The sequence below is a fragment of the Bos grunniens genome, chromosome 25 (assembly GCF_055505025.1).
Source record: "Bos grunniens cultivar Pamir isolate PY7600 chromosome 25, Bosgru_T2T1.0, whole genome shotgun sequence".
NCBI lineage: Eukaryota > Metazoa > Chordata > Mammalia > Artiodactyla > Bovidae > Bos > Bos grunniens.
Genome location: NC_141189.1, coordinates 9,473,430 through 9,534,377, shown reverse-complemented (window position 1 = coordinate 9,534,377; position 60,948 = coordinate 9,473,430). Strand labels below are relative to the sequence as shown.

The 60,948-nt window shown below is 56.3% G+C and overlaps 1 protein-coding gene across 14 annotated transcripts; it reads right to left on the bottom strand.

Annotated features, from left to right (window-relative positions):
* Positions 1 to 374: 374 nt before the first annotated feature.
* ELN (elastin) lies at positions 375 to 33,201 on the bottom strand. 14 transcript variants are annotated; one of them, XM_086374558.1, is made up of 36 exons: positions 33,103 to 33,201; positions 26,598 to 26,648; positions 25,491 to 25,520; positions 24,962 to 24,994; positions 21,480 to 21,515; positions 20,746 to 20,841; positions 20,435 to 20,494; positions 20,290 to 20,352; positions 19,541 to 19,588; positions 18,498 to 18,569; positions 18,236 to 18,265; positions 17,659 to 17,730; positions 16,775 to 16,816; positions 16,303 to 16,362; positions 15,992 to 16,042; positions 14,486 to 14,581; positions 14,341 to 14,400; positions 13,599 to 13,784; positions 12,556 to 12,609; positions 11,902 to 11,982; positions 11,592 to 11,633; positions 11,097 to 11,183; positions 10,323 to 10,379; positions 8,582 to 8,713; positions 8,435 to 8,494; positions 7,787 to 7,912; positions 7,124 to 7,162; positions 5,635 to 5,706; positions 5,397 to 5,456; positions 5,045 to 5,128; positions 4,121 to 4,159; positions 3,856 to 3,909; positions 3,472 to 3,516; positions 3,104 to 3,130; positions 2,416 to 2,466; positions 375 to 1,399 (listed from the first exon to the last, which is right to left on the bottom strand). In XM_086374558.1, exons 1-36 carry the CDS (start codon positions 33,182 to 33,184, stop codon positions 1,356 to 1,358), a joined length of 2,322 nt encoding a protein of 773 aa, XP_086230684.1. In that variant the 5' UTR covers positions 33,185 to 33,201; the 3' UTR covers positions 375 to 1,355. The 14 variants fall into 14 exon arrangements, with proteins under 14 accessions (XP_086230684.1, XP_086230685.1, XP_086230687.1 ...); XM_086374559.1 differs by having other exon boundaries at positions 11,592 to 11,630; XM_086374561.1 differs by lacking the exon at positions 3,472 to 3,516.
* Positions 33,202 to 60,948: the final 27,747 nt, after the last annotated feature.

Below are 60,948 nucleotides of genomic sequence, written 5' to 3'. Positions count from 1 at the left end.
TCCTGCATTGGCAGGTAGATTCTTTACCTAAGCGCCATTTGGGAAGACCCAAGTTTCCCCGAGTTTCCCCGAGCCCTGTTCCCTACCTGGACCGGGAACTGAAGGCAGATGAGAGCTTACAAAGGAGGCCAAGACACGGTTTCCTTTAAAATGTTTTCATTTATTAGTCTTTTCTGAAGCAGTTAATTCTTTTTTTTTTTAAATGTGTGTTTCATCCAGAGCTATACCAAAGTGATTAAAATGAATTTTCTAATGGGGATATAGCTCCCCAGATCAGAAAAAAGAAAGGTTTTTTGTTTGTTTGTTTGTTTTTTTCCAATAAACCACACAAGTAAAATGAAAGAACATCAACAATCAAAAATAATCCCCAAATGTCCAGGACAAAAAATAAAATATTTATTGATCTATCACAGCGAGACACATAGAGATGGGCGGGGCGGGGGAGAAATGCTCTGAAGTACAGTGGCTCGAGGAGGGGACGGGGATACAGTACTGCGTGGGGGGAGATCCAGGTTTGGGCGGAGATTCCTGCGGCCCCAGCTGGTACAGCTCTTCACACCCAGAGGCTCGGGGCCCCTTCGTAGGGGTGTGTGCGATGGGGTGGAGGCTGGGCCCAGGCTGCCATGACAGGTTAACCAAGTCGATGGTGGGGGTGCCCAGCCAGCTAGGGGTGCCGGGCGGCCAAACCAGGACAAGGATGGACGGACGGATGGACAGATGGGCGGATGAATTCCACAAGAGCAAGAGGGCTGTTCCCAATATGGGGGCGGGGGGAGTCTTCGGACATAGGGAACAGCAATGGGTCGGGGAAAGGGGGGCCAAGGAGGCCAAGAGATGGTGTGACCCAATCCAGCATGAGGGTTTCGATGCTTGGGTACCAACTGGACCGCAGCCAGAGGTGGGTCCTGGTGGGCAGTGGGAGGCGAGACTGCCCAGGAAGTGTCTGCACCATCTTCAGAGGAGCCCCAGGGAGGGGGGGTCCCTAAGGGGCTGCCCTTCCCTCCTCCCTCCCCGCAGGAAGAGTCAGAGCACCAGCATGTAGCACCAAGTTCCCCTAGAGATGGAGAGTGTGTGAAGGGGGAGTTCCTGGGCGGGAAGGGCGTCGGGGCAGGGGGCCAAGCCCACCCACCCCTTGCCTCTGAAGGAGGGGGGCCTCCCGGGGCCCACTTGGCCACCACTCTCTTGCCTCCTTGCCCTGTGGATTTCCAAGGCCGCCCGGCCTGCCCTGTTCCCACCCGGGGTGGGAACTTAGGAGGGGGCATGGGAAAGGGGGGTGGGGTCACAAAGGGTTTACATTCTCCACCAAGCAGTAGCACCAACGTTGATGAGGTCGTGAGTCAGGGGTCCCGGGAAGCTCACTTTCTCTTCCGGCCACAGGATTTCCCCAGGCAGGCCCCACCTGGGTGCAGGGGAGGCACGCCCCCCAGTCAGTCCTGGCCGCTGGTGCTCAAGCCCTTGCCCACTCTGCCCAACTCCAAGCTCTTCTCACATCCACATTATCACCATGGGAAACAGAGGCTCCAGGAAGCCAGGCGGAAGCCTGGCCACCACCCCAGGCCAAACTCCGCGCCCTTTCACTGTGCAAACTCCCACTGGGCAAGTGGATGGTAGCAGGGCTCTTGCCCTCTCCTGGGGAGGATCTGACTGGTTAACCTTGTTTCAAATCATCAAGCCACCAGGGTCGGTCGTGGGGCCTGGACTAGCGCCTACCCCTGCAGGAGCAAGGTGTGGCTCGTTACCGCCACCTGGTGGCAGCGAGCTGCCTAGTGGTAGAGACACCATATCTCTGCAGAGCTCATCCAGGGTGTTTGTTGGGAAAGAAAGCAAGTAGGGTCATGGGCCGCAAGCACCAGCTGGTGCCTGACTGAGAGCTGGGCGCCTTGAATGAGGTCAGACTGCTCTGGCCTCTGTTCCTCCCTGGGCTGCCTCGTCTCAGGGTGAGGGGGGGGGGGCGGTGGGAAGCAGGTGCGGGTGGAAGGGGATCCAAAGCCTGAGCGACTGCCAGGGTGGAGCTGGGGCTTTTCTGAGTCCCTTTCAGGCATCTTGGGAGAGGCCTTGAGGGTGGTGATCAGACACTGCCAGACACATGTCTGCCCCTTGGAGCAAGGGCGTGGCTCCAGGACCCCTGCAGGGTCTACCCTCCAGTTCCCTGACACCAGGGCTCCCTGTCACCTCCATCCTCTCTCTCCTCCTCTGTCCCTCCCAGTCCCTCCTCCTCCCCCCACCTTTTCTTTCTCTCGGCTTCTCCCTGCAGGAGTCGGGGTGTGGGTACCAGGCAGGGAGGGCTTGCCAGGCCTGGCCTGGGAGAGCCAGGAGGGTCCCTGGCCCACTCTCAGCTCTGAGGATCTGTTTTGGAGACAGCAGCTCCAGCCTGTCCCCCCACCCTGCCCTCTTCCAGGGGCAGAGTCTACTCACCTGGGAATCCCAGGGCTCCCAGGGCCCCTCCGAAGGGCTTGGGAGGTTTGCCTGTGGAGGGAAGGCAGGGGGTTGGGGAGGTGGCCAGGCTTCCCCACCTCTACCAGCCCGCCCCACTAGCCCGCACCCATGCGCCTGTAGCAGCAGGTTCTGAAGGCCTCTCTGCCCCCAGCCTGACCCTCCCGCCCAGCCTCGTTCCTTGCAGCCTCTGGAGGTCTGACCAGCTCTGTGGCAGCCCCTCCCACCACAGTCAGACCCCAGGCCACATTTCCCAGGGACAGCCTCACCCCCCAGCCGAGGGGCTCCAGGCTCGGCCTCCTTGACCACCTGCTTGAATAGGCCCTGTTCTTACCCAACAATATCTTTCCTCTTCTATGAGACCTCGTCAACCTCTCTGGTTAGACCCTAAGACCTGGGGTGACCCAGATCCCCGTCTCACTCCTGATGCCCAGTCAAGTGCCAGGCTGGGAGCTCTAGGAATTGGGGCCCCCACACCCCAAGGCTGGCCTTTTCAGCTTCTGTGATTCTCCCATGGGCTCCATCAAGCCCCCACACCAGAAGGCCAGCCTAGGGCTGTGGCTGCACTAACCGTTCCCTCAGTAGGATGGACCCTCCCCGCCCCACACTGCGAAGGAGCTCAGGGCCCTGCTTGAAATGAGGCCCCGACTTGTGAGATTGGTAGACTCACCACCAACTCCCAGGCCCCCAGCTCCACCTGCAAGGCAAGCAGAGGGGTGGTGAGGGCGCGCGCCTCTAAGAAGCCCACCAAGCCCTCCCCGGCAGCGTGGGCCTCGTCTGAGAGGGGCCCAGTTCTGGGCTGGGGTGTGGGGGGCCCTGCCAGTGACTGTGTGACCCTGGATCCTCTCTGAACCTCAGTTTGTCTCATCTGAACATGATGTTTTGTAAAATCCGATGCTCCCTGATGTTGCACGGGAGGAAGAGAAGAAGAGGAGGCCCAGATCTGTACTATCTAAAGATGTAGGGGGCCCCCCAGTCTGTAGCCTGGCTCAGCCCTTCTGGGCAGGGGAAGAGGAGGGCTGGGGCTCCTGGCCGTACCTGGGAAAATAGGAGAGAGTCCGAAGCCAGGCCTTGCTGCGACTCCTGCAGGAGGGGTTTGGGGTTGGCGTGGGGGTGTGGGGGCATGGGGTGGCATGGGGTGGGGTGGGGTGGGACCCTGGGACCCACCACGGCCTGGCCACCTACTCCTCTCCGCCTAAGATCCCCTCCTCCCACTGCCCCTCCCCCACTGGCAAAACAGCTTTCTTAACAAAGTCTCATCAGCCTGGTGTCTGAGGCCCACATGTTCCCCCAACCCTGCGGCCTTTCCCGGACTGTCCCCTCCGCCCTCTCTCTTGGTTCCCTGTGCTGATACAGCCCTGGAGTCCCCGCTGCTAGCCAGCCAGGCTCAGCTGCGGATCTCACAGCAGAGGTGGCCCCTACCTCCAATTGGGAACGGCTGGCCGGCTCCTAGGACACCTCCGAGGCCAGCGGCACCTGAGAAGAGGGCAGATGGGGGTCGGGATGAGGCACAGCGTAAGGGGCCCTGAGCATCCCCTTCAGGGTCTGGGACGTGATTTCCAGGAAGGATCCTTCACAGGTATTGTGAACAGGACTGAGGCCTGAGCTGGTTCGTGGACAGGGCAGTGAGGGTGGGGTATAGGCAGCTTGCAGGCCTGGGCTCGGGGGGGCTGTGGGAGTAACTCACCGAATTTGGCTGCTTTAGCAGCTGCAGCTGGAGACACACCTGGAAAGATGGGGAGCAGGAGGGCTTAGGAATATCTCCTCCCTCCCAGAGTCGTGTCCTCCTCCTGACCACTGCCATCGATCTGCCCCTGCCCACTGACTCATGCTTTCACCATGCCTCCACCCCGCCTCCATCCATCCATCTTTCCAGAAATCTTTATTAAGCTCCTACTGTGTGACCAGACTTGTGGAGCACACAGGGTAAGAAACTTCAGGCTGGGTCAGAGACACAACGATGACCCGAGAGAGACAGAGACGTTAACACAAGGTCCATCACGATGGCAGAGACTTTGGGAAAGGGATTTTCCTCCAGGCTTTGCTTCCCTTCTCTGAACTCCCACTGGAGGTGGTTGGGCGGATTGAAAGAGAGAGGAGAGGGAGAGATTGGGACATCCAACTGCAAGGGGCAGCCCTCTCTAAGCCTGCCCTGTGCTCAGTCGCTCAGTCGTGTCCGACTCCTTGTGACCCCATGGACTGTAGCCCGCCAGGCTCCTCTGTCCGTGGGATTTTCCGGGCAAGAATACTGGAGTGGGTTGCCATTTCCTCCTCCAGGGGATCGTCTTGACCCAGGGATCAAACCCATGTTTTCTGCATTGCAGGCAGATTCTTTACCCGCTGAGCCACTGGGGCCCCTCCAAATGCTGCACGAGCCCAGAGAAGGGGGGAGGGCTCAGTATAATCTTGAGTTGCTGATAAAGTGTGGGCAGGGTCCAGGCAAAGAGGACCGCCTCAGCAAGGTATGGCCAGATGGGAAAGAAAGTCAGTCTCTATCTCATTCATATAGGCTGCTGCTGCTGCTGCTAAGTCACTTCAGTATGTGCCCGTGTATGCAAACACAGACACACATCCCACGCCATTCGTTCACTGATTCCAGAACACACTTTACCTCCAAGGCCCACAGCCCCCGGGACAGCTCCAAGCCCACCAACTCCCAGGCCTCCGACTCCGAGCCCACCGACTCCCCCCAGGCCTGTGGAGAGAGCTGTGTATTAAACCCTGAAAGTGAGAGCAGCTGGCTCTGTCCGCAGAGGGGTGGGGCTATCATCCCAGGTCCCACGTGGAGCCTGGGCCCCCAAGGGCCTTGGAGGGCTGGTGGGGCCAGGAGGTGGGCTGGACCCCCAGAGACAATGCCCCTGAAGGCCTTGGGGAGCAGGCCAGGAATATATGCTTCATGGCATGTAGTCAGACACCCTCCACCCCAACTCCCAGGGCAGCTCCCACCTCACACCCGTGCTCACCAAATTGGGCGGCTTTGGCGGCAGCTTTGGCGGCGGCGGCCGCGGCAGCAGGTCCGACTCCTGGGGACACAGAGGGAGCTCAGGGAGGGAGTCTCCACAGGTCAGTCTCCCTCAATGCCCAGCCCATCCTGGGGTTTCCACTAAGGTAGGTACCATTAGCCCCATTTCACAGATGAGAAAACTGAGGCACAGCAGAGGTTAAGCAATGTGCTCAAGGCTTCATGGGGTTTCAACTCACCTGCCACACCACCTGGAATGCCGGCTCCACCAAGATCTCCAACCCCTCCAAGGGCCCCGACCCCTCCTGGTCCTGTGGAGAGAGGGCGGAAAGTCAGTCCTTCCCCCACTTCTGAAGGACGAGGCTTCCCCACCCCAAGGTCACTAGGCAAGTAGACAGGTGGTGAAGGCCACGTGACCCAGTGGAAGGAGCAGAGGACAGAGGTCCATTCCCAGACACACGGGTCTGAGTCCCGGCTCTGCCCTGACCCACTGGACAAAGGCAGACCCCGTCTTGATCCTTGACCTGCCCACCTCCTCTCCTTCCTCCCAGGCCGGCACTGGGAGCCGCGGGTGGTCCCAGTGGTGGCTGTGGCCACGAGCTGCCAAGGGTGGAGGACTAGTCTCAGGCCCTGACAGCCCTGGGTTTGAATTCTGGTTTCTTTGCTCATCAGAGCTGTCACCTCTCTGACCCTAAAGGGGATGACAATCCTTTCCCTGTTCACCTACAAGTGTTTGGAGAGTGAGAGGACGCTCTCTGTGTGAAGGCCCTCTGAGTGTGAACCACTGTCCAGTACAGAGCTGCCAGGAGTTACAGCTAGTGCTTTAGGGGCACACTCATGGTCAGTGCTTCATGCTCGTTAGCCGGCTTATTGTTTCAGGCAGCAAGGAAGGTAGGTACCGTTAGCCCCATTTCGCAGATGAGAAAACTGAAGCACAGCAGAAGTTAAGCAATGTGCTCACGGCTTCAAGGGCAGGAAATGACTTTGGAGCCAGAGCCCTTAGCTGCTCTGTTTCCCTGGCAATGGCTGTCGAGCTCAGACCAGCAGGGCCGCCAGCAAGGAACAGGAGAGAGGCCTGTGGGTTACCAGGCCCGCCACGGATGGAACACGGATGGAAAATGGCCCCAAGTGGACCGGCCAGACCTGGTTGGCAGTTCCCTGGCAGAGGCCCCGGCCCAGATCCTAGGAGGCCGGAATGCAGGGGGACACAGACAGCATGGGTCTGGCCAGGCTGGGGCTGCCTAGGTGCCAAGTGTCGGGGGGTGGGGGCAGGCAGGCCTGCCACGTCCTCGTGGCGGGCACGGTCCTGCTGACAGCAAGGCAGGGGCCCAGATGAGGAGTCCTGGCTTTGCTGGGACATCAGCCCTGGTCCCTCCCTGGCCTTGGGCCCCATGAAACTGTCATGGTCTGAGGGGCCTTAACGACCATGGTCCTCACCAACATGGAACTGCCCCCCCGGGGGGCTGGAAACGTGAGGGGCGGTTTGGGTTGTCCTGGGGCTGTAGGCATGCTAGGCATTTAGTGGGTGGGAGCCGGAGTCTGCTGAGCTGTCATTAATGTGTCCTAGAAACTGCCTTTTTCCACGCTGACCATCACAGCCCTGTGATGTAGGCTGTAGGCACTGGGCCCTGGCCCAGGGGGAGAGGAGACAGGTGAGCAGGTGTTATCAGGGATGGTGGGGCAGCAAGGGTATCAACCACTGTGGGTGGTGGGTTGAGGGGCTCTTACCGAACTTGGCTGCTTTAGCTGCGGCCAGGGTTCCAGGTACTGGGGAAAAGGGCAAAAGGAAGAGTTGGGGAGGTCAGTAGCTGAGCTCTGTGCCTGGGAGTTCTGCTTCCTCCAGGGAGCCCTCCTTGACTTCCTCAGCTTTCTTTGTTTCTCTCAAAGCCCTGAAGCCGTGGCTTCATAGCTAGGAGCTCACCGGGCCAGGGACAGAGCTCTGGTATCTAACTGTGTCTCTACCAGTCTGGTCTGGGGGTGCTTGAGGGATTAACTGTGCCTCCTCTTTCCATTCTATCCTCTGCTGGCTCCTCGAGGACCAGCATGGTCTGTCTGAGGCTGATGTAACTAGAAGATGAAGAACTAGAGTTCCCCGTGGCCCCCTTTCCCCCACACACTGCTGAAGGGGAGCTAGGTGGGCCCAACCACTTCCACTGACCCCAGGGACCCCCAGCCTCCTTCCTTGGGCGGTGGGCTTCCTTTCAGCTTGGAGCCCTTCACCTGGCCTTTCCCCTACCTCTTATCCCAGTTGTCTCGGACTGCTCAGGAGGATCTAACAGAGCATGTATCACACGCCTCGGTGCGAGAGTGCTGGAGGACGTGCTGGGGAGAGAGCCCTGCCTCCTTTGGGCTCGGGGAGCATTGCTCTTCAGCCCCCAGAAGGCCCCTTACCTGCCCCAAGTCCAGGAACTCCGGCCCCGACTCCAAGGCCAGGAACACCAACGCCTACTCCAAGGCCAGGAACTCCAACGCCCACTCCAAGGCCAGGAACACCAGCGGGAAGGCCAGCAGCAGCCCCTGCGGGAGATGGGAGGGTAGGGTGACAGCGGCAGGCAGGAAACAGGCCCTTTTGGGGGTGTCCTGCCCAGGAAGCTGAGTCAGGGCCCAGGAGAAGGGGCCCAGTCTCTTGCAGGGGCCCCTATCCCTTTCATCTGCCCTCTACACTGCCACCAGTTCTCCTAAAACTCACACTGACCGCCAAGTCCAGCCCCTCCCCAGACCGGCTGCACACGCTGGACACTGCTTCCCTTTTCATCCTCACGTCCTGTCCCTCCCTCTTGAATGAACTCATTTGATTCCCTTAACAAGCCTCCCTGGCATGTACCCTCGGTACCACACAGGGACATCAGAGGTCACTCGGCTGGTGTGGGGCTCAGGACACGAACGCGGGTCTCCCTTATGCTAAATCTGTTTCTAATGCCCATGTCTGCCGCCTGGGGGGCCTCAGGAAGCTGGAGGGCAGGTCTGAGAGGTTGCGTGTCCAGGGACCCAGCTCAGGCTGGGGTCACACCAGACCGAGAAGGCAGGCAGGACACTCACGGAACTGGGCTTTGGCGGCGGCCTTAGCAGCAGACTTGGCTGCAGCTGGGACCCCTGCTCCTGTCGGGGAGAGGATGAGGTTTAAGGATGGCACCCATGGAGGATTCAGAGCACCCTCACTCAGGCCCACTTATTCACACGGCTTACCTATGACACCACCGGGGCCCAGGCCAATGCCGGGAGCCACGCCGACACCGGGAACCACGCCGACGCCGGGAGCCACACCGATGCCAGGAGCCACACCAACACCGGGAGCCACGCCGACTCCAGGGCCTAATCCTGCAAAAGCGAGCAGAGCCAGTCCTTAACCGAATCCTAACCAAGGAGGACAGAAGCTGACGGAAAGAGCAGCGGGCTGGGGGGTCAGGAACCCTGGATCCTTGCTCCAGCTGGGCACAGACTTGCTGTGTGACCTTGGGCAAGTTACTTTCTCTTGATGGGCCTCAGCTTCTTCATCCCTAATAAGAGGTCTGTGCAAGATCAGGAGCTCAACTTTTGGAGTTCCAGGGACCCCTTTGAGACTCTGAGGGTGATACAGGCAGACTCATGCAGCAGCTAAACAACTGCACCAACGCGTAGTAAAGGGAGTTTGGCAAGACAGGCAGGCCTGGCTTCAAAGCTCAGCTCAGCCACCATTTAGCTACGTGAGTATGGGCAAGATACTTAAGCTCCCGGAGACTCAGTTTCCACATCTGCAAAATGGGTGCAACAGAACCGATCTCATAAGGCTGGTGTAAGGATTACCTCAGCAAACGCTGAAAGTGTTAGTAGCTCAGTCATGCCTGACTCTTTGTGACCCCATGGACTGTAGCCCACCAGGCTCCTTTGGCCATGGAATTTCCCAACAAGAAAACAGGAGGGAGACTCCTGGCCCAGAGATGGAACGCACATTGCAGTCAGATTCTTTACTGTCTGAGCCACCAGGGAAACTCTCAGCAAATAGTAGTTTTACAAACATGAGTTGCCGTATCTGAGTTTAGGAATCACTGGTGGCTCAGTGGCAAAGAAGCTGCCTGTCAAGGTAGGTGACGTGGGTTCGATCCTTGGGTTGGGAAGATCGCCTGGAGAAGGAAATGGCAACCCACTCCAGTACTCTTGCCTGGGAAATCCCATGGACGGAGGAGCCTAGTGGGCTACAGTCCATGGGGTCACAAAGAATCAGGCACGACTCAGCAATTAAACAGACCTGAGGTTAAGATTTCTCTGGCACGCAGCTGGGCTCTAAAGTGAGCTGTTTTGCTGTGCCGTATTCAGGAGGGTGTGGGAGCCTGGGGCTGCCAGGGTGGCCCCCGGCTGAAGCAGGAGATGCAGAGCCTGGTCAGGGAGTGAGAGCCCTGCTGTCGCTCAGGGTGGGCAGGAGCTCAGAGAAGCCCAGCGTTGGCTCCAGAAATGGGGCAAGGCCCCAGCTGGACCGGAAGGCAGCAAGGGCTGTGGGAAGGGTAGGGGTGGGTGCTGGAGGGCTCTCTGGCATCTCTTCTCTCTTTGTCTTCCTGCTCAGAAACTTCGCTCCCATCCCTCAAAGTGCTTGGATGGGCCGAGACCTTTGAGGAAGGCCCAGGCCCAGAATGTGACAGCTTGGAGAGATCACGTTGGAGAGGGGTGCTGTCAGACTCCAAAGCAGAGATATGAGAGAGCAGTGCTCTGGGATCAGGCTCGGAGGCAGAATTGGCAGGGGGCTTCCCAGGTGGCTCAGTGGTAAAGAATCCATCTGCCAATGCAGGAGATGTGGGTTCCATCCCTGGGTCGGGAAGGCCCCCTGGAGAAGGAAATGGCAACCCACTCCGGTATTCTTGCCTAGGAAAATCCCATGACAGAGGAGCCTGGCGGGCCGCAGCCGTGGGTCTGCAAAGAGCTGGACACGACTGAGGGACAAAACAACAACTCTTACCAAACTGGGCGGCTTTGGCGGCAGCTTTGGCGGCTGCAGCTGCTGGAATCCCGACCCCTGGAAAGGCGAAGATTAAGGATCCGGAGCCGTCCCCAGCACCCCTCCCCTCTCTCTTCCATCCCCCATGGTAGAAAGACTTCGCGGAGTCCACATCTTGGGAACTGCCCCCTCTCCCAGGCCCGCACTGTGATGGCCCGCCAGCCGCTCTGGGCATGCCGTCTCCCTGAGAAGCAGCTCTGACTCTGTGGCTATTGGAGGAAACGGCTCATTTCTTGGGGAGAAACGCAAGAGAGGAATGTCCCTCCCCCCGCCCAGAAAGAAGAAGAAATGCAGAAGAGAAATCTTCTGGTGGGGAAAAAAAACCACAAACCGACAAGGAGGATTGTAAGTTAATCTCATTTCCTCCCTCTGGAGAAAGAGTGCCGGTAAACAGAGACTAACACAGGCCCTCCCACCCGATCAGAAAGCAGAAAGGCCCCGTGGGGCGAGGGATGAATGAGGTCTCCCCAAACCCCAGCCAAGCGGAGTTCTGCTGGCTCTCAGGCTGACATCCTGAGCATCCCTGAGGGCAGAGAGGAGACTTTCTGGGTTCACTCAGCGATCTGGAATCCCATGGAGACACTTCCCTTCAAAGTATGGGAAATCCCTTTTTCTCTACCCCTGTCTCTGGGCTCAGTCTTGCCATCTGTAAAATGGGACCCTTGATCTACATCAATTCCAGGGCCCCTTCAATGAGATAAACCAAACCCACGTCTGGGCTGGGACACAGCTCACCTGGCACCCCTCCAACACCTGGCACGCCTGGTATTGCTCCTGGGGCGCCTGGCACCAGCCCTCCCAGGGCTCCTACTCCCCCAGCACCTGGAGTGAGGAAGAGCATCCAGCTTTGCCCTTGAAGCACCCTCTTCTTGGGGGAGCCGAGGGTGGAGGTGGGGGTTGCATCGTGGCCAGATATTATCTGGGCACCTTTAACTCACTGGTGTGGGATGGGGGATGATGAGCCAGGTACCAATGACCCCAACAGTGGGCAATTGCAAAGGCCAGAAATGTTCACTGTGGCTTTGGAAAATGGGGCCAGGGGCTTCTGACTTAACCCAGGCCTTTTCGGCCCCAGAGGCCAAGAGTATGAGGTTGCTCTGATTTTTGAGCCTTGGCCCCCACAGGAGAGCCTGGCTGTGGAGGGGAGGGGGCAGGGCTTGGCCGTGGGGGGAGGAGTAGGGGGAGGAGGGGAGGCGGAGGGGGCAGGGAACGCAGGGCTGGGGCACTTACCGATTTTGGCTGCCTTGGCGGCGGCAGCTGCCTGAGCTGCTGCTACGAGGAATCGAGAAAGAAAGAGATTCAGAAACCTTGCTGGATCTCAGCTGGGCTGTGCTGACAGTGCACCTGCCCCAAGGGCACCGGAGGCCCACCCTGCGCTCTCCCCCACGTCCTCCCTGAGTTCCCAGAGCTCAGTCTACCCTCCCCAGCCTCCCATAGCCCGACAGAAGATGAGCCTCCATCCCTTTCCCTGTCCCCACCACCCCCCACCACCTGCCTTCATGGAGCTAAGGCTCACGGGAAAGGCCAGCTCCTGGAATACCTGCGTCTCCGATGCCAGGAAAGCCCCCAGGGCCAACCCCAAATGTGGGAATGCCTCCAACTCCCACTCCGCCTCTGGCCCCTGCAGAGGGAAGAGAATCAAGTGGTAAAGGGTCTAGTGGGAGAGGCTGGGGCAGGCTCTGGGGGATGCTGGATGGGGGACAGGATGCGAGCCTCCCCCCAAGTCTGGTCCATGAAGGACAGGAAACCATGAGATGCCTGAGCCCCACCAATTCCCTCCCTACTGACACCCCCTAGTGTGTCCCCAGCCCCTCTCTTCTCTGAGCAGTTGGGGAAGGGTCTCTTTGTTGGTGATGGGCGGACTGTGCAGTCTTATCCTCCGCCAGGCTGAGGCTCTCCTCTGAGTGGGTCCTGGCCAGGACAGGGAGGTCAGGGACACTGTCTCCACTGGGAATGACATACTGGGACTCCACTATTACTCAGTCCCTTGGCCTCATGGTGGGAGACACCTGGGGGACACATCGTCCTGAGGCCCAACAGGTCCAAGTCCCAGCTCTGCCAGTGACTTGCTGTGTGGCCCTGGGCAAGTCCCTCCTCTTCTCTGGGCTGCACAATGGGGAGTAGAAGATGAGGGTCCTGGAGTCCAAGTAAAGGCCAGAACAGGGCGGGGCGGAGCTATCCGCTCGGCACTCACCGAATTTGGCTGCTTTGGCTGCTGCTTTAGCAGCTGCGGCTGGGGACACGGCCCCTGGAGAGACCAAGAGAAACACAAATGCTCAGGGGAGAATGGAGTGGACACTCAGGATATGTATATATATCCCTCTGTCTTTCAGTCCATCTTCTATCTATTGAGCCAACACAGGGTTGTCCATCCATTTACCCACTCATATCTCCACTTACCCATCTGTCCATCTGTCTACCCAGCCACCCATTCATCCATCTGCTGACCTTCCCAAATGTCTGTCTATTTGTCTATCTTTCAATCTCAATCTACCCACTCAACCACTCAGCTCTCCAGCCACCCACACATGCATTATCCATCCATTTATCCACCCGCCTGCCTATCTATCTTTTCATCTAAATGTCTAACCAACTATCTATTTTGTATTGGCCTTCTACCCACCCATTCATCTGCTCATCCACCATCCATCCATTCACCCATCATTCTAATCACTTGTATTGTCCCCACCTGCTTATCCATCTCTCTTTTCATCTACCCATTTATCTTGCCATCCACTATTTTGCCCATCTTATTTATCCATCCATGTAACCACCCATCTTTGTATCTCTCCATTCATCCACCCATCACCCACTCTCTCATCCATCAATATGCCTACTCATCCACCTGGCTGTCCACCTACTTCCCCAGCTGCCCATTTGCCCATCCATCCATCCATCCATCTCCCCAGACATCTATCCATCCATCTACCGACCCACCCATCTATCCACCATTTACTGAACACATATTCTGTGAAGGGCTGGGAACACAGAGATGAAAAAGACATGGAGCATACTGACAACCAGAAGGTAAATTGAAGAAGATCAGAGGCTGGCAGTAGTTAATTATAGCCCAAGAGAGAGAAGATGACCAAGGGTATGGAGAGAAGAGGATAGAAGGGTGATGTGTTAAGGAGAATCGGAAAGTCTTGGCAATAATTTCTAACATCTCTCTCTTGCACACACAAACACACGTGTGCACACATAGCCAAGCTCAGCTGGTATCCGAGCACCCAATACCTGGAACTCCAACACCAGGGACCCCAACACCAGGGACCCCAACACCAGGGACTCCAACACCTGGGACTCCAACACCTGGGACTCCGACACCTGGAACCCCGACACCAGGGACCCCGACACCTGGAACCCCGACACCAGGGACCCCGACACCAGGGACTCCAACTCCTGGGAAGCCTCCAGCAGCACCTGTGGATGGAAGGATTCCTGTTCTGGCCTGGACCCTGTGGGAACCTCAGGGGGGCCTTTGGGAGCATGACTTTGGGGAGCTTCGGGAGCCACGGGTCCTGTGTGCAGGATGCTAGCCTGGGGGGCATAGCCTCTGCGTGGATCCAAGTCACCCGAGAGGAGATGAGGGAACTGAGGGAACCCCAACAGAGCTCTAGGGGTTTGTTTGGATCTGTGGCTGGGAAGAGCAAGGACTATGTCTAAAGCAGATTCATAATGCTCTACTAGGCCCAGGCAGTTGGTACAGCAGCTGTGATTGGCCCAGGGGGTAAAATGGGAGGAGTCAGCAGGGTCCCTGCCCACAGCGCTGGGCCAATCAGTGCAGAGCAGTGGACAGAGCCTCCTGGACAGAGGCAAGGAGGCATGACCATGATGCTTGGGGGGGTTGGGGGGGAACAGTGCCCCAGCTGGACAAAGACAAAGTCCATCCAGCCTTATAGGCCTGGAGCCTTCCAAGGTGCATGCTGAGGCTGGGGCTGGCTGCAGCCCTGGCACTGCCCATTCCGGGGACACTCACCGAATTTGGCTGCTTTAGCGGCGGCGGCGGCGGCAGCAGCAGCATCTGGAGCCCCGACCCCTGGAGGGAAAGCAGCAGAGGGTGAGGCCCTTTCCCTGCGACCTTCTCAAGGACACCCCTCACCGCCTGCTGGGATGGACCCTACCTGCAATGCCTCCAATGCCAGGAATTGCGCCAGGCGCACCAGGAATGCCAGCACCACCGACGCCAACGCCAGGGAGAACTCCGGCTCCTCCAGCACCTGTTTGGAGTGGGGACAGTGAAGAGGTGGCTCCCAGGGGCCCCTCCTGAAGCCAGGCAGGAAGGCTGCTTGGACGCTGGTGTTTTCACCGCTGCAATCTCCTCTGGGAATGAGGCCCAGGCATCTCCGGCCGGGCCTGCTTGGGAAGGGGCCCCCACCCCACTGTTCCTTGACTCACCCCTAAAGTGTCCATTTCAACAGCCTCATTAAGTGACTCGTATGTTTTCAGACAAATCCCATCCTAATCACTGCCACATACTGAGAAACCACAAGCGGCCGCTCCCCGGGCCAGAGGGGCCCCTGCAAGAATGTTCAAGACTTCCTCTCTCTGTGTTCCGAACACGCGGCCAAGTTTGTAATCCAAGCGCCCAGCCGCCTGGCTCTCGCAGCCCCTCGCTGCCCCTTGCCGCCCCGCTCTCTTGCTCCCACATTCCAGCCATCCCCTCCAGCCTTGGGGGCCTGGAGGAGGACCTCTGTGTGGCAGGCCTCCAACTCACTGCTTCCCTCCACATTCTCGCCCCCTTGGGCTAGTGGGCAGGCATCTTCCATCTCATCATGGCTGCAAGAAGGGGCTCCCTTGGGACTGGGGCTGAAGGTGAAGACTTCACCCCCATGATCTAACTCTGAACTGGGGAACCACCAGGGGCCCACTTGGCCCATGCATGGGCCGAGGGAAGGCCGTGCCACATCGACTAGCCAAAGGATCGGGGCTTGAGGAGCTAGTTAAGAGTTTTATAGTACATATTAAATTGATACTCAACTATTAAACTGTTTAAACGCTCATACATGTACCACCTAAAATGATCATTCTAACCACTGCTGTACCCACTCCCTCTGCTTGCTCCTTCCTATTTTAACCGCCTGGCAAACTCTCTACCTATATTTTAAGGCTATGAATCAAATATCATTTTCTCTGAGAACCCTTCCTGATTATCCCCAGGTAGAAGCAACATCTCCCTCTTCCTGAGCCCCATGACAGTGCTGACATTCTTCAGCAGAGCCCTTATCTGTCCCTGGTTTCTGAAACGGAGGACGGGACAGAGGAGGAAAGGATGGAGGGATGGGTAGATGGATGGATGGAGAGATGAATGGGTGGATAGATGGACAGAGGGAGGGGTGGATTCATGGCTGGATGGAGGGAGGAAGGGACCGAAGGAGGGAGGGATGGGTGAATGGATGGGTGGAGGGGTGGGTGGATGGATGGAGGGATGGAGGGTGGAGCGGATGCACAGGGGGAAGGAATGAATGGAGGGTGGGAGGGAGGAACGGGTGGCATTGAAACAGTCGGATAAACAGGAGTGTGGTGAGGAGGGGCCACCTTGGTTAGTTATCTGGGATAACTCGGTGGTAATAGGCATGGTGAGGCTGGAGGGCTGGCAGCTAGCAGGCAGGGGGTCCAGGCGTACTTACCAAGCTTCGCTGCTGCTTTAGCCGCTGCTGCTGCAGCCTGGGGGCCAACCCCTGGGGGAAGAGGAAGGGGAGAGCCTGGAAAGTGTGCCCCGGGATCTCCAGAGCCTGTCTCTTCCAGGCCCAAGAAAACCAACTGGTTCATATCTGGGTGTGGATGTGGGGCATATAGCAAGCAGAGGCTGGGAGAGCTGCCCCAGCTTCCTGCCTTGCCCCACCAGGGTCCTTCTTTAGACTCAGACCAGGGTCTGGATATAGGCTAGCTTTCTGGAGCCTGAGTTATTTGGCTGGTGGAGGGGTGAGGCTCTCCTTACCTGTCCCCGTTGGATACCCAGCCTTGCCCGCGGCACCAGCCACTCCTCCAGGCCCAAAGCCTGCGAGAGGAGAGGCTCAGTGGGCATCCGTGCGATCTCACGGTGGCTGCCCCCTCCCCTGCCCTTCAAGGACCAGGCCACCCAGAGCCTCCACCTGTCACCCCCAGCCAGAGTTAAATACAAACATGTGTGGAATGGTTATTCCCATTTTACAGATGAAGAGACTGAGGTTCTGAGAAGAAAACCTGTTTTCTCAAGGCCTGGTGATAAGTGCGAGGGCCAGGATTGAGAACCAAGCTGTCTTGAGTCCCAGTTCCACGTCCCCCTTCTTAGGGGGCTCCCATTCTGAGACTCCACGCCCACCCTACCCCCCAGTTGGTATTCTCCTAGCCCTGGACTGGGGCCATAGCTCCCTTGCCAGAACCCTGCAGCTGGAAGGAGCCAGAAGCCCGTCAGCCTAAGAGGGCCTTACCATAGGGCAGTTTCCCCGTGCTGTAGGGCAGTCCATAGCCACCTGAGGAGATGGAGCGTGGGCTCAGCGGCTGCCCCCTGGCGGCCCCACGCCTCACTGGGCCCCCCGCTACCTGGGCAGACAGACCTAGTCCCCACACGTACTGAGGCCTGAGGCCTCCTTCCGTCCACCAGGGTCCTGAGCTGCTTCCAGAGGCTCTCAGGAGAGCCAAGGCCTTGGAGGAGGAGAGGGGAGAGGATGCGCCGCTCCAGGGCACAAAGGGATGGCCATTCTTCTACCTGCCATGGCCCCCAAGCCTGAGGGTCTTCCTTAGTCTCTTCCCCAGCAGGAAATAGCTCATCATCGTGTGAGCTTGACAGCTGGGGTGAACTGACGTCAGAGGTTTCTTTCCAGTGAATGGTGTTTCTTGCCATCCACATATATGGCTTCCCATCAGGGCTACGGGTCTCTGTGCGTGTGTATGTGTGTGTGGACAGGGATGCATGTGTGTGTGTGGGAGGCCAGCACCTGCAAGATGTTGGTCTGTCCCCGCTTTCTTTCTTTTTTAAAAAAAATATTTCTTTATTTGGCTTTGCAGCACCTTGGTTGAGGCATGGGGGATTTCTAGTTGCAGCGTGCAGGCTCTAGTTCCCTGACCGGGGCTTGAACCCGGCCCCCTCCCTGCATTGGGAGTGTGGAGTCTCAGCCGCTGGACCCACCAGGGAAGTTCGTTCCTCCCCGCTTTCTTTTGCTGGTGACCAGAAGTGGGCAAAATTACCCAGGTTTCCTGACTACCCTCTCCAGCCACCCCAAGATACAGGTGGACAAACAAGTCCCCTCCCAAACTGACCTCCCAGCAGGGAGGCCCAGTGAGCGGTGTCTCACAAATCCTCTGCCTGCCTTACCTGGCAGCTTGGGTGCCTTGATGGGGTATCCCAGCGGGACTCCAGGCTGCTGCCCTCCGAAGGGTCCAACTCCTGCGGGAACAAGGAAAGCAAAGCAATCAGGCCCCAGCCACGTGGGCCAGAAGCCCCTGCGAAGCCTCCAGCCTCCAGTTCCACTTTCCGCTCAGACTAGAATGAGCTCCCATGGAATGGGAATATGGAAAGCATCCTGCCCAGAGGGCCTTCCTGCCTCTTTATGTCATCAGTCAGCTGAGCAACCCCCAGCGACGGGCGGCTTCCTCCAGGAAGCTGCAGGATGCTCCCCTTCCTGTGGCTTGGGCTACACTCGGAGACCGCAGCCTTCTCGCCATTTGGCACAGGCTGCTGCATTTTCTGGGCTCCTCTGGGCTGCCAGACAGGAGTGGGGGCAGGGGAAGCAGGCCTGTGACGGATGCCACTTTGTGCGAAGCCAGTCCAAGGCCTGGAGCAGTGGGAGTGCTCAGCTCCTCCCAGGGCAGGAATCCCTGCCTGGCTGCCCGCCACCGCCCCCCAGGCCTGCCCACCCTCCCTGGCGTGGAGGGACCCAGCCTTGCCTTACCTGGGATTCCAGCAAAAGCTCCGCCCCCACCTGTAATGACAAGGAGCCATCATTGCAGCTTGGCCACCACAGGCCCAGGGCACCCCGGCTCCGGTGAGGGGAGTGCTGGCCCAAGCCGCGGCCAGTTCTGCCCAGACTTCCCAGCTCATCACAAACACATCAGGGATTTCGCACCACCCATCTGGGCCAGCTGAGCCCAGGTTCCCCACCCCACTCAACCCAGGACAGAGGGGACTGAGGGTGATCGGAGAGTCCCACATACCTGGGGCCTTGGGCTTGACTCCTGCTCCAGTGGGAACCCCGGGGAGTACCCCTATACCCGGGAACCGAGCTCCTGAGAGAGCAAAGAGGGGGCTGGTGGTGAGGGTGGGGAAGGTACAACCTGGAAGGGCCAGCCTGGCACTGCACCCACCCTCCATGACACAGCTGGCTTCCTTTGATGTCAGCTACTGGCGTGGCTCATGGGGTGGGTGGAGGGCTCCTCTGGTGGTGACTTCTCTGCCCTGTCTGCCCCAGGGTCAGAAGTTTTAATCCTATTTCCTGTGCTTCTGTTGGCCTGTCTCTTAAACTGGAGTTAATTTCCCATCGCCCTGCCCAGCCTCATCAGAGAAGGCAGGCAGACAAGGGAACAGGCTGCAGGTCGGGGAGGCCTGTGCCCTTGGCGGGGAAGGGCTCTCAGTGGATGCGATTCACAACCAAACACGAAGCCATCATCTGCTCTGGCTGGGAGGTCTCCAGCGTTTAGTGCTGCCACCTCTCCTTTCTCCCCACACCGGGGCTGGGCCACCATAGCAGGCAGGGGCTCAGCAGGGGCCACGGGGGACCCTCTGCCAGCCAATCCCACCGAGCCAGCCTGAGTCTGGGGTTTTGGGGGAATTCAGGAGGTCACATGTTGCGTAGGGTGGCCAGGCCCTGGCGGGGAAAGGAGGTTGAGAGGGCAACTCCGAGGGTCTCCTGCAGGGCGGATGTGCTGGGCGGGCCCCCCTGGTGACTCATGGCATTTGGGAAACCGCTGGCCACTCTGGGGACTCGGTCTGTCCCTGGAGACCCACCGCAGGCTGTGACGTTGGTCTGGGTCTGGGCCTAGGCTTGGGGTTCTGGGGGGGCTGTGGGGAGCTTGCTGGTCTTCCTAGGGGAAAGACAACCAGAGCTATCTTTGGTCTGTGGCCTGAGCTTTAATGCTTAGGGCAACAGTGCCCGTCAAGACTCCGGTGGCCACAGTTTGGGGGAGCTGGGGGCCCCCTGGGAGGCTGCCAGGGGCTGTTCTCTTCGCTCTAGGGTCCCTCTTTTCCTCTTTGCTCTCACCTGCGCCTGGAAGCACTCCGCCCGGGTACACACCTGGGAGCCCCACACCTACAGCCAAAAGAAAACCGTGTGAGCAGCAGCCGTGCCTCCAGGAGCCTCTCATGGTCCTTCCCTTTGCAGCAGTCCCAAGGCTCCCGAGCTAGCCCCCCAGGATCGCCCTGGGGAAGAGCTGGGGACATGTGTGTGGTGGCTGCAGGCCCCCCTCCCACGAGTTCCGGAAGTCATCTGCAGATCCTTCTGTGCGTGGATTTGTCCCGTCTCCTGGAGCCTGTTTACACGGCTGGACACGGTCGGCCCAGCCCAACTCGGGGCTAACAGCTTCCAGATGTTCCCTTCCCGCTGTGCGGACTCAGGCCGCCTTCAGTTGAACCTGAAGTCACTTCCTTGAGGGCTCGGTGCAGAGGGACGGACACCGGATGGGGCTTCACCCCAGCCCTGCCGGGACTGGGCGGACCCTGCTGCACTGACTCCCTGCTCTGCGCCTCAGTGTCCCCATCGGTCACCCGAATGCCTGCCACAGAGCCTGTCTCTCAGGTCTGCTCCAAGGTCCTGGAGGAAGGGCCTGGAAGGACGGCCGGAGTCCCTCGCCCCTGTCTGGGACCCGGCATCACGCTCTGGGCCTGCCTCTGCCCCTTGACCCCTGCCCCGCTGCAGCCAAGGCCCTGACCTTCCTGCCCCTGGGGGGAGCTTGGGAGCTCTTGCCTCTCCCTGACCTCTGCCCTCCAGCCCCAGGGACTCCATCCACTGACCTGGCACTTTCCCAGGCTTCACTCCAGCCCCGACTCCGGCTCCAAGTTGAGGCACCACTGCACCTGGAGGGGAAGGGGCCACATCAGAGGGGGCTCCCCTCCTCCCACGACTTCCTCCCGGGCCACCCAGGTCTCGCCTCCATACCTGTAGATACTCCTAAGCCGCCAATACCACCAATGCCGCCGACCCCGAGACCAGCAGCACCTGCAGAGACAGAGGCGGGTCACACCAGGAGCCGTGAAAGGCAGCAGGACACTGGACTGAGGTCTGGCTCCGCCTCTGCCTCACTTTGAGACTCAGACATAGCTAGTTGCCTCCCATCACCCCCAGGAGACTGGAGCTGAGGATCCTGTTCACCTGCCCACCCCCTACCCGACTCAGGAAAGGTTTTTTGCAAGGTGGAGAGCCCACAGAGGCCAGAGGGCTTACGGCACATCCCAAAGGGTACTACTCACCGGCCTTGGCAGCGGCTTTATAGGCTGCAGCAGCGCCAGCCGGGCCACCGGGCACCAGAGCCCCTGGGAAGGCACCTGCGGGCAAAGCCCCGAGCCCTGCAGAGAGGAAGATAGGTGAGCTCCTGCTCCCAGCCCGGCCCTGGCCCACCCCGTCCAGGAGGTACATCTGAGGCTCTTCTGCTCCGTGCAAAGATGTGACTGGGTTCAATGTCAGAGATGCAGTATGGCCCAGGCTGCTCCGCTCAGCCTGACAAGCTACAGGGATCTTTTGGGGTCAGACTTCCACACCTCCCTCCTTCAGGAAGCCTTCCTGAAGCCCCGCTGAGTTGGGTGACTTCTTTGGGCTTCAGGGGCTGCTTCCTTCTAGCTCTTCTTGCTTGCTGCCTGCTAAGTTGCTGCAGTTGTGTCCGACTCTTTGGGACCCCATGGACTGCAGTCCACTGTAGCTCCTCTGTCCACGGGGTTCTCCAGGCAAGAATCCCGGAGTGGGTTGCCATGCCCTTCTCCAGGGGAATCTTCCCGACCCAGGAATCGAATCTGCCTCTGTCTCCTGCATTGGCAGGCGGGTTCTTAACCACTACTGCCACCTCGTCAGTATGTTATAATAGCTCCAAGACCCAGCTGTCATTCCCGGGGCCCCGGGCAGGTGGTCTTAACATCACACCCTACACCGGTGCCCAGAACAGGCCTGGTCTGCACCCAAAGGGGCATCTTGCCTGGATGTTAACACTAACCTGCTCCAAGGCCAGGGGCGGCAAGCCCTCCGACACCTGTAGGGAGAAGAACACAGAGCCAGGTGAGGGAAGGCTGGTGTGGGTCATCGTTCCTGGGCCCAGGGTAGGAAGGGACTCACGGAACCTGGCAATGCTGGGATCCGTGTGTGGCCACTCAGGTCTCTAAGCTGGACTCAAGTTTTCGGTACTTGGCAGCCAATCCTGGTAAGATAGTCACCACTGCTTAGTAACCAACTGCTTTGTGCCATGTGGGTGCCACTGTGTTGATCCCAACCAGACCTCTCAGTTTCCTTAGAAGTCCCGCCAGCTAACGGGGGACCCAGGAGGGCTTTCCCTTGGGGCTGGAGCTGAGCAGAAGCTGCCAGCAAGGCCAGGCCAGGCCCTGCCCTGCTCCCACGTCAGCCCCACCCCAGGCCTTTCTTCGGCTTCCTTGCAGGAGTCCCCTGGTGCAGCCCACGCCCTCTCCCTTGTATCTGGAACCCTTTTTGTCATCCATCTAGCCTGCCCTGCAGTCTGGGAGCCTCCTTGCCTGCAGACAGATGCTAAAATGTTTATAAAAAGCCAAATGGGTCCCTCTGGCTCTCTCCTTCCCACATCTGGGCTCGATCTCTGCTTTTCTCCCTCCAGGAGACATTCCACGGCTTTGGCCAGGACCGATGGGCAATCAGGTTGGAGTTCACAACCGTGCCGGCTTTGTTTCCAATTATATGAGAATCTCTCCCACAAGCGCCAGTCCTGGTCACCAGGGTCCCAAGCTCAGAGGCGGCCTCTCTGGGGACCGACCCCAAACAAGCAGGACAGCTGAGTCCCCGAGAGTCCACCTGCCTTTCTCTGGGTGTGGTCCCCTGGCCTCACTTCCTACTTATGTGAGCTGGCCCGTCTGAAAGCCAGCCAGGCCCTCTGTGAGATGGGCCTCTGCCTCCGGCCCATCTCCCTTCCGGGCAGGTGTGGTGTGGTCTGGCCGGGCCTGGGGTGTGCCTGGGTTCACTTCCCAGCGCTGCCGGCCCCACCCCGCCCCAGCTCTGTCAGGGGTGTTTCTCTCCAGCCTGGCCTATTTCCTGAGGTCCAGCAGGGCAGCAGACACCCTCTGGCCTTTCCTGACCACAGAGGGGCCGGGAGGAGAGGATGGGGACTGGCCAGGAAGCAAGAAGAGGCTGGTGGGTGGGGTGGGGCAGGTGGCTCTCTGCAGCCATCTGCCCTCTTTCAGTGCTCCCCTCCAGGGTCGCCCCTGAGCAGAGTCCCACCCCTGCTCCCCTTCTTCCCGTGGACTTCTCTGGCCCAAATGCCCCTAGGAGTCCAACCCCTGGAAAGAAGGAGAGAGGGGTGAGGAGGAGAGAGGGGTGAGAACGGCCAAGATTGGGAGCCCCGAGAGGCCTGGCTTATCCAACCGTCACTCTCCAGAGTCACTGAGCTCTGGATTTAAATCTTGCTGCCCCATGTTACTCCTTGCATGAAACAGCAAGTCACTTGCCCTTCACTTTCCCTCAGTTTCCCCACGTACAAAAAGGCTGGTGTGTCCCCAACCTTCCTGGGACCACAGGGCTTGTGAGCAGAGAGCATGTTGTGTCTGCAGCCTGTTGGGATGACCGCTGGATGTCCCCCCCCTGCTCTTTCCTAGGCTCTTGGGTGGGTGACTGGCCTTCAGCCGGTGCTGGGGGTGGGGGTGGTGCTGGCTCCCAGCTGCCTGGTCCCCCACTGAGAGCCCAGGCGGGGCCAGCTCCCGAGGCCCACGAGCAGCAGCTGCCAGGCCACCCACCCTCTACTCGCCAAGGGATTAGTTGTTCCCAGGCATGACACTCGCTGCCTGTGCCCAGTTCCATCTCTCCTGGGTATGCCCGGATGTGGGGAGCTGCCCTGTGTTGGGGGGCACTGTGGCCCAGTCCAGGCCTTTGGAGCCCGGAGACCTAAGGCTGAAAGATAAGCTCTGGGAGGTCATGGAGTCCAGTCCCTTTTCATCAGTCGAGGTCCTGACTTTCCTCTTGGTCTACATCTTCACTCCAAGCTGGAAGTCCTTTTGGAAGTCTACGCTAAATCTTTCATTACTCAAAGCTTCACTTTATCAACTGCGACTGTGTGCAAGTTTCTGTCTTCTCTCTGGTGTTTCATCACCACCGACCGTGCGTCCCCGGCTGCCAACGGGATCAACCAGTCCCTCCTCCAGCTCTGCAGTCACGACTTCCTCCATTTGGGTCTTCCCAGATACGTGCGATCCTAATTCCACACCCTTGCTTATCTAGCCTTTCCTCTCTTCTCTCTCCACCATCAAAGATGCTTTTTTTTTTTTTTTTTTCAAAGATGCTTTTAAGATCACTCACTCCTCTGAGAAGATAGGAAACAGGTTCTGGTGGGAAAAGCAGTGGATCCCAAAGGGCTCCCAGCCCTGCAGACTCCTACAGACCCCAGTAAACCCCTTGCCCAGGCCTCCTGCCCTCCTGTGTCTCTCTCTTGCCTGGCCCCAGCCCTAGAGTTTCACAACCCAGATGGGGTTGCAGGGAAGGGGAATCTGGGTTTTGTAGATTCATTTGCACTTGAATCATCGAACATTGTTGGAGGGGGGGTGGATTTCGTAAGAGCTGTTGGACATGCAAACTGTCCTGGAGTCTCAGGCTTCAAAACCAGGGAGACACGGAGTGGGGTGGGGTAGGGGGGCGGGTGGGGGGAAAGGCTATATCTCGTGTTGATCAGATCATAAATCCAGACAGAGACACCCCTTCCTCCACCTGCTCCTTATCCACCAGGACTTCCTGGAGGAACCCACCTTCCCTCTTTCCTTGGCGAGGGGGGTGTGGTGTGTTCTCTGGAGCTTAGTGGACCTAGCGGTGGATTGGAGCCCTGTGGGCCAGGACACAGCCAACCACATCTGACTGGAAAACTCCATGGTCGGAGCACAGCTGAAAGGGGCCTGGGATCAGGAAGGAAGCTCATCTGGGGTCAGGGTTAGGGTGCAGCCTAGGGTTAGGTGCAGGGCTTTGATCTGGGGTCAAGGCTCAGCCTGGGGTCAGGATAAGGGCTCAGAATGGATCATCAGAGTCAAGGATAGCCAAGATCTTGGCCTGGAGTAAGAGAGGGCTTCATTTGGGAGTCAGGGATCATTCAGGCAGAGGCTGGGGTCCAATTATCTGTGTCTGAGCCCAGAGTGACATTCACAGGCTTGGTGGCCACTGGAGCATCAATTCTGACCTTTGACCCCAGCACCAGGGCTGTTTTCTGGGATCTGGTGCAGAGGGGACTCTCGGGGGGCACAGAGGCCTGGGCAGAGTCGGTGCCGGACACCCCACCTTCAGGGAGGACTGTAAGCTGCCTCTAGCCTCCTGACCCTGGAAGCCCCAGAGCTCGGTCCTAGCCTGGTCCTGGGAGGCGTTGACTAGAGGGGAGGGTCCATCCACCACCTCACTCCCTCCTCCCATCCACAGGCCCGGTTCAGGGGTCTGTGGCCCCTTCCCTCCCCTGCCCCCTCAGTGCTCAGAGGCTGCAGGGCTTACCTGGCTTAGCTGGTTTGACTCCAGGGCCCAGTGCTACAGAGGGAAGGAGGGAAGAGATGGTTGTTAATGGGGAGTCCTAGCCCACCTGTCCCACTACGATCCCCACAGGGCACTGTGGGGTTCACTGTGGGGTCAGTGTACAAGGAGCTGCTGGGAGCCCAGCACCTAGATGCCTGGGTGGGGGCCCAGGTCCCTTCCTGACCTGGGGTTTCCCCCTCTCTCACTGTTTATCAGGCCTCTGAAGGGGGTGATGGTTCCCACTCAGCTGGATTTGCATGGATATTACTAAGGATCAAAAGAAATGTGAAAGAAGGCAGGGGCCCCCAGGGAGAAGAGACTGGGGGCAAGGGCTTAGGGGGCTGAGGGATATAGTTTTTAGAAAAGTCCCTCTCCACTAGATGCTCAGTCTGGGAAAAGAGGGACCCCTTAATGCCTGAGTTTTCTGAGGTTTGAGGTCCAAGGATATGTGTGGGTTAGGCTGAGACCCAGACCCCATTAGCGAGGAGCCAAGTTTGGTGTTTGAACTCACCTCCTCCTCCCAGGCCTCCAAGACCAGCCCCTGTGTCAGCAGGATAGAGAGAGAGGGAAAGCCATCAAGGTCCCTGCCAAGAAGCCATCGACTGACCCATGGTCAAATCCATTGCTGCCTAGCCACATGATCTTGGGCAAGCCTTGAGCTCTGTGAGCCTCTGTTTCCTCATCTGTCTCATCTGGCAAAAGTCTCCTGCCTCTGTGTGTGCCTGGGAATGTGCTGGTGGCTTCTCTCACTTCCACATGAGTTCTGAACGCTCAAACCCTTTTATTTTTTGTGGGTTTTTTTGGCCATACTGTGCGGTATGAGGGATCTCAGTCCCCTGGACCTGGAACCCATGCCTCCTGTACTGAAAGTGTGGTTTCTAAACCACTGGACCATCAGGGAAGTCCTTTAAACACTTTTTAAGTATTGAAAATATTATCTGTGATTTTTCAATCTACGCTAAAACATCAAGCTTTTTTTCTAAATTAAAGGAAGGGATTGCCTCCCCCTCTATCCCCGCCCCCACCCCCCCCACAACCCCGGCCATGCCATTGAGCTAACATTCTGCCCTTTTTTTTTTCTCTTGAGGTGGGGCTAATCTTCATCTGCACCTTGTTCTTGCTTTTATATTGTTTTTACTTGAAAATCACTTGACCGTAAGAGAGCATATTCATACTTTTTAGTAGTTGTATAACCTTAGATTACTTAATCACACCCTCCTGTCAAGCGGGTTTCTTGTTTTGCATTTTTGCTAGTAACATTCTTATGAACCTTGGGGCAGATGGCTTTTTTTTTTCTCTCTCTCTTCTTTTCAATGATTTCCTTTGAATGGATTTCCAAGAGTGGGGTTAATGGTTCGAAGACTAAACAGCAGAGGATGGGTGAGGCGGCCACTTTCCTACCGTTTTGCAAGCACTGAGTTTCATCTTTTAGAAAATTTATGCTCAGTAGTTGTAGAACAGCATCATGTAAACTGCTTTTTAATATAGGAGTGACTGATGAGTCCTCTGCGGTGGGCATGCCAATGTTTTTTCCTTTTTAAATGTCCAAATGTCTGTCTCTTGCAAATTTAATCAGCATCTGTCTTACCTGGGCACGTGCAAATTTCATGTACATTACCTGGGAAGAAGACGCCTCCAGGAACTCCACCAGGAACAGCTCCTGGGACCCCTGGAAGGAAGGAGGCAGAGTCCCCCATGAGCCAGAATGAATAAAAGCGTAATGATAAAAGATAGTCTTACTGAGTCTTAGTGAAGTCGCTCAGTCGTGTCCGACTCTTTGTGACCCCATGGACTGTAGTCTACCAGGCTCCTCTGTCCATGGGATTTTCCAGGCAATAGTCCTGGAGTGGATTGTCATTTCCTTCTCCAGGGGATCTTCCCAACCCAGGGATCGAACCCAGGTCTCCCGCATTGTAGACAGACACTTTATCGTCTGAGCCACCAGGGAAGTCTAAAGTCTAAGATAAAAGATAGGGATGATGGCAATAATCCTGTGTGTCTACAAAGTAACCAGTGTCGCCCAAGCACCTTATGTTTGCAAAGCATTTTCTCTTTCCTGCTCCTCAAAATGGCCCAGTGAGTTTGGAAGGGCAGGGATTATTAACTTCAATTTAACAGATGTGAATTCAGGCTCAGAGATGTTAAGACACGGGCCGGGGGTCACACAGCTGCAAATAGATGTAGGCTGGATTCAAAGCCAGGCCACTCCTCTGAGCATAATGGCTCGTGCTGTGTTACCTGGGGAAGGCCTGGCCAGGGACTGGGTCTGAGCACCTTTGGCCACGTCTCTCCAGTCCTGAGCAGCGTGGGCAGGACCCAGCGTCGTGGGAGAGCAGGCCTGGGCTGTGACAGCAAGCGGTAAGGAAACGCGGCTGCTGCCAGCCGAAGCCCAGCCATTCCCACACTGATAGGAAAGCGTGAGGTCAGCGTCCTTAGCTGCTGGGCAGCAGAGCTTGGGTGGGGCTCTGGCTGTCTGACACAGAGCTGTCTAAGGAGGCGCGGGGGCCCAGAGGGGGACACCATGAATGAGCAAAGTGAATAGTTTCCTAAGGAAAAGCTAATTCACTGGCTGGGCCAAAGGGGCCGTCTGCCCAGCCCAGATCACGAGTTCAGTCCCCACGGACCCGTGAAGCTCTCACAGGGGAACACTGGGAGGCCGGGCCCCAGACCCAGCCTGTGTGTAGTCATGGCAACAGACAATCCTGGTGCAGACCAGGCCCTGACTCCATCACCACTGAATGGCCCCTTGACAAGCTGCCTTGCCGGTGCCCCAGCCTGAGCCCCGGCACCACCCAGCTGAACATGGCTGAATGAATGGGGTTAGGGGAGAGTGTAGGGCAGCTTCCCGCATGCCCAGCAGACATCTGGCCTCTGTGGCCTGGCTGTGCTGCACAGCTGGGCCTGCTGGCCCCAGGGCCTGGTCAGCCTCAGCCACGGCCCAGCAGGGTGGAGGATGCCAAGCTGTCATGGTCACCCTGTGCCAAAGCCCCGGCGCCACCCGCCCCTCCCCCCCACCCCCCGCCGCCGCCCCAGGCACTGTGATCCAGGCCTGGAGTGTCTAAGTAATCTGCTCAGAGCCTCGAGGGGCTCAGAGCGGTGGCCCAGGAGGCTGGGCCTGCTGGGAATGGGCGCTCGGGCCCTGTCATCGACTGCCAAGCGCACACATGGTCCTTTGATGCCTTCTCTGGCTCGGGCTTCCAGCTCTGAGCACTGGCTCGTGTGCCTTTCCCTGCCTGGCCTCTCTGCCTCCTCCCCTTCCTTCCCCTCCCCCTCCTCTCCTCTCCCCTCGGCTCTCTGGCTCCAGAGTTGGGGGAGGGGGGCGCTGGGCGGCTGCAAGAACAATGTGGTGGGCGGAGGGAGCAAAGGGCTCAGGACAGACCCATCTGGTCTGTAATACCGGCTGTGCCAACTTCTTACCATCTGTGTGACCTCAGGCAAGTCACTTAACCTCTCTGAACTTCAGTTTCCTTTGTAGAAACGTGGGGCTAATAACTTCTGCCTTGCCAGGTTGCTGCGGAGTTGTCAAAGAGTTCCAGAGACCTGCCCTGGGCCTGGCGCTTGCTCCCTAATTGCTCCAAAATAAGTAAATTAATTAATGACTGACACTTTGTTTCTACTTCACAGTACATGGCCTGGGGCCAGGGAGACATAGGTGCTCAATAAAGGATGGGTGAATTTGGTGGAGGGGAGCCAAGGAAGTTGCCTGGAGGTCTGGTCTGACCTCTTCCATCCCCAACGGGCTTACGGGTCTCCCCACCTCAGGCTGGTCTGGTTGAACCCCCAGTTCCTCTCCTGGGGTTCTGTTCTCCCCCCAGCGCAGGGGCCAGGCCTGTCCTGGGATCAGCCAGCTCCTCTTCTGCTTTCACTCTCCCCAGGGCCTACCCAGCTCTCCCCAGCTCTCTCTTCTCCCCACTCTCCACCTCCATGATTCAGAGCCCAACAGTGTCTGCCAAACTCCATGCCTGAACCATGACGGCCCACAGAGCCAAAGGTTTTGATCCCCATTCTGCAGTGAGGAAACGGAGAAGCCTTAGTGGGCGTAAAGGATCCCCGCCGGGCCCCTCTTTGAGTACAGGAGAGGGGAGAACAGAATAAGACTGGTGGTGATCAAAGGTTTTTGAAAAGGCAGCAGTCTCCTCTCCTGCCCCTCATGCGAAGGGTCATCCTGCTTCCCACCTCCCCTCCTTGGCCTGAGCTGTTCCTCCTGCCAGGAATGCCCTTTCCTCTCTCCAAGTCCTACCCTTCCACCAAGACTGGGCTCTGCTTCTCCCCCCTGCCGTCTCTGAGCCTGTGGTTCCCACTGCTCAGCTGCCCAAAGCAGTTGGCCTGGAGCATACTTGTCTTGTTTTATGTGGGTTTGGCTTGTTTCACCGGCTAGCCCAGGGTGGAACTTGTCTCTTGCATCTTAGAATCATGGTCCTAGACTCTCAGGGATCATAACAGTCTTTTGGCCTGGGTTGAAATTCCTCTGCGAACATCCTGTGTTTCTGCTTGCACGCCTCCAGTGACAGGCAAATCACCACCTCCTGATGCTATCAGCTCTACCAACAGAGATCTCCCTCCTACTGAGATAGAATCTGCTCTTCTGTCTCTCCAGTTCTGCCCCCTAGAGCCCCAAAGACCGAGGCTCACCTCCCATCCACAGAAGCCCCTCAAACATTTAATTTTCTTTCAAGATTTAACTCAAATGTCACCTCTGCCATGAAGCCTTCTTGGATTTCCTCTGCACCACCCTCTCTCCCAGGCTTGTCACCTTCCTCCGTTACTGCATCTCTGTTTACACATGGGCTGCCTCCCCATTAGACAAAATGTGGCGTGAGTAGCAAGAGAAAAATTAAACCTTATAAATGTGTATGAATTACAAAGGTTGATATTAGTTCACACTAGCAAATCTCCAGTAAGAGAATATATGGTTTTTAAAATTTGCATTCCCATAGTCCTCTTGATGCATTATTTGCAATATGACATTGCTGGAGCCACCCACCGGCCCTAGGAGATATGCTGGGCAAGGATCTTCTCCCTATTTTACAGCCAGGGAAACCATCCATAAACCAGAGAGATGAAATGCCTGGCCAGGTACTCAGAGCTGACCCCAGTCACACACAGGGCCTTCTGCCTGGGCCCTGGGCTCCAGGTTCAAAGAGCTGGGAGACGGCTGTTCGGGAGCAAGCAGAGGGCCAGCGGGCCTTGGCAGGGGACTTTGCCAATTCCAAGTCCAGGGGGGCCGGCCTGGGGAGCAGATAAGACCACACGAAGCTGTTTGTTGTTTGCATGGAGAAAGGCTGCCAAGGGCTTTTCAAAAACAATCCGCCCTTCAGTGACTGAGTCTGTCCCCTCCCTCCCCTCGGGCATGCCTGCCTTCCTGCCTCGGCCCCAGCAGACTCAGAGAGCAGCATCAACCCCTAAACTGGGGGTCCGAGGCCCTGGAGGCCCCTCAGAGTCACCTGGGCAGCAGCTTTAACAAGACCTACATGTCTGGGTCCCTCCTCAGACCAAGTAAAGCAAGAATTTTGGGGTGAGACCCCATGTCAGAATGGTTTCAAGTTCCAATAGGCTGAAAAAAAATCCCTGTTTCAAAACCATCTTCAGTTCCAAAATCAGAAAAACAAAAATGAAAAACCACCCAAAGCTAAAATGATAAAATTTCTGGGGGTTTGGGGCAGCTGGTCCCAATTATAACTGATTTAATTTCTCTCTCTCTTTAAATGGCAAGGGAGTCTGGGGCAAATGATCTTCAAAGCTACTTTTGACCCATCTTAAATGGGTCCAGACAACCCTTCCATCGCAGAGCCTTCCTGGGTTGTCCCGTTTTTGTCTCCACTGGCAACGTGGTTCTTCGGGACTAGGGCACCCATAAGGGTGACATCCTTCAGGATAGCCGGGCAGGTGTGAGAGTGTGTGTGCTTGTGTTGAGCCTGTGTATGTGCGAGGGGGCCCCTCCTTTGGGAGGCTCTGGGCACAAACCCCAGAAGAACGCATCAGTTCACACACCCCTTATTTGGACCCGGCTACTCTACCACCCGGGACAGAGCTGAGATTTATGTTTGCAAAAAAAGAACAGGGCCAGCGGAGCATTTAACCCGGTCATTGAGGGTGCATTCTTCTTAGGGCAGGCCCACCCTGGAGTACTCAGGCCCAGGCCTGCCCCCTCCCAAATGCCACTTGGAACCTGGCCCCCACCTCCCTCATCCTTTAGCGCAGGGACGAGCTGGCTGGTACTCACCCCCTGGTGCTGCCTTAGCCTGTCTCAGCCTCAATCTCCCTGTTTGTGGAGTGTAGATAAAAATTCTCTACTCTCAGGGTTCCTGCGGAGGCTAGGCGTCATGCTCTAGCGAGGAGCTGTCTCTGGGAAGGCAGGTGTTCAGGGGCCAGACTCCGGGGAGGAGGTTCAGATGGGACCCAAGCTGCCATCTCAGGCCCGGGGATGGCTGCTCCCTTGGGATGGTCTCTCTGGCCCCCACGGGACCCCACCTGATGCTGTGCCAGCATCCCTCGGCTTTGTCCAGACTTGGGAGCTGACCTCTGTGCAGGAAGCCCCTGCTCCCAGCGGTCCTGCCCCGCCGGTCAATCTCACGGAAACAGCTGCTGCCTCTGCCCAGCTCCTGCTCCTGCCCTCTGGCCTGGCCCTGCTCCACCCAGTGGCCCCCGCATCCCGACACTGGCCCCCACTGGTTCTCACGGCAAAGAGGAGTCTCCTGGAAACCAGACCCCACCCAGGCTACCCCACCAAAGCTTCAGGAGCCTGCCTGCACCTCTCTCTCCCCACGGCCAGGAGCACCTTCAGGGGACGCGGGGGGACCACTCCCAGAGTCCCCCCATGGTGCGTAGCACCTGGAGAGGGACGTCCTCCGGGACCACGGCAGGGAACGTGCCAGGTGGCCCGGGAGTGCCCCCAGGTTCGTGCAAGCCCCCAGCACTCAGGCCTCTCCCTCTGCCAGGAGACGGATACCTTCCCCAGCTTCCCTGTCCTCGCTGGTGTTCCATAGCACACACACTCGCACGCACACACTCACACGCACACACTCACACGCACACACATGCTCAATGACGAACCACACCCAGTGACGCACCTGGACACCAGATCGCCTCTGGGATGCGCCTGTTGGGTGGCAGGCTTTTACACATGCTAACAGGCACTTTCACATATCCTATGAATATATCCTATAACATGCTTCCCTCCAACACACACACACACACTCTCACGCACGCATATGCACAATGACAAACCACACCCAGTGACACACCTGGACACCAGATCGCCTCTGTGTACATGCCTGTTGGGTGGCAGACTTCTGCACATGCTAACAGGCACTTTCATATATCTTATAACACCCCTCCTTCCAACACACACACACTCTCACACACAAACACACACACCTGTCCAGGGATGAACCTGTGAACATTCATCCCCTTGCAGAAACCTCCTCCTTTATCTGATGACATGATTGGACATATACAGACCATGCACACCTGTACAAGAGCATGTAACACACTCGTGCACACACGTACACTTCACATACTTACACACATGCTCAGAAGTCCCAGCCTTTCTCACCAGGGACAGACCACAGCGGCAGCTTTCCAACCCGCAACCCTGTAATCAACTTAACCCTGACATCACCCGGAGCAGGTCCCGACTTCCCAGGGGACAAGGAACCTGCCGAGGTCAGAGAGCTCACTCCTGCAGAGCTGGCCTCCAGCCCAGGTCCCCTGTCCCTGGGGCACGTGTACACAGCCACTGGGTCCACAGGTGTGCAAACCGCTGGTGCTCACAGACCCGACCGGACCTCGCCGGCCCTTCCCCAGTGTGCTCGGGATCCCCATCCTGGGAGAGCCCCCCAGGACAGAGCAAGATTCATCCACTCTGTCGGGGCAGCAGAAGCCGGCGCTGATCTGGGACCATCACCATTCTGAGTCTCGGGGCGAACGTATGACAGGTTTCTGCTCCTCACGGCTGGCTCCCGGGAGGGGTGGTTCCGAGGGTCCAGTGGCTGAGGGGCTCCTGCCTGGGAGGCCCCTGGAGGGTGCTGGGAGGGCAGGGAGCCCTCTCGTCGGTCGGTCCAGCCACCTGAGCGGGCGGCCCAAGGGCTGCGGGCCCTTGGGGGGAACAGGGGGAGGCCTACCTCCGGGCTGCGAGGGCTGGAGGATGCACAGCAGGAGCAGAAGGACTCCGGGCCGCCGAGCCGCAGCCGTCAGACCCGCCATCTCGGGGAGAAATGCCCCAGCCCGCTCTCTGCGCCTCGTTTTATCCCCAAAGCGTAATTGCTGCCTCGTCGGCTGCGAGGGAAGGAGGGAGGGAGAGAGGGCGGGCGGGAGGGCGGGAGAAGGGGGAGGCCTCGGGGAGGGGGCCACGGGGAGGGGGCAATTACGAAAGGCCGGCTCGCAAGCCTCCCAGGCTGGGTCTGACTGGACTGGACTGTGGGCTCTTTTTTTTTTTTTCCCTTAAAACACACGCGCGCACATACACACGCGCACACACACACACACACACAGTTTCCCCCCATCTCTCTCCCGCTTTCCCTCTGCGGCTGTTCTTTCGCTGCTGGCCCTGTTCCCGCCAGAAAGTGCGAGGGGGGCCTCTGCCAGGACAGCCCTCGGGAGAGGAAGCAGGAGGGAGGGCCCTGCAGCCCGGCCAAAAATCCGGCTCCAGCCAAGGCCTGAGTGGCCAGGCCCCCGCCCCTCCGGCTGGGCCCCGGGCCCAGTGTGGGGACACAGGCCAGCTGTCCTGCGCCTCTGCCCCCCCACCCCAGCCCTCCAGACTCCCTCACCACTCCCAGACCCAGCCAGAGACAGGCCAAAGCTGGGGAGGGGGCTGGGGTCTGGGGTCCATCCAGGCCAGGGTCTGGAGAGGTCAAGGGACTGTGGGCAGAATGGCTGGGAAGGTGAGACTGTGTTGCTGCTGCCCCCATGGGGCATCTGGGTGCAGGGAAGGGGACCCTGATGCCCTGCAGGGCTCCATTCTCTGTGGGTTAAGGTCACAGCCTCCTGCCTGAGGCTGGGGAGGGGGTGATGGGTTGGTCTAGGATCCAGGTCTGCAGAGGCCAGGTGGCTGCGGGCAGTATGGCTTGGGGGTTGAGACCCTGTTGGTGTCATTCCCTGGGGCATCAGGGGGTCACATTGGAGACTCTGATACATCAAGGGGCTCCGTCTGTCATGGATGAAGATATAGCCCCCTGCCGTTTATGCGGGCCACGGTGTCTGGTTAAGGTCAGGCTGGATCCCCAGGTGCCCTGCAGAGAACCAGGGGGATGAGGGAGCCCACTCAGACTGATAAGTGGCCCAACATCCCCCACCTTTATCACTTGGCCCCCACCTGTCCAAACACCGAGCATCCCTAGGACCCAAACCAGACCTGGTAGCCCTCAGACTACCAGGCCTCTCCTTGCCCCAGGAGAATGCCTGGGGCTGACGTTCCTCTGGCGGCCAGGAGGGGGAGGCCCTGCGCTGAAACAACTGGGACCAGCATTTCCAGAAGGACTTGGGCTGTCCTCGCCTGACTATGGGATCGGGACCCTGGGGATTGAGGGGTGAGATGGGGTGGGAAACGAGGGGGTCATGCCTCCCCACCTAAGTGGGGAAAAATTTAGGGGCCAGAGGATAGGAGAGGGAGACGGGTACCTGACTTCATCCCAGCTTTCAACGGGGAAAAGTCAAGGCCATGAGGTCTGAGAGCTTTTCCCTGCCCCCAGAGGGAGGATAAGAGGAGAACACAGTCACAAGTCCGAGGACAGGAGTTAAAGGACCCCTCCTCCAGCCAGGAGCACCGAGGCAGTCGGCAGGGCCAGTGGGGGAGGCCGGGGTGGCAGGGGCCAGAGGCCAGGCATTGGGCTTGGTGGGACCTAGGACTAAAATTCTGGCTCCAGCACTTTCTATCAGGGTAACCTCTTCAAAGGACTTCGGTTTCCTCATCTGTCATATGGTGATAAATACTCCTGCCTGGGAGGTTATCGCAAAGATGAGTGAGATGAGGTCATATATTTCTGTACCGTGCTGCAGTTCCGAAATGCTCCGTCCCCTGGTCTTAGCTCCAGTGCTGCTGCTGTTAACATTAGTTCTGCAAGCCCCACTCCTTGTAACTATTAGACTTAGCTCTCTGCTGGGTCACCCTGGGACCCTGAGCTCTCCCCTTCCTCTCCCTGCTCTTAGGCAGTGGCTGCTCTAGGAGTTTGGAAGGTGGTGGGTGTGGGTGCTAGAAGAACTGTCTTGAATCTGTGCATGCACAGTAAGTGTACAGCTCTTACTTCCTGTGTGTGTTATTTGGGGATCCTTTCGGGGGGTGTCGCTGATGAGATGATGAGCCCAAGCCAGCCCTTGTTGTTGAGGGTAGGGGGTGATCAGGGTTAGGGGCTGAGGCTCGGGGCCTGAGATGTGCCTGCTGGGGGAAGGGAGGGGAAGCCAGGGGGTAGGGTGGATCTGAGTGCCTGCCCCGTCCCGGGGAGCGGGAAGGACAAGGGTACTGGGGAGAAACTGGGCCCCACTCCTCTCAGGGCAGTGACGTGGGCAGGAACCGGCTTTCAGACTTGCAAACCGCAGTCTGCTCAGAGTCTTTATTAATTCCAGGACTGGGAGGGAGGCTGGAGCCAGCGGGAGAGGACTTGCTGCAGGGGTAGTGGTGGGGGGGGGGCCAAGAGAGGTGTGGGGGCGCCTGCAGGGTACGACTTGAGGCTGCCGGGCCCAGCCTCTCCGCTGTGTCCTGTCCCCCACCTGCATCCCTGAGTCCCCCCTTTTCCTTAGCATCCTGTATCACAGCAGCTCCCTGAACTCATATCCCACAGGCTTTCTGTACACCTCCAAAGAATCAAACCCAGTAGACTGATTATCCAGTGCCACTTAGTTCAATGCATTCAAGGCATAAAATGTAAGAACTGGGGGTTACAGTGACAGACCAACATTCATTCATTCAAGAAACACAACAGTCCTGAATTGCTCTCTACCCACCTGCCGGCATAGCTGTACAGATAAGCAATGTAAAAAAAAAAAAAGAAAAGAAAATGTCAAACTGCCTGGGGCACCAAATGTTGCAGGGGCTTGGCTTTACTGTTACCACCACCAAGTGTTACCCACCCACTTGGTCCAGAGCATCCAGGTGAGTCATTGATGGGCCACCAGCCTCTCCAGACCTTTAGGAAGGACAGAGCCCCAGCCTCCATTTGGCTCTCAGTCATGGCTGTGCTCAGAAACCCTCAGAAAAAGCCTCTCAGACAAAGCCCGGATTTCTGAGCATGTCCTTTAGGGCCTTGCCCGACCTGGCTCCACTGCTCTGCCTCTCTCCTCCCCTCTGGCTGATGGAGCGGCTCCCCAGCACCTGGACTCGTCCTGGGGGGCTGGGTGCTGGACCTTTGCTGCTGGAGTTCACTGGTCTCAACTTCCCCCAGCTCCGTGCCCCTCGACATGCCTGCCCCCAGAAGCTCTCTGAAGGTTCTTGAACTTGGTGCTTCATTCTTATCCTCCACTGGCCTGGCCATCACTGAGGGCAGTGTGAGGACGGACTCATTTCTGCTTCCTTCATGGTTGAAGAGTATGAGAGGACAAGCACAGACGTGCACTCCAGGAGATGGGGGCAGAGTTCTGCTGATAAGGACAGACCTCCAGAAACCCGGGAGGTGTGGTTTCTGTTTTCTCCCTTATCTACACATGGTCCTTTTGTCCACTGAGTGCAGGATGTGCTATCTATCTGCACGGGACCTTGGACCAGAGAGAGTAAGCGTAGGCTGCCAGCTAGCCTGGGAAGAGCTCGATGTCATCCCAGACCTGGGACCCCCTACTGGGGTTCCCTCAAATGAGGGGGCCTCAGTTATCAATCATTTACACCTCCGTGTGAGCGAGTGTCCCCCCGGCTGGTCCCATGGGAAATAAGGTCCTCATTACACTAACAGCGGGAACAAGAATTTCTCAACCTAAGTGAGGTTTGGGAAGGACTTGCATGCTGGTTGGGTAGTGTGGGCTCCAGAGCAGACCTTCTAAGAGAGAAGCAGCAGGAAGGCAGAGTGAAGGCCATACATACACACGCTGCCCTGGCCCATCCCTTCTCACCCATGAGACCCAGCTGCCAATGACATTAAGGTCTGAGCTTTCCCCTCTTCTGATTTTAAATTTTCTAGTAGCTTTGGAAAGAAAGCTATGACAAACGTGACAAACCTAGACAGCACATTAAAAACCAGAGAGATCACTTTGCCAACAAAGGTCCGTGTAGTCACAGCTATGGTTTTTCCAGTGGTCATGGATGAATGTGACAGTTAGACCATAAAGAAGGTTGAGCACTGAAGAATTGATACTTTCAAACTGTGGTGCTGGACCAGACTTTTGAGAGTCCCTTGGGCAGCAAGGAGATCAAATCAGTCCATCCTAAAGGAAATCAGTCCTGAATATTCATTGGAAGGACTGATGCTGAAGCTGAAATTCTAATACTTTGGACACCTGATGCGAAGAGCCAACTCATTGGAAAAGATCCTGCTGCTGGGAAAGATTGAAGGCAGGAAGAGAAGGGGACAACAGAGGATGAGATGGTTGGATGGCATCACCGACTCAATGGACATGAGTTCAAACAAACTCTGGGAAATGGGGAAGGACAGAGAAGCCTAGCATGCTGCAGTCCATGGGGTCACAAAGAGCTGGACATGACTTAGCAACTGAACAATAACAAGTAGCCACGTGAAAGAAAAGACAAATAAAATTAATTTGCTTAATAAGCTATGCTAAGTCACCTCAGTTGTGTCCGACTCTGTGCAACCCCAGAGACAGCAGCCCACCAGGCTCCCCTGTCCCTGGGATTCTCCAGGCAAGAACACTGGAGTGGGTTGCCATTTCCTTCTCCAATGCATGAAAGTGAAAAGTGAAAGTGAAGTCGCTCAGTTGTGTCCGACTCTTTGCAACCCCATGGACTGCAGCCTACCAGGCTCCTCCATCCATGGGATTTTCCAGGCAAGAGTACTGGAGTGGGGTGGCATTTAACCCAATATACCTAAAAGATTGTATTTGGAGCAATTAATGGATACAAAAAATTATTCAAGAGATATTTTGCATTCTTTTTTGTACAAAGTCTTCAAACTGGAGTGTAGGATACACTTTGACTATCACCTTGATTTAGATCAGTTACATTTCAAGTGCTCAGCAGCCTCCTGTGGCCAGTGGCTGCTGGGTGGATGGTCCAGGGCGAGACCACGAGGAGTCTGGGTCTGGTGGGGAATGAGCCTGACTTGGGACCAGCGAGGAGGGAACACTGGGGGTGGTTCTTGCTACTGAAAGGTTACCAGTGGGACAGGGCATGAGGAGAAGGGACAGAGGGAAGAGTGCAGTCCTTGGGGGCCCTCAGTGGGAGGCCCGAGGAACGCACAGCACAGGGGAGAGGCCATTGTGTTGGTGACCGAGCCAGGGAGGCCGGCCTCCTACCGAGGGGTACCAGGCAGCATTTCATCTAGGAGAGGAGAGCGGCCTTCTGCAGCTCAGCCTCCCCAGAGGCGGCTGGGACCCCCGCAGCGGACTTTCCTGGGGATAAAGCATCTGCAGCTGAAAAAAGACTGAACGCTGCAGATCTGGGCCACTCGTGGAATCTTACTTCATCACATGGGATCTGCCCAAACCCGGGTAAACCCAAGGGAAGTACAGCCTGTGCTCAGAGCGGGGTTTGGGAGTTGGGAAGGCGGGCTAGCATTTCTACAACCCACCAGGCTGGGGTGGGAGGGCAGAGGGGCCAGTGGCTGTCACTGTGACAGGGATTAACGCTGATCAGTGTGTGAGCTGCGACAGATCACCTTGTAATACCTGAAGAAGGTGACATCAGGAGTAATCAACCCTAAGGTGCACTCGTTTCCTTTTATGGAGACGGGACAGGGGTCTCCACAAGCCCTTATGAGGGAAAACTTCTGGCTTTAAGAGTCTAGTCCCTGGTGGCTCAAATGTTTAAGAATCTGCCTGCAATGCAGGAGACCTGGGTTCAATCCCTGGGTTGGGAACATTCCCTGGAGAATGGAATGACAACCCACTCCAGTATTCTTGCCTGGAGAATTCCATGGACAGAGGAGCCTGGCAGGCACATGGGGTCGCAAAGAGTCACACGACTGAGTGACTAACACACAGACACACACACACACACAGCAAGTACTCAAGAGTGGGACAGGGTCCACTGAAGCAGACGTTTGAGGCTGGGGGAGGAGAAGGCCAAGGAGGACCATCCCCCCTGCCCCACGCCCCAGCTCCACACACTGCCCCAGGGTTTCCCAGCTCCGGAGGCCCGCGTCTCCGATCCAGTAACCTCTGCCCAGGCCCGGGTGTTTGTATGTCTGAGTCATTTGTCAGTCTGGGTCCTTGGCCCGTGCAAGCCAGGGGGTGGGTGTCCCGGACGGGCCGTTCTGCCCCGTGCTGTTCCGCTTTGCCTCGCGGGCTGTCTGCTGCCGTCTGGGGGGAACATCGTGAGCTGGGTGCTCTGAGCACCCCTCCCTAGGGGACCCGGGACGGAGGAGTCCAGGACACGCTTCTCATGGCTTTCACACTTGACAGTTTACAAAAGCACATCTCCATTTTCGATCGGAGATATTATTAACCAAGTTTATAAACACAGGGGTTAGGAGCCCTGTCTACAAACTCGGGCTGCCAGAAAGCACTGCTATCTCTTGCAGATCTATTTAATTCTAACTCTGAGCCCCTGTCACATGGGCAGGGGCAGCGAATTCCATCCCAGTTACTGGGCCTCTCTGCCTCCTCCCTCCACCCCCAACCAAAATCCAGGCGTCTCCGCTAAGCCCTGGAGACTAGAACCGGCTCTGGCTCAACGATCGCCATGTGGGAGCCTCTGTGCCTTTGTGAACCCCACATTGCGCTGAGGCTGGGGAGCCGGGGCCTGGGGAGGCTTTCATGGGGCAATCCCCTCCTGGGAGTCACAGGAGGATCTCCCGGTCCCCGAGAAGGACCTCTTCCCTCTGGGCCCCCTGTCCCTCTGGGATTCTGACTCAAAGCGAGGATGGCTTCAGTCCGCGTTGGCCAGCAGCCTGCTAAGCTGCTGGAGGGGAGGGATTCAGGACTGACACTTACAGGTATTCACAACCAAATAAACTATTACGCTTCCCAGAGGAGGAAACTGGGCCTTAAGAAAGCACACACCCGGCCCAAGGTCACCCCAAGGCGTTGTCACCTGGAGCTGATTTCACCCCCTCAGCCACCCTGTCTTCTGAGTGATGGAGAGCAGGGCCTTCTCTTCCCTGGTTTTGGCACATAGTAGGGCCCAGGGCTGAGCTGTCTGCCCCCAGCAGTTCCTACGGGGCTCTGGTGGGCAGAGCAGTCTGCGCACCCTGCCCTCCTCCGTGCTCCCTCTGCCCGGCTTTCTCCTGCACGCCTTATCACCTCACCTCCCCCAGCCCGCCGTGCCCAGGAGCCCTTCCAAAAGCCTGACCCACGAACACGGCCGGGCAGGGAGCTCTCTTCGCCTGAATCCTGCCAGTCTCCATCTCTACACCACGTTTGGGGCCCCTCCCTGCCCTGAGCAGACCCCTCCACCCATGCCTGGAACCCTTAGCTGGCTTGATCCCTGTGGCGCCAGGCGGGTCCCACGGGGCGGGCAGGGCAGCTGCCAGGATGAAGGGTGGGAGACAGGCGAGGCCGGGCCAGGGGTCCTGCTGGGCCGGGGTTATCTGCTCTGGCAGTTCTTTCTGTCCTTCACATTCCTGAGCTGCCTGCTTTTGCTGAGCATGGAGCCTTGGGAGTGGGGGACTCACAGAATGCTAGCACCAGCAATCCTGGAATGAGGAGCAATCAGGAAGACTTCCTGGAGGAGATGACGCCAGAGCTGCATCCTGGTCCCTTCTCTCAAAGGGAGATGCACGCTGGGTGGCATCTGCAGAAGCAGGAAGGCTGAAAGCCCTGGCTGAGACCTGTACCCTTCAGCCCACCCACAGGCTGCCTGCCTGACTGCCTGCGGGGGAGGGGTAGCTTCCGAAAGCATAGACCCCAGCTGTTCCCACCCTGCTTCAGGCCACCAGTAACTGACCCTGGGAGGATGCTGGCCCTTCCTGCTCAGCCTTTCACACTCTACTAGCAGGCTGTGACCCATTGATGAGGTATAAAATTGATTTAGCGGGTCAGGAACAGCATTTTAGAAGGAGAGAAAAGAAGACATGCAAGTGTAATATACATGTGACCAAACCAGCCTTGTATCTTAACTCTTTTGTCTGGTTTTCATGTTTGCCTGGGAGGCCTAGATGAAGATGAATTCTTTTCCTGCATGTCACAGTCAGAAAGTCCGAGAGACACCATGACCATGAGTGTTTACAAATGGTTCTCACACTCTGTGCGGGGGAGCTGTGGGGAAGAGGTACCTGTGATGTGACTGAGGAACGTCCAGGTAGACAGCTGAATGGGGGGAGGGAGATCCCCCAATCCTGCAATGCCTTCCTGATACCCCTCGCCTGGCCACAGGTTGGGTTCCCACCAAGCTGCTAAGAACTGAAGTCTTGGCCCCCAAGCTTGGGTCACCATTGTTCTTGGGGGTCGCTATGCCTGCCGTCTGGCTCCAAAGCCCCCAAGACTCCCCCAAGGGCCCTCCTGATGCTCTGATTCCTTTCCTGACCCTCAACATGCTCACTGCTCCCGTTCCTGAGAGCAGTCCCTCTGGTGCTGATTCTTGCCTGGATTTGCCGGGTGGGTTTCAGGAGGTGTATAGACCTCCTGATATGACATTTCAAAATGTCCCCTAGAGGACAGAAGGTCCCTCCCCTGCGCTGGCTTCTCCAAGGGGTCTTTCCTGGTTACATGGTGTTACCAGACGGGCCTACTATCCAGACGGGTGTAGGGCTGTTCTCACCCACTGCTCTCAGAACGCACTTTGAGGTCTTGTAGGGCTGGAGACTGGCAGAATCTAGGAGGGCTCCCTGCCCGGCAGTGTTCGGCTAAGCTGCCCACTCTTTGTCCATCAACCCAGACTGCTGAGAGCCCTGGTCCCTCCAGAACCCTGTGTGTGTAGAGTTCGCCGGTTAGGAAATAAAAATCTGATACTGCTAAAGCGGATTGGGGGCCGTCAAGCAGAAGAAGTGTCAGGTGGGGTCAACCCAGGAAGGCTTCTCAGAGGAGGAAGCATGTGGCTTTGGATCCAGCCGGTACTGTGCTCCCCTCATCTGTCAGGCCCCATGCTGGGAGCTTCAACGACAGTAACCCGTTTCATCTCCAAATGAATGAGGAGCTGGTGTTATTTTCCTGACTCAATCACATCTTTTTATCTGGTATTTCTGATGCTTTGCCATCTTTGGATGTTGCTGACTCTGGAGGGACCATCCTTCCCAGGGCAAGCTAATTCCTATAGATAGTAAACAGCTTGCCTGGGAGAGGGACTTTCACATATAAACCAGCCAATCCAGAGTTCACACTTCAACCACCTCCTCTATGGAGCTCTCATCCTCCGGGCCACCACTCATCTGCCCTAATCAACCCCAGGCCAGGGATCAGTGAATTCAACTCCACAAGGGCATTTTAAAGTGAGAGCTGGTAAAGAATCTGCCTGCAATGTGGGAGACCTGGGTTCAATCCCTGGGTTGGGAAGATCCCCTGGAGAAGGGAAAGGCTATCCACTCCAGTATTCTGGCCTGGAGAATTCCATGAACTATACAGTCCACGAGGTCACAAAGAGTCGGACACGACTGAGCAACTTTCACACAACATATACAGAGTCAAGTGCACAGAGAGTAGGTGGGTAGCTTGAGGGTTTTTGTTTTATGTGATTTTTTTGCTTGAGGGTTTTTAAATGCTTACACACCCAGGTCACTACCCTTCGCATCAACATACAGAGCACTTCTGGGTCAGTCCCCACTGGAGACAACCACTCGGCTGATGCCTCTCACCACAGAGTACTGCTGCCTGTTCTTGAACTTTGCAGTGGGCCTAACTGTATCCCCCAAAGATATGGTCAAGCCCTAATGGCTGGCACCTGTGACCTTATTTAATACTAGAGTTTTTGCAGATGTAATCTAATTCAGATGAGGTCCTACTGGATTAGGGTGAGTCCTACATCCAATGACTGGTGTCTTCATAAGAAGGCCATGTGGGGACTTCCCCGGTAGTCCAGTGGCTAAGACTCCCAATGCAGGGAGCCTGGGCTCAATCCTTCATCAGGGGACTGGGTCCCACATGCCACAACTAAGAGTTTGCGTGCCCCAATTAAGATCCCATTTTTGGGAAAGGAGTACATCAAGGCTGTATATTGTCACCCTGCTTATCTAACTTATGTACAGAGTACATCAGGCGAAAAAGCAGGCTGAATGAAGCAAAAGCTGGAATCAAGATTTCCAGGACAAATATCAATAACCTCAGCTATGCAGATGACACCACCCTTACGGCAGAAAGTGAAGAGGAGCCTCTTGATGAAAGTGAAGAGAAGAGTGAAAAAGCTGACTGAAAAAGCAACATTCAAAAATGAAGATCATGGCATCTGGTGCCATCACTTCATGGCAAATAGGTGGGGAAACAATAGAAACAGTGAGAGACTTTATTTTCTTGGGCTCCAAAATCACTACAGATGGTGAATGCAGCCATGAAATTAAAAGACACTTTCTCCTTTTTTTTTTTTTTTTTGACACTTTCTCCTTGACAGAAAAGCTATGACCAACCTACACAGCACGTTGAAAAGCAGAGACATTACTTTGCCAACAAAGGTCTGTCTAGTTAAAGCTATGGTTTTTCCACTAGTCATGTATGGATGTGAGAGTTGGACTGTGAAGAAAGCTGAGCGCCGAAGAATTGATGCTTTTGAACTGTGGTGTTGGAGAAGACTCTTGAGAGTCTCTTGGAGTGCAAGGAGATCCAATCAGTTCATCCTAAAGGAAATCAGTCCTGAATATTCATTGGAAGGACTGATGCTGAAGCTAAAACTCCAATACTTTGGCCACCTCATGCGAGGAACTGACTCATTGGAAAAGACCCTAATGCTGGGAAAGATTGAAGGCAGGAGGAGAAGGGGTCGAGATGGTTGGATGGCATCACCGACTCGATGGACGTGAGTTTGAATAAGCTCCAGGAGTTGGTGGACAGGGAAGCCTGGCATGCTGCAGTTCATGGAGTTTCAAAGAGTTGGACACAACTGAGTGACTGAACTGAACTGATGCCTTAGCTAAGACACAGAGCAGCCAAATAAATAAAATTTTAAAAGGCCATGTGATGATGTGGGGGTGCAGACACACAGGGAGAAGATGGCCATACGAAGATGGAGGTAGACAAGCCAAGGAACACCAAGGATGGCTGTCAACCATCAGAAACTAGAAAGAGGCATGGAAGCGTTCTTCCTTAGAGCCTTTGGAAGGAGCATGGCCCTTTCAACCTCTTGAGTCTGGACTTCTAGAATTGTGGCAGAATCCATTTCTCTTGTTTGTACACCAGGTATGTGGTCGTTTGTTCTGGCAGTCTCAGGAAGCTCACACCCTCTCAGGAATGAACTCCCACAGTGTGTACTTCTTTGTATTTGGTTTCTTTTGCTCATATGGTGACTACCAGATTTACCCATACTTCCGTCTGTAACTAGACCTCATTCTTTTTCAAGGCCGTGTCATATTCCATCTGATAAATAAACCCCAGTGTATTTATCTATTGTAATTTTAATGCACTTTTGGTTCCAATTTTTTTTTTTTTTTTGGTATTGTGAATAATGCTGCTGGAACATCCCTGTCTTTAGTAGAAATATGTACTCATTTCTCATGGGTATACCGCTGGAAGTAGAATTGCTGGGTTCTATGCTAAATACATGTTTAATTATTTGAAGAATTTTTGGACAGTTTTTTTTAAAGAAGTACCATTTTACTTTCCTATCAGCAGCCTAGGAGAATTCCGGTTATTCCTCATCCTGTCAACATTTAGATATCTCATTATGGTTTTAACTTTCATCTCTCTGATGAGTAATGATGGTGAGCTCTTTATCATATGACCTTTGGGCCTTTGAATATCTGTGTTTGTGACATGCTGCCTATTTAAGACTTCTATTCACTTTTGAAAATTGAGTTGTTTGATAGTTTTCTGTTTATTTGTAAGAGTTCTTTATGTACGCTGATACAATTCTGTGGCTAGTTGCATGTATTGTAAGGATCTCCCACTCTGTAGCTTGCCTGTCTTGCCTTTCTGTCTTTTGATGAACAGAAGTCATTGACTTTAATGAAGGCAGAGTTACCAGTATTTCTTTAGTGGTCAGTGCCTTTTCTGTTTCATTTAGGAAATCTTTGCCTACTCAAAAGTCTTAAAGATATTCTCCTATTTTCTTTTAGAAGCTTTATAGTTTTGCTTCTCACTTTTAGGTCTCAGATCTACTTTGACACAGAAGTAATTAAAAAAACAATTATTTGGCTGCACCGGATCTTCATTGCGGCATGTGGGATCTTTAGCTGTGGCATGCGAACTTTTGGTTGTGGCACGTGGGATCTAGTTCCTTGACCAAGAATCGAACTGGGCCCTCTGCATTGGAAGCAGAGAGTGTTAACAACTGGGCTACTAAGGGAAGTCCCAATACAAGAGTATTTTAAATCTTAGCAGAGCCAGGCCTCAGTCTGCCCACCCAACCACTCTCCAAGCTTGGTGGCTCCAGCCTTTGGGAGAAGTCCTTCCCTCCTGTGTTGCTGGCTGTATGGCCTCTTTCACTAGCCCCTTCCCTTCCCTCAGGCCCTGGATTTAATAAAAGCTCCGAGCTGCCTGTGGTTTTCAGACTGAATGTTGGCTCCAACCTCTGTCAGGATTCAGGCAGCAGGTGGGGTGCCCCATCCCCTCTCCATATGCATGTCTATTCCTACCTGGGGTGGGATAAGCTCATCAGTTTCTACAACTCTGAGGGTCCCCAGACTGGGATGTGGAGCCTCTTTACTGATCCTTCCTTACTCTTCTCTAAACCCACCCCACAGCCTGACCTTCCCCATAGCTACTCTCCATTTGTTCATAGATTTATGGACCAGAGGAGCTTGTCCTGACCAGGATGACAAATAGGCTCCATCACCAACCACATTTGATTGGCATTGGCTGCCTGAAATGGTGTTAAAAAGGATTCTGGGGATATCCAGTTTCAGCAGGTGAGAATTGCACAGTTGCTTGGTAACGTCTGCCTGGAAACAAGAGATGGGCGCTGTGCCCTGCACATTGTGTCTTTAATGCCTCTGATCCAGTCTAAGACTCTCACTAGGATTAGTCAAAAGTAGAGTTTCAATGACTCATTCAAGGGCACTCAGCTCTTAATTAAGAGAGAGATAGTTTGGAAGCTCAGGTGTTACCCATTCAGCCAAAAAGCAGCTTATTTATTCACTCACCAAATATTGATGGAGCACCTACAATATTTCAGGCCCCGAACTGGGCACTGGCATCACCGATAAATAGACATGAGTTTGAGCAAACTCTGGAAGACTGAAGAACAGGGAAGCCTGGTGTGCTGCAGTCCACGGGGTTGCAAAGAGCTGGATATGACTTAATGACTGAACGATAACAGCTGGGCATTGAGGATATAATGATGAATAAGCCCTAGTCTGGCATATCCCTCGTCTCATGATTTCCCTGATGCCAGTATTCAACATACAGAATCAATGAATCAGGGGGTCTCACATGATGTTCATCTGCCATCCTGCCAGCCTGCCGTCGCTCACTTCTTCATCCTCCAGTCCCAGTCCCTGGGGTGAAATTATAGTACAGTTTTTTAAAAATGGAACTTGGTATGTACCTGAAGTTCCATGATTGAAGTGCTTCTCCCCAGATAGCTTTCACAAAACTCATCCACAGATGAGACCTGTAACAAAAGGATGTGAAAATCGCTAACGAAATGGCCCAGGAGGACCCCGGGGATTCTGAAATGACTCTCGGGGACTGTCTGGACACCATCTGACGACAACCCCCTGGTCCTGCCCCCTGGTCTGGACACCCTTCTCCCTCTGAGCCAGCCTCAGGACTCTCCACTCTTCCCTAGATGCACACACACGTAGATAGGTATGCACACACACATACACACACACAGAGGAGCACACACGGGGCCATAGACAAACGCAGGCTTAGACACACCTTCTCTGCCCCACAAGGGTCTGTGCTCACAGATCTCAAGTTAGAGCTCTCACTGTTCCACTTGTGACTCAGCCTTGGGTGAGGCAGCCTCCCCAAGCCTCACCATCCCCGTCTCTTAGAGAGGGTGGTGGGTGAGACACCCACGAGCACGTGGCACACACATTGGGTGTGGGGTTCAGCAACCGTTACGGGAGCACCCCCCAAAGCCCCGCTCAGATCCCTGGCTCAGAGCTGTTCCGAGAAACTGGAGCAGGGCGGAGGGCGTGGCCCGGCGCTCGGGGCTCTGTAGAACATTCATCACTGTGCCCCCTGCGCAGACTTTGGCACAGAGCTGGGAACATGGTAGACAGGCAATCTAGGCCTGTTACAGGAGGGAGGGAGGGAGGGAGGGAGGAAAGATCAGGGTTTTGCTCTCAATCTTCTGGTTCCTTCCCTCTGGGGAAGCCCTAATTGGTTTCAGAGTCCTGAAGGAACAGGGTCTGTCTGTTTTCTGTCCCGGGTAAGCTGGGAAAAAGGCCACTGCCGTCTCGGCTGGACGAGAGGGGGCCCTGGGAGGTGAGCCCCAAGTCCGCTGCAGAGCCGCCGATCGGAGCCCAGCTGGGCCCCTGCCTCCCGCCCGGGCCCCATGTTCTCCACTTTCATCATGTCCACCGCCCTGGCTGGGCCCCCGCCAAGCCCTCACTCGCTGGTGAGGGCCAAGCCGGGGCCGTGCCAGGCTCAGCGGAGGCCCTTGGCCAAGAACAGCAGAGCCGTTCTCAGGAAAGCTGGGGGATTAAGCCGCAGGCCAGCAGGGACTCAGGTATCCGCCTCTTGTCCCCGGCCTGGAGAGGAGGGGCAGGACGACCTCAGAGCTGCCATCCTCTTGGGGACACAACACCCCCCGAGCCAGCTCGCCCGGGAACCATCTTCAAAGCGGAGCCAGGGCCACCTGACTCTGGTCCCTCTTGCCCCCTCAGTCGACCCGGCTTCGCAGCCTGGAGCCCCTCTCCTCCAGCCCCGGCTGAGTGCTGACCCCAGGCTGGACCCTGCCCCGAACTTGGGATCTCCCCTCCTCTGAGTCTCCTGGGGTTGGGATCTGCGTGGAGGAAGGGGTCGGAGGAGGTGGGGGCCTCAGGGCAGATGGTCCTTTCTGTTAAGACCACTTCTGTGCTCAGGTGGGAGACAGCATGGGATGGAGATCCCAGCCACAGCTGCCAGGTCATGGTGTGGGGCAGACACACCTGGGGCAGGAGCTGTCCTGGGTTGCCCAAATGTGTCCCCGAGGGGTGAGGCCCCGCTTGCTCTGGGGCGGGCCCCCGGGTGCCTGGGGCTTCTGTCCATCTTGCAGCCCTGACTATGGTGTGTTCCTTCTCCCTGTCCTGTCCGTACCCAACCCATCCTTCAGGACTTCTCGGCCTCCGGTGTCTTCTCTGACCCCAGGGGGGGTTGAGGGCTCCCTTCTGTTTCCCCAGCCCCCTACTTCTCCCCTTCCTGGGACCTCGGCCACCCTGGGCTGCCCGCACCTGCAGACTCTTCTCAGAAGGGAGTCGCAGAGCTGGGCGCCCTCTTCTGCCACTCCCCAACCTCCCTCTCTTGACCCTAACGGTCCTGCAGCCCTCTAGGCTGTGACCGTCACTGGCTGGGTCCCCACTGGAGCAGGTGGCTGTTTGCCCCGGCCCAGTCCCTGGTCTGGGCCACCTCTAGGCCCCTCCTTGCAGGCCCGGACGGGTGGGGGTGTCTGCAGGGACGCTGACTCAGATGTTATTTTGGGCTCCCCTTGGGCCTGGCGGGCCCTGGGGCCTCAGGCCTGTTTAGACGGCTGGGCCGGATGTGACCACATCCAGGCGCTTGGGCCTCCCCGAGGCTGGTGAGAGGCAGGCCAAGGCAAACGCCAGCTGGGCAGGGGGCAGGCAGGGAGGCCAGGCCTGGCTGGTCAAGGGATCCAAAGGCTGACCCAGGCCTGGGTCTCAGTTCCAGGGGGTCCCAACTGAGGCCCTGAGCCATGAAGCTGGTGCATTAGTCCCTGAAAGGTCATTCTCTGATAAATCCCCTAAACTGAAATGCCAGTCAGAGAGGGTTGGGCTTCCCAGGGATAGCCTTGACACCTCTCACATGGACATATACCCCACGCAAGAGCCTGAGGCCCAGAGACGGAGGGACAGGCCCAGTTCAGATAGAGAAACCCACCTCAACCTGAGTCTTTGGGTCCCAAAAGACATTACTCTTTAGAGCTGCCGCAGGCTAGAAGCTGCTCAGCCAAAGGTGGAGGGCTGGATGCCCTGGGCTCCCATCTGGACTCCGTGCCCGTGCCCTGTGGGCCTCAGCTTCCTCATCGGTCACCCCCGAGCCCCTGGCGCCCTGTGAGCCTGTGGCCCACAACAATCCCACGTCTCTGTGTAGACCTGGCTTTCCAGGAGCGGCCAGGTGGTACCTGCCGCTCCTCCCTGAAGTCGCTTGTCTTCGGTCCCTGCCCCAGGCCCCAACCAGAAATGTTTAAGGAAACATGGAAATCCTGAAGCTCTGTCCACCACGTCCGATTGAAAACAGAAGGGGCTGGAGCACTGCTGTTAACTCTGGGAGAGCCAGTGAATGGCCTGGGGCTTGGTGCTGGCGCCCAGGTGCACACCTCTGCCCCAGACTCCATCGTGGGCAGGTTCAGGGCTGGCAGGTGGGTGCTCCTTGCCAGCCAACCTCATACTCTGGGCCCAGGGACACCCAGACCCGCTGCCTCGGTGGGAGGCCTTTCTGGGGGAAGGGAGGGGGCAAAGGAGGGAAAGGCTGAGAGATGTTTCAGAGCCACCCGAGGGCCCGGCCTGGGCACCCCCTTTGAGAGAGGAGTAGGGCAGACGGCACACCTCACTGCTCCCACTTTGCTTTGTCACAGCACAAAAGTGGGGGCCAGTGTGAGACTAAGGACACCATGGCAGGGGGCCGCTGTGCTCAAAGCAGGAAGAGGGGCAGTTTTTCAGGCAGGATGCCCACAGGCACAAAGGCTGGCGTGTCCCTGGTGTCTCGGTTTGGGGGTGGCAGGTGGTTCTAGTGAGCCCTTTTCACATGAGATGCTCAGATTCCAAGACCCAGGTTCTATCTTCAGACACCTCAGAGCTGAGAGGACCTTGCTGCTACTGCTAAGTCACTTCAGTCGTGTCCGACTCTGTGTGACCCCATAGACAGCAGCCCACCAGGCTCCCCTGTCCCTGGGATTCTCCAGGCAAGAACACTGGAGTGGGTTGCCATTTCCTTCTCCAATGCATGAAAGTGAAAAGTGAAAGTGAAGTCGCTCAGTTGTGTCCAACTCTTCGCGACCCCATGGACTGCAGCCTTCCAGGCTCCTCCGTCCATGGGATTTTCCAGGCAAGAGTACTGGAGTGGGATGCCATTGCCTTCTCTGGAGAGGACCTTGAGGGGAGCCCATTATCTGGAGGCTAAGACTGAGGCTCAGAGAGGACTGTGGCTTGCCCAAAGTCACGTGGTTGTGGCCAGAAAGGGATCTGGCCTCCATGTCTGTCTCCCAGACTCAAAGACAGTGTTTGGCCAGCAGGGCCCCGGACCTGGGTGGGAGACCTCCGTCCCCAGCACCCTCCCCTTCCTCCTCTCGATCCAGATGCCAGCCCCAGGATATTCCCACCTGTTCTCCAGAGAGGTGGGGGGGTGGCCTCCCGGGGGCCAGTCCTCTCGGGACGGAGGCTGCGGCTGGCCCAGGGCAGCCCAGCTTTCCGGCAGCCGCCCAAGTATGTGGACGGCCGTGTGGGCAGCCGTTCTTGCCACGTTCCCAGAGCACACACCAAGGAAAACATGGAATGTTTCTTGGATGACACAGTCTCCATCCCAAGTCACGCATTCCTGTGGGAGGGCTGTGAGGAGGGGTCTCAGCTGTCTGCAGAAGCGAGGCTCTGCTAAGACACCCAGTCCTGTCTGCAGACGTGGGTCCCTGGGCCGTGTCCACAGCCAAGGACAGTCAGTGCCGGGTGGCGGCGCCGTGGGCAGGCAGCTGCCATCCTGTCCGTGCAGGCCGCCGGTGGACACCAGCCTTGTCACGGAGCCGACGCCCCGGTTCTGTGTCCTGCCCCCAGCACTCAGCTGGTCATCTCCCTGCCCCCATGGGGACAACTGGTATGACCCTGCCCACGAGTGTCTTCAGTCCTGATCAGGCAGCTGGTACAGCCTCTGCCCTTGCACTCACTGACCTTTCCCCACCCGCGTGTCCTCCCGGGTACCGGCCTGGGCTGGTTGGAGTATGGTTTGGGTAAGTGTGTGCCCCCCAACCTTTAGCCTCAGTTTCCTCCTCTTTAAGGGGCTCTTGTCATTCACATGACTGCTGTGATCAGGATAAAGTGTGATGGCCAGGACACTCTTGGTCTCTGGCCCAGGACTGGGTTACAGGGAATGACAGAGAGAATGTGGGTATGTATAGGAGGTGGATTATGCTGGAGGCCTGATCCTTCTGGCCTCTTTATAAAAGGAGGGAGCCTCTAGTCTTGAACTTGGAGATTCCGAGTCCTCATTAGCCTAAGATGGAGGTCAGGGACCCAGAGAAGGCGTGCATGAGGCCTCTGCCTTAGAGAGCCCATCAAAGAAAGAGGAGGTGGGCAAGAGTGCTGAGTATTGTGAAACAAGAGGACCAGGATGGGGTTGGGGGTTGCAGGAGCTGAAGGCAACCCCTCTCCTACCTTAGGGAGGCAGGAATGACTCTCAAGGAGGGGACTTACGGGATGGGTTTTGATGGTTGAGTAGGAGTTTGCCAGCAGATCAGTGCAGAGAAGGAATTTAGAGACAAGGCATCAAGCCTCATGTGTGCAAAGGCCCCCAAGGTGGTATGAAGTGTGAGGCACACTTAGGAAGGCTGTGCTTTTTTTTTTTAAGATTCATATTTACTTATTTATTTATCCTTGGCTATGCTGGATCTTCGTTGCTGCGCGGGCTTTCTCCAGTTGCAGTGAGAGGGGGCTACTCCCAGTCGTGGTGTGCAGGCTTCTCATGGCGGTGGCTTCTCTTGTTACAGAGCATGAACTCTAGCTGTGCAAGCTCCACAATTGTAGCGCAAGGGCTTAGTTGCTCCTTAACCATCGGACCAGCAGGGAAGCCCCAAGGCTGAGATTGAGAAGGGCTATGATGAGCTAGGAAGAGGAGAGACTGACTTGAGCAAAGGCAGTGATGAAAAAAAGGAGTAGGTTTGCTTTGAGAGAGGATGAAGTGATGTGTGGAGGTGGCCATTCCCCACGAAGGAGAGGTTCAGGCCAGCTCGTGGGGAAAGGTGGGTCGGGTCCTGGAAGGTCCTGACACCTTCTGTCCTTAACCTGCCCGGGTCCCGGTGTCTCCGGCTGGTACGGGGCAGTGGGGGACGCGGGAGGGCAGCCGCGGTGTCCGCCCCCTGCTGTTTACATTGCTCACATACTTCTGGGCTCTTATCTCCAAGGGTCTGTCGTGCATGCCCACCTTGCCAAATGGTCCCATCACTGCTTGCCTCATAAATCAGGCCTGCCTCTCCCCAACACCTCCCATCTCTGGCCACATCCTCCCCTTGCTGCTCACCTCACCCTGAGTCCCACCCAGCTGGGGAGGCAGAGGGGGGCCCAGAGGTGAGCCTAGGGCCTGGCCAGAGCTCCCAGCTCTGCAGAACAGATGTCCTGTTGACCTGGTTCTCAGGAAGCAGCCCCAAAGTTCTCCAAAGACTGCTCCGGGGGACCCCTATTTTCCTGGCCCCTGGAGGGGTGGTCAAGCCTACTGTTCCCTGCAGGGGATGATCTGGGGTCGGGGGCGGAGGGGAAGACCCTAGAGGCTAGAAACTGGCCCACACCCTCTGAGAAACTCTAGGGCCTATGTCTGCACTCCACAACAGATCAGAGGCCCTGTCCCTGCTCTTCTGGGCCTCACACCCCTTGTCTGTGAAATGGGTGCGTTCACTCCTTCATCAGACAAACATTCACTGCATGCCAGGCCCCAGGCACGTGCAGCACCAGGCAGCATCTACAGTCTAGAGGGGACGATAGACAAACACAGAGGGGCTCCCCCAGCATCTCAAGGTCTAGGACAGATGGTACAGGGGGTGCCAGGGGACAAGGCAGAGCAGTCAGTCCTCTCTGGAAAGAAGAGGATCCATTTCTACAGTACCTGGGGCCAGGCTGGGGGATGGAAAGGGAGCTCTGGGCAGAGCAGTGTGGTGGGCGAAGGCTCGGGGGACAGAGTTTGGGGAACTTCCCAGGGTCTATCTGATGGAGTGAAGTGCTGCAGATGAGCCATGGGTGTTGAGATGCGAGGCTGGGGAGGTCAGCAGACCATGGGAATCACACCAAGGTGTGGGCCCAAGGCACTGGGGAGCCATGGAGGGTTTGAGACAGGGAGCATCATGATCAGATATGGGGATGAGCAGCTACCCTTGGGCTGCAACAGGGCAGATGGAGGGCCCTGTTAGAGGGCTGTGGGATCCTGGTCAGGGGAAATTGGAGGAGTCATAGTAGATCCCGATCAGAGGTGTTGTCCAAGACTGGTTTCTGACCCGAAGGGTCACACCGCCTTCTCTGCTGCCAAGCCAGCTTGGAGGAGAAGCTGGCTCACCCCTGCAGAGATGGTTCTCCTTTGGGGTCCCTGGCCAGGACCCCTTGACATCTTTCCCAAGCCGGATGCACCCAGATCACGTGAACTGATGCTACTGAAATGGAGGAATGGGGGCACCTTAAGAGGAGCAGGAGGCTGTGGGAGCCCAGAGGAGACGCTGACCCTGCCTTAGCAGTCAGAGAAGGCTTCCTGGAGGAGGGCGCATTTCAGCCAAGTCTTCAAAGACAAGAAGATGTTTGCTAGTTTAAAGGGAGACAGGGACGTAGCAATTAGGGTAACCACAATTCAGAAAACACACAAGCCAGAAATCGAAGGCTGGGCTTTGAGTAGGGTGCCTGAGAGTGGCAAGTGGAAAGAAAAAGGCGGGGAGGCCAGCAGGCCGGATCCCTCCAGACGTGGCTTTTATGGAGGCGAGTGGGAGGCATGGGAGGTTCGAAGCAGAGGGGCCATAAGACCAGACTTGCATCTTCGGATGGCCTTCAGGGCATCACCTCCTATGTGCAGAACACCACCCATTGGTACCCAGGAAGGGGCTGCAGGGTCCAGGAGGGGCCCCAGGAGTCTTTCGGGATAACTTCAGCGATCCGAGGGGTGGACTCTGAGAGCTCAGGTGGTGAAGGGGAGGCACAGGCCGTTGCCTGCATCAAATAAACACGTAAACACTGGCAGCTACACGCGATGGCTTTGATGAGCCTCAGACGTAAACGGGGACATATTCTAGGATTCCAGTTACATCCAGTTCCGAAGCAGGCAAAATTTGTCTATGGTAAGAGAGGCCGGCAGAGTGGTCATCCTGGGGTGGAGGGGGAGCAGTCATCAAGACGGAAAGGGGGTGTGAGGTGGCTTTTGGGGGACCCAGCAAAGGTCTCTATATTGATTTCGGTGCTGTCAACACAAGTGTGCTCAGTTTGTGAAAATTCACATTGGATTTGATGAGAGTTCACATATGATTTTTGTGCTTTTCTAGAGGAACAATGGTGGCCAAAAAGTTCATTCAGATTTTTCCATAAGATGGTATGAAAAACCCAAACGAACTTTCTGGCCAACCCAATAATATAATACTGTAATTAAAGAGTTCAAAAATGAGTCACAGTATTTGAATATATATGTATGTACATATGCGTGTGTATATACAAATCTGGGCTTCTTTGCTGGCTCAGCAGTAGAGTCCACCTGCAATGCAGGAGATGCAGGTTCGATCCCGGGGTCAGGAAGATCCCATGGGGAAGGAGAGGGCTACCCACTCCAGTGTTCTTGCCTGGAGAATTCCATAGACAGAGGAGCCTGGTAGGCTACAGTCTGTGGGGTTGAATATAACTCAGCAACCAAGCAACAACAAACAAATCAAATGTTTGTTAATTTATCTGCCTGTCTGGGCTTCCCAAGCGATTCAGTGGGTAAAGAATTGACCTGCGATGCAGGAGACACAGGTTTGATCCCTGGGTCAGGAAGATGCCCTGGAGGAGGGCATGGCAACCCACTCCAGGATTCTTGCCTGGAGAATCCTATGGACAGGGGAGCCTGGTCGGCTACTGTTCATGGGGTCACAAAGAGTCGGACATGGTTGAAGCGATGGAGCACACACACATCTATCATCATTTAGCTATGTGTACTCGAGAAAACTTTGATAACACTTGCATGTTGGGTTCCCTGCAGGGAGGTGGGTGAAGGGAGGTAAGGACCAGGTCCTCCCTCCCCTACTCACCCGGAACAAAGACCCTCAGATCTGACACCCCTCCGCCGGAAGGGGAAGGGCTCAGGGTTGTGTTGTTGTCTTTGAGCTACAGAGACAAATAACACTGCTGGCCAGAGCAGACAACTACATCTATATCCTCCTCCTGGTCCCTGCAGGCTGGCAGACCAGGCTGTAAGCCCCTCAAGGCCGACCTATACGCCCCTCAATAAATATGTGCTGATCCACTGACTGCCCAGCTTGCAGACTGCTGCCCAGCACTGGCCAGAATGCCCAGAAGCAGGTGGGGGACACAGCATCTCGTCCCACTCATCAGGGACCTTCTGGGAAGAGCAGTCAATACAGGAGGCACAGACTCGGGGACAGGACAAGGGGGCGGGACGGCTGGAGAGAGCTGCACGCACACGGTCACAGACACACCTGGTGTGGACCTGGGCACCCAGGTGTCCACGTACCCTGCTTCTGAGAGGGACTCAGCCCACCCTGGACTCGGAGTGCCCCGGGGACAGGGCTGGTGTGGGGAGACCCAAAGAGTGACACACAGATACGGGATACGCCCCAGGGAGGTGCCCAGGTGGAGCATAGACACACTCAGTCTGGCTGGAAGAGCCGGTAACAAAAAACCGGTGGAGAAACTGGAGAGGGTGCTGGGAGGTGGGAGGGGGTGCAGAGGGAGTCCCAGCCTGGGGATCCTGATCTAGGGCTAGGCTGCCACACGTGTCCCTGTTCCCCTCACCCCAATGACAGGAGCCTCGCACCTGTGGCCCAGCCCCAGGGGCTGGCAGGGTCGCTCAAGGCCTGCTTTGTCTTCCACTCCCACTTTGAAAGGGCAGCGACAGCTTTGCCAGTGACCCCTGACCTCTCCCTGACCCCTGCCCCCCTCCCCCCCTCCATCACATCCCCGGCCCTGACCTCATGTCTGCAGAACCTGGGCGAGGGCGAGATAAGCCGGGCATTGCAGGCTGCTCCCGCCTGGGGACAGACGGGAAGGGCGGGCCAGGCCGCCAGCCTCGAGAGCGCCCATGACTCACCAGGTGGGCAGGGTCCAGGCTGGCATCCGGGAGGAAATGCCACTTCCCCTGGATAAGGCTACAGGGCCCGCCGTTTCTGCCTTCAGATCTGTGCTTCAGGGGTTTTGTTTGAAGAAGTCCTTCCCCACTCCTGTGTTACAAAGCTATTCTCCAACAGTTGATTCTAACAAATTCAGAACTCTGCTTTTTTACATTTCCGTCTTTAATCCATCTGGAGTCACCTTTTTACGATAGTATTAAACAGGGATGAGGTTGTAATTTGTCTCGGTCAAGTGAGCCCATCTCCTCAACCCTATTAAGCCCTCCACCCTTTCCCCGTGGACCTGGAGTGTGTTAAACTCTGCCCCGAGCTTGCGTGTCTGCTCTGTCACCCGCTTCTCTGTGCTCACGCCCACACCAAATTGTTTTCTCCCAGTGGCTTTGTTCTGTGTGCTAACGTTGGGCAGGACAAGTGAACGCTTCACTCTTGGTACTTCCAAGTCACCTGGCCATTCACGGATCTGTCTTCTGTGTCAATTTTAGAGTAAGTTTATTGAGTTCCTCAAAAATATCCAGATGGAACTAGGGGTTCTGGAAGTGACAGACGGGAGGATGATGACATATCGTGGTTTTCAAGCAACAAGAAACTGTGACCTGAAATAGACAAGGAATGGCTGTAAGGCAAGGAGAAACAGACAGCAGCTCCAGTAGAAAAATGGGCCAAAGGCTATGAACGGACCATTTGCAGAGAAGACACACCCAACTAGAGAACAGGGAAAGGGACTCAACCGCACTTATAATCAGAGAAATGCTAATTAAGACAATGAAAGCGAAACTTGCTCAGCCGTGTCTGACTTTTTGTGACCCCATGGAGACTATAAAGTGCATGGAATTCTCCAGGCCAGAATACTGGAGTAGGTAGTCTTCTCCAGGGGATCTTCCCAACCCAGAGATTGAACCCAGGTCTCCCACACTGCAGGCAGATTCTTTACCAGCTGAGCCACCAGGGAAGCCTTTAAGCCCAGGGAATTAAAACAATAATGAGATATATTTTTTTTCAAACTTTATTTATTTATGCCTGCCCTGGATCTCCTTCACTGCACAGGCTTTCTCTCGTGTGGTGCGCGGGCTTCTCATCGCGGTGGCTTCTCTTACTGAGGAGCATGGACTCTAGGGCCTGCAGGCTTCAGCAGCTGCAGCTCCTGGGCTCTAGAACACACGCTCAACAGTTGTGCCACACGGGCCTGGTGGCTCCACGGCACGTGGGATCTTCCTGCACCAGGGATCCGACCCGTGTCTCCTGCACTGGCAGATGGACTCTTCACCGCTGAGACACCAAGGAAGGCCAATGATGAGATATGTCTTAACACTCATCAGACTCCTGGGTATTAGTGTGTGCTTAGTCGCTCGGTCATACACAGAGTACGACTCTTTGCGACCCCACGGACTGTAGCTCGCCAGGCTCCTCTGTCTGTGGGGATTCTCCAGACAAGAATACTGGAGTGTGTTGCCAAGATCTCCTCCAGGGCATCTTCCCAACCCAGGGATCGAACCCAGGTCTCCCTCATTGCAGGCAGATTCTTTACCATCTGAGCCACCACGGAAGGCCATTAGAGAGCCATGTAATGCTAAATACTGGCATGGATGTGGGCAGGACTGATCAGCCCTGATGGCGGGCCATCTAGCAGGGTTTCGTTAAGTGCACATGTGCCTTCAGACCCGGCAGTATCATCAAAACATTGCCACCCAGGCCCACAAGGGGGCATCCACAGCCACACTGCTCTTGGTGGCAGGGAGACGGGTACCCTTGGTGCCCACGCTGGGATCTGGGTGTATGATGTAGGTCACCATGCAAAGTGACCAGCCCGATGGAGACAAGTCCGTGCTGTTAGATCTTAAAAACAGAGCCCTGCATGCAAAAAGTAAAAAAGAAATATAGCCCACAGCCCAATTCCACTCAAGTAAATAAAAAATCCCCCCAAATAGTGATGTACATTTTAAAAAATTGACCTAAAATTCACATAACATTAATCATTTTTTTTTATTATTTTAAATTTAACTTAATGTTATTTTTGGCCATGCTGTGTGGCATGTGAGATCTTAGTTCCCAGACCAGGGATTGATCCGGTGCTCCCTGCATTGGAAGCCAGGAATCTTAACCACTGCACCACTGGGAAGGTTCCCCCCTATTTACCATTTTAAAGTGTGCAATCCAGTTGCATGATGTTGTGCAATCACTCCCTCTGTAGTTCTGGGACATGTCATCCCCCTGACAGGAAGCCCCGCACATACTAGGCAGTCACTGCTGCTGCAAAGTCGCGTCAGTCGTGTCCCACTCTGTGCGACCCCATAGATGGCAGCCCACCAGGCTCCCCCGTCCCTGGGATTCTCCAGGCAAGAACACTGGAGTGGGTTGCCATTTCCTTCTCCAATGAATTAAAGTGAAAAGCAAAAGTGAAGTCGCTCAGTCGTGTCCGATTCCTAGCGACCCCATGGACTGCAGCCTACCAGGCTCCTCCATCCATGGGATTTTCCAGGCAAGAGTACTGGAGTGGGGTGCCATTGCCTTCTCCAAGGCAATCATTAGTCGTCCACATTTGCAAGAACACTTGTGAAGAAAAGGACCTGCGTTAGAAAGATGACCGGGGAGGGCAGGGCCATGGGGCTGAAAATGACAACGGAAATGAACCGTCTGTGATTGAGGGCCAAAAAAAGATTGAAAAATTAAAAACATAAGGCATCCCTAATGACTCAGTTGGTAAAGAATCCGCCAGCCAATGCAGGAGACACAGGTTTGATCCCTGGTCCAGGAAGATCCCATAAGCTGTAAAGCAACTAAGCCCATGTGCCACGACCGTTGAGCCTGTGCTGTAGAGCCTGGGAGCCGTACGCCTGAAAACCCATGCTCTGCAACAAGAGAAGCCACCGCAATGAGAAGTCTGACTATTAGAGAGTAGTCCCTGCTCACCGTCACTACAGAAAAGCCCGCACGGCAACCAGGACGCAGCACAGCCAAAATTAAATAAGTAAATTAAAAAATTATAAAACAAAATAAAATACAAGCTGGAAGTTCATGTTCCCTCTACTTTAGGGACTCAGGGAGCACAGACCATGAAAGAGAGAGACTCGGGGGTCCTGGGGAGAGTCTCCCATTGCTTCCTGACTCCTGGCACGTGTGGAGAACAGGCTGAAGGTGGTCCTTGGGCTTGGGAGGGAGACGGTGGGGAGGAGGAAGCAGGCAGAGTAAGGCTGGAGCTGAGGGGCTGGATGGTAGTAGAGGGGGATCCCTTTTGGGGTGCATGGTGTGGCGCTGTTGGGGTGGAAGTAGACGGGAAGAGCAGGGACCCAGGGGCTGTGTCGGGCCACACGCTCTGCCGATCCCCGGGCTCCAGGGCAGAGTAAGAGACCCAGACGTGCGGTTTGCCAGAGGTCTGGGCTTTCTTGGATTTGAGAATGTATTTATATGAAAACTCACCAAGGTATAAACATTCTGGGCCTTTGCACATGCGGCAAGCTCAGCTGGAATGTTCCCTGCAAGCCCCCTCCTGCTCTGTGTCTGCCTGGTGAACTCCAGCCACCTCCTTGAGGCTTTCTCTGACTGAGGTCCGTCCCCCCCACTACACACACACACGCGCTCTGGGAGGTCGCTCTCTCCTAGGGGAGCCACAGCCCCTCACGTGCCGGTCACCCGCTGTTTCCACATCAGCCTTCATTCCATCCTCACTTGGAGGCAAGCGTGTGGGTGCTGCATGCATGTTTAGTTACATGCTCAGGGGCTCACAGCTGGAGTAGGGGCTGCCTTGTCAGCACCGAGTCTTTGGGGTTTGAACCATGGGGGTCTCCAGGCCTTGCCTCACCTCTCCTAGGCTACCCCAGGAGGCTGGAACGAGCCTGTTCTCTGCCAGAGGGTCTGGGGCCAGGACCCGTGACAGGGAATTCTGGCCCCTGGGCATGGGGCCTTCCCTGTGGGTAGGCGATTGAGACCCCCAGACCCCAGAAGGCAGAGGGGAGACTGGGTGAATCAGGCGCCCACCACAGGGGGCTCTGGCCCAGGGCACCTTTGTCCGTCTCAGCTGCCCTTGGTTGATCAGAAGGAGGGGCACCAGTGGTAGCCGGCCCAGCATCCCCAAGGCCCAGTGGGGCCTGCCGTGCTTGGGGCTTATCAGTGGGGCCACTTCCAGACCCTCCGTGGGCCCAAGAGACCCTCTCCCCCACAGCTCTGCAGGCTTTGCCTCTGAGTGGGGCTCATCTGGGCCTGTCTGGAGGACCTTGTTTGAGCACAGCCCCCCTTTTGGGAACGTGAGAGAGAGAAGGGAATTTTTAAAATGCATGTACTTTGGTTTTCTGGGCTCCCCCCCTTGCTTGGCAGTGCTGCCCGCCTCGTGCTGTTGACCTTGGCTGTGGGTTTGCGGGGGCTGGAGCTCTCACACCATAAATTCCTGTCTTCTAGGAATCCAGCCTGGGAAAGAAAGGAAACACCGAGGAGAATACTTGATTAACATTTTTCCAACGTGACCACATCACAGAGACGTGTGGCCGGAATTCTCACCCTGGACTGGGCAGGGTGGGACTCGGCTCGTGCCCAGATACAGGAAGGGTGAGCTGAGCCAGGGGGCCCTGGAGAGAGGGCTGGAGTAGGGTCTGGGTTGGCATTGCCCTTAGGGGTGGAGGGTTCCTGGATAGGAGCTGGGCCAGGTCAGACAGCTGGAGTTCAGAGCATCTGGGAGAGCTCACCTTTG

Coding starts and splice junctions, on each gene's coding strand:
- ELN (XM_086374558.1), bottom strand. CDS start 33,184: ATGGCGGGTCTGACGGCTGCGGCTCGGCGGCCCGGAGTCCTTCTGCTC. Junction 24,995..25,490: donor TGGAGGCCTGGGAGGAGGAG/GTGAGTTCAAAC, acceptor TTCCCTCTGTAG/CACTGGGCCCTGGAGTCAAA. Junction 4,160..5,044: donor GGGGGCTGTGGGCCTTGGAG/GTAAAGTGTGTT, acceptor CCATCTTTCCAG/GTGTGTCTCCAGCTGCAGCT.